The following is a 72,089-nucleotide window of genomic DNA, read 5'->3' as shown; positions in this document are numbered from 1 at the left end:
TTTCATCTCACACATAAAAAAAAAAAAAAGGTTCATCGGTTCCATTTTTGTTGTAGGTATTCATTCACTTTTTAGCTAACTTTGATATTATCAGATGACGTTTAAATGAATATTTTTACTGAGTCTCTACCTAGTTCCATTCAGCCCCCAACCCACTAAATACTAACTTTTCTTCATTCTCGACCAATTCGCCTTGGATATCTTCATTTTTCTTTACTGTGTTTTTATTTATTTTTGAGAGAGAGACAGAAAGAGAGGGAGACAGAGAATCCCAAGCAGGCTCCCTGCTGCCAGCACAGAGCCCGAAGTGGGGCTTGAATCCATGAACCGAGAGATCATGACCTGAGCCAAAATCAAGAGTCAGACACTTAACCAACTGAGCCACTCAGGCACCCCATGTTGGATATCTCTGAAAGGAAGGACATCTTCCACGTGGCCATCTTTCTATTATTGGAAGACCACTCTACAAGGCTACATCCCCATAAACGCATCGTAAGTTGAACATCTCCTAAGTCAAAGATCCATTTAATACACTAATTGACAGAACATCACCACTTAGCTGAGTCTACCTTGAACGTGCTCAGAAGAGTCATAATAGCCTGTACTTGGGCAAAATCATCTACCACAAAGCCTAGTTTATAATAAAGTGGTGACTGTCTCAAGTAATTTATTGACTACTGAAAGTGAAAAACAGAGCAGCTGTATGGGAACAGAAAGTTGTCAGTATATCAGTTGTTGACCCTCCCAATCGCTGGTAGACAGGGAGCTGTGGCCACTGCTGGCCAGCATTATGAGAGAGGCTCTGATGGCATGTCACTAACACAGGAAAAAATAAAAATTCAAAATTTAAAGTATGGCTTCTACTAAATGAGCATTGCTTTCCCACCATCATAGAGTTACACCATTGTAAGTCAAAACATTATAATTTGGGACCCATCTGTATCCCAGATATAATGTGTATGAATGAGTTCAAAATGAAATAATTTTCAAAGCTAGTCTTATTTAGAAAAAAAATATGGAAGTATGAAACACAATAATAATTTTTAAAACATACATTTCCACATAAAAATTAATTTATGCAAATAACATACATAGGAGGGCATATTAAAAAGACCATATTATTTACATCAATGCCCTCATTTTGAAAAATAAATATGATTTTTAAAAAATATGTTTTGGAAGTACATAAATTGAGCTTTTGAGGAGGAATTTCGAAGATATTTTTAAAAATCATCAACATCTATGATTTTGAAGCTTGTCTTAATGGTGAGCCAAGAAAAGTAGATATTTGCTAGAGTACCTTTTACATTTATCAGAGTGAAATTACCTCGTGTGGTACCAAATTGTAGGTACATATATACATAAAAGCATGACATTCTTGATGACTATTTATAAGAGCTTTCCTTTTACTTTCCTTGCAAGAATTCTCTAATAATTTGATTTAAATCTTCCTCCAAGCAGAAAATGGTGTCTAATTTGCTGCACTATAGCTCAGAACAGAATTAATGTTTTTAATGAATCATTCTCCTTTGTAGAGAAAGATGTATGGCCTCTGAACCCCAAATTACAAAATCTCCTTGGTAATTAAAAGATTTTTAAAAAGCCTGACAGAGTAAACCTTTTAAATTTATTTATATAGTCACAGTGTCTTTCATAGATACTAGTTTGAGGCACAAACTTCCCATATCCACCAAATTTTTAGTTATGGTGTGGCCTACTTTAAAATTTCATCTTTGCAAACACTTGTGATTTACTCTGAATGTACATGCATGTGGAACATCTTCACAGTCAAAAATAAACCGCTTTCAGAAAAGTTTACTTAAAAATGAAGAAACTGACATATGGACAATATAGAAATTGACATACATAGAAATTGACTTGACATATGACAAATCAGTCACTTTTCTTTCTTTTCCTTACACCCCAATGGGAACGTTAAAATGCATACACACCACATATACACACAGGCACACACACAGAGAAAAGTTTTGGAAAAAGGTGTTGTGCTTAAATCAGTACTTGCACCATACGGAGATAGTTGTAGGAACACATTCATAGCGATTACTTTTTTTTTTTTTTTTTGAATCGTATGCTTGCATTAATTTTCACCTAATGCTTACTAATCAATTACCTATAAAATGATCTCAAAGGGGAATGATTTATTTCAGCAAAAAGCACATATTTCTTATTCACATGTAACTCAACAAATATAGTTAGCCACTGGGAAAATATTTGATGATAGTAATATGAAGAGTTAGGAGAGAGACCCAACAGGAAGGGAGAGTTATTCCCTGGGGATGATTCAAGTCTTTGGGGAATGGCACCATATTCGCAAATCATTAGCAAATTTACCTAGGTGACATGGTGTTAAAATGAGCACAGGAAATCATAAAAGAAAAATAAAATCTTGTCCAGCACCATGACAGCATTAATTAGTATTAATTAGTTAATTAGTATTAATGAAGAGGTATCTATGAGGAAATAACTATATTAATTTACATTGTTGTTTCAGTGACTCAAAAAAATAGTGTATTATATTGTTCACCTGAAACCAACATAACATTGTACATTAATTATACTGGAATGAAAATTTAAGAAATGTAATATTTTATTTCTGTACTTATTAAAAATACTTAAACCTCTTTCACATACATGATCCCATTTGATACTTAACAAAAATTCTACAATCTATCCAAGTCATGGGCACTCAATGTCTGCAGGATTTACTATGTGTCAGGCACTTTTTAAGGAGGTTTGCAGATATGAACTCACCTTACCCTTGTAGCAACATATGAAGTATATTCTATTATTATTTTCAGTTTCCTGATGATAGATATGAGTTCAAGTAAATTTTCCCAAATCACATACCCTAAAAAGTGGTGAAGTCAGCATTCAGACTCAGGAAATTCAGCTCTAGGGTATGTTTTCTTAGCCAAGGAGAGACTTCGAGGCAGGTCCACAAGCATGTCCCTAGTGGGTAAAGGGGTTGGTAACAAGACATGGGTCTGACTTCTCCAAATCCAGTGTTTTTTTTCTGTCACATGTGTGTGGTGGAGACATAGGCCATTTGGAGACTTAGGGTAAACACATATACAAGCCACCGATGGCTTGAATGGCTTCCGGAGTCTGGAAGTTATCAGAACTTTCCAATGGCAAGACCCAGGATTGTTGTAATAACCTTGCACACTGCAGGCCTTTTCTTCCAAGAACATTTAGAGTTGTATAGGAAACATTTACTGACGAGAGTGGTCCAAAAAAAGGGAGAATAAGGAATACAAAATCTCAAAATACCTATATTTAATATGGAGCGCCAGAAAGAGCATACAAAATATATAATTATCTCTATGGGAAGTTAGTGGAAGTCAAATCGACATGATGGAAACCTGGGTCTCTAGAGGCGAAGTTTCTGAGAAATTGACCTTCAATTATCCTATCTGCCAGTAAACATTGAGGACTATGTTGGGGTGTTAGTCATTATCTGTCCCAAGGGAAAAGGTAAGAACATAGCCAATAACAAATGGTAGCACATAGAGACAGAGAGACTGGAAGAAGAATGTTCATAGCAAAATGTCATTTCTCAAGTACGGGAAACTTCACTCCAGACTTCACTACATGTAGTATCACTGTGTTGGCAGTTGGGTCTTTGGAAGTTCTTCAGAGATTTCAAGACCCAGAGAAGTCTGCCTCTTTGAGAGGGTAGCTGTGCCTCCTGCTCTGTAGAGCCATCCTTATGCAGTTGAGTTCCACTGTCCTATGCTTACGTTAAGGGACTCTTCTACTCGCTATGTCTTTTGGAATCTTTTAACTACCATCTTTGAACAAGTGCATTAGCGCGCACACACACACACACACACACACACATCCGTCCACACACATGTGTCTCTCAGTAGAGAAACTCAATTCACAGAGACATTATAATGTGTGATCTCATTACGTTTCTGTTTTGGAACCTTCCAAAATAGAGACTCTAACTAAGGTTACTACATTGACAATATGGAAACTTTCCCAAAGACATTCTTAAGTCACCCCAATTAAACACAGAGATACTTAACTACCTCTCCAGAATTTTTTGTTGACTTCTTTTTGATTTCTGTTTACTGCGTGTTCTGTAAACCCAGCAGATGCCGGCAAGAGATCATTCTATTCAGTCTTGGTGACCACTAACCTGATAAATTATTTCAAATTTTCACTATTTTCCTTTCTTCTTCTACTTTCTTGTTTCTCTCTGTTCTTTGAGGTAGTAAAATATGAATTTGTGATACAAATGTCACGAGACATTTTCAGTAGCACCCCCTTATCCACGCTTTTGCTTTCTTTGTTTTCAGTTACCCACAGCCAAATGCAGTCTGGAAGGAGATAATCCTCCTTTGGACCTATCCTCAGAAGGTCACTAGTAGCCTAACATTATGTCACAGTGCCTAAGTCATTCACCTCACTTCATCTCATCACATAGGCATTTTATCATCTCACATCATCGTAAGAAGAAAGGTGAGTACAGTATGATATTTTGAGAGACAGAGAGATGACATTCATATAACTTGTATTATAGTTCACTGTGATAATTATTCTATTTTATTATTAGTTATTTTTAGTTCCTTATTGTGACTAATCCGTAAATTGATCTTTTTTATATGTATATATGCATAGGAAAAGCCATAGTATGTACAGAGTTTGGTACTATCTGAAGTTTCAGGCATCCATTGGGTCTTAGAATGTATTCCCTGGGGATAAGAGAAGACTACTGTATATCTCTTCATAAAGGAAGTCTCTTTTATTTTTTTATTTCATTACTTTTCCCTATCATTTATATTTAATCAATACTTAACTTCCTTTCTCTCCTTAGTCCCTCTTTTAATGTTTTTAGACATACATTTGTATTTTTTTAATTTGAGAGACAGAGTGTGAGTGGGGGTGAAGGGCAGAGAAGGGAAGGGGGGAGAGAGAGAGAGAGAGAGAGAGAGAGAGAGAGAGAGAATATATCTCAAGGAGGCTTCATGCTCAGCGTGGAGCCCGACGCACAGGGTTGGATCCCACGACCCCGGATCATGACCTGAGATAAAATCAAGAGTTGGATGCTTAACCAACTGAGCCACCGAGGTGCTCCACATTTATATTTTAAAATGTTATTGTTTTTGTGTGTGTGTATATGAATCTTTAATGTGCATAATGGTCCTGTGCAGTATACCTAATTCCAGTTCTTAACTTTCATAAATTTCTTTAAAATTTTTCATCCATTGCTGATGCTGTGTTTCAACTGTTTTAAGTGTTCTATATCATTCATATTTTTCATTTATTTAAATAAACAACTGTAAGAATTATGAATAGCATAGCTTAGTCTAGATATCTACTTATCAAAGGTAATTCGTAATATATTGATTAATGTTATATAATATGTAAATAATGTAATATATGCATAGCTATATATGCATAAATGTATGTGTGGGTCACACACACAGATATAGTTCAAAGAAACAGTATGCAGATTTAATACTAGCGGGATTAATAAAAGATTATAAAAATGAAAATTTGTCAATAAACTTGGCTATGCACGTATTACGGAAAAAAGAGATTACACATAGGTGTGCGTGTGTGTGTGTGTGTGTGTGTGTAAAATTTATTTTGAGACACAGACAGAGAGTATAAGCAGAGGAGGGACAGAGTGAGAGACAGAATCCAAAGCAGGCTCTAGGCTCTGAGCTGTCAGCACAGAGCCCGACATGGGGCTGGAACCCACAAATCCACAAACTGTGGGATCATGACCTGAGCCAAAGTCGGATGCTTAACCTAGGCACCCACGTGTCCCCAAGAGATTAATTTTAATTGGTGTTTTTCCTATCTAATTATCTAATGAATTCCGATGTATAGCAATATAAAGGGACATAACATATTTTACTAAAAATATTAAAAAAGGAAACTAAATTTGAAATCGAGAATCTCTAAGTCTTTTAATCTTTCTAATTTATCAGTAGTTGCTATAGTGATGTCTAAGGAACCGTGGGAATATCCCAAACCCTTTCAAGGGATTTTAATTGTCAAAAACATTTTTCCTACTAATGCTTACATGTTACTTCCCTTTTTCATTCTCTTTCTTTCATGAGTGAATGACAGCAATGACAAGAGGCTATAATATGTGATGATGACATTTTTGTTCTTTTGAATAATGGAATATGTGCTGTTGACTCCTTGAATTCTCTAAAAATTTTCTATGAAAAAGTTTTAGGGTACAGATATGTAGATTTTCAGAGATTCACAAAGCTTACCTTCAGCATTTGCACTTATGTCATTTTGCCTATATTGCTATAGTTATTGTAAACATTATCATTTAATAAATTATTATATTGAAATCCTGAAGCTTCTCTTGCTCCTTATAGAACACAAGAAAGTATAACACACTGTTGTCTTCTTTTGTAATAACATTTTATTTAAAAAAAAAGACCTTTCTAAATTTTTAAATTAATTTAAAACATAATCTTGGCATTAAATTATGCACTATTCTAAACTATAAAATATTCTCATATACTTAAGCTTAAAACCGTTGGTTTGCAAGAGGAGATTAAAAGAATTGATTGATCAAACCACAGCTACACCCATCTCCATCTAAATATGCCAAAAAGGGGTTAAAGTGACATTCAGAAAATTCTCTCACTGATGTAAGAGAAGAATCTATTCAAAAGAAATTGGAAAAAAAAACTTTAAGAAGTAAAAAAAAAAAAAAAAGACAGAATGTGTCTTTCTCTCTTCTTCACAGATGCTTGAAATTTAAGTCACGGTGTCTTGTGCAATGAGCATTTCAAAGTATTATTATGATACCATTTAAATTATAGCATCTGTTTGAGACCGATCATTCAGAATTTAAAGAGAAGTGAATGTTTATTTTAACATTAATATTAGGAGCTCGTTAAAAGCCATAGGTTGTATGGTTTCGCTTTTAAAACTAGAAATGAAAAAGTCACGTCAGCATCTTATTAACCAGTAAATTATCACATTGCTGCTTGTGGCCACATTACATATTACAACAATAGTTGACTGACTAATAAATCTGTGAACATTTGACTGGGGAATGGCTGTTGGGTGAAATGGCAGAGATAGAAAAATCATGACAGTGCCATTTTCCGACAATCCGTTAATAAGAAAATTAATAATTTAGCTGCAAACCAAAAGACTGAGTTAGTGCAGCATGTGCAGAATTATGTTTTGTTTTACAAATGGATGGATTTATAGACGTGGCTAGCTTGTTTTGTTTAGATTCATGTGGTATTTGTTTCAAACACTACCTGTCCACCCTATTGGTGAAGGAGGTAATGGGGATAAGGAAAGACAATATACCTGACACTGGCTAGATAAGACAGATGGCGGGTTATTGATCATGCGGACTCACAGCCTAGGAGAGGAGGACCCTGTGTATCATACAGGGCCACATGGGTGTTGCATTCTAGAACGTACTGAGCAATCTGGGGTGGTGGGAGGCACACTGTGTAGTACCAAGGGGTAGCAGTGACCCCCTGAGGTTCCTGAGGAAGAATGTGATTGGCTTGTTTGAATAGTTTCACAGGGACCGAAGGCTGCTTTTCAAGGACAGTTAGGACCTGCACCCGCTCGCCTTGGGAAGGACAGTTGTTTGACTAAGGTTATTATCCCAGACAGCAGAGTGGGGGGAAGAACTTGCATTTAAGCCAGTGGAGACCCTGTGCTTCACCTGATGTCAAAACACACATAATACTGGGCCTTAGCACATCTGTTTCATCCAGGGTGGGGTCACCTTAGAGGCAGGTCTTGGGGCTCTTCCCACGCGTGTCTTATCTCACAATTAAGGTAATGTCCAAGTCAGTAGAGACTAGTGATTCCAAGCAGGACTCCGAAGGAAGGAATTCTGGATGTCAAATGCAGCCCTACAACTTTGGGTGAGTCACTCAATTCCCCTGTGCCTTGGTTTCCTCACCTGTACAATAGGCTAAGAGAGTACATGCTTACCACATGGAGTTGTTTTAAGGATTATGTGATTTATTATCTCTAAACACTTTATAAGTACTTTGTGTATTTATTTTTATGAGACAAATGATTAAAAGCATATATATATATTTAACTTATCATTTATGTAATTATTTGGGAAATAATTACTTCCTAATGAAAGTATACCAAAACAATTATGAACATTGGCAAAGTCTATGTCACATAGGGGAAATAATCTTGTGCTGAAAGAAACTACTGCAATTATACTATGAACCTTCTACTATGTCATCTACTATGAAATTGTAGATGACATAAAGCTAGGAGAGATAGTTAGCATTTTGGCTTAACAGAATCAGAATCTAAAACAGTCTATACAGTTTTGAATATTGGGTCAAATCTGGCAGGATTAAATTTCACAGAAAAAATGTAGGTCTTACACTTGGGGTCCTAAAAGAAGCAATATACACCTTAGGATGCAGTTGACTTCAGGCTCAGTATAAATCAATTAATAACTTTCCCCCAAAAAAGCCAACCTAAGTTTCACATAGGTTTAGGCTTATTTATAGGAACGCGTTGTCTTGATCAATTAAAGTGAATAGTACCCCTTTGTACTGGTCACTCTATCTTTCTTGCTAGCTTCAAAAGGACACGGGAGAATTTTAGCAGAGCAACTATGAGACTGAGTTGACTTGAAACTGTCCTATCCGGAACTGAGGAACAGCAGAAGTCATAATTTACCTTGACTCTACACCATGTAGTAGTCGAGATGCACACACCGGGCTGGCACCCAGCGGCAATGCTGTGTTAGAAGACACCCCTAGTGTGCTCTGACCTCTTCCCAGTTCTTACCCCGTTCTAACTCTTGGCCTGATCAATGGCATTCCTGCCCCACTTCCTCTTCTTAGCAGGATTTAACTTCTGGGCTTTGTTCATTCCCAAACTTTAAATGCACAGAATCTTCTGGATCTCCCTGCCTCAACTATCAGAGGTAGAATGCCACTCCTAGAAGACCTGCAAATGATCCCATTTCTCCCAGGGGGTAAGTCTGGATAAGATGCTGAAAGTAGCCTCCTAAAGACAAACCTACAGCTAAAGACAGAAGGCGAATGGAACTGGGGGGTTTTGGGTATGGGAGACTGACTTTGTGACAGCTGATCCCCCTGAAATTAGAGTCAGCCTAGTCAGGAACTAGCGACTTGCTCATTGCTACAGACATCTCAGCAGAAGTTTGTTCTTCCGTGTGTAGAACTCTTCAAGAAAAAAATTAAAAATGAAACCATAAATTATATAGTCTTTTCTCTGAGGTGTTTTTGTTTTTTTAATTTGAGAGTGTGGAGTTTTAAGGGAATTTTTTTTAAACAATCATATGTAACAAGGTTTATTGCCTCTGAGGATCAGAAACTAAGAGTCAAAGATCTACACGTAATATGGCATGAACGTGAACCATATTTTGGTCAGTTTGGTCAGCATTAGAAATGAATCTGATAATTAACATAAGAGACCGAGATTTACTAAGGTGCCTAAAACAAAGCTTATTCCTCATCTGTATCCTTCCATGCTTCTTTGTCCACTTATCTCTCTGTTTTAAAATATAACTTCATCTTCAACATGGAATATTTTTATATTTATTCATTTTCCTTAGGCAGAAATTGATAACATGTTCCCTCAGAAATGGATTGCTAGAAGTAATGACATTGGCCGTTAATAAGAGTATTTTAAGTAACAAAGTAAAGAAACCTATTAAGATGTAGATATAATGCTGTATAAATATTTATTTTATATGACTGCAAAACTGATTCTTCTATCTTACTAACTTTACTAAGAAATCCCTAAACAAATTAAGATATCTGACAATGTTGAAATAAAGATTACAATTTAGTGAAAGTATATTATGAGGTATCAGTTTCAAAACACAAATTACACAGAATCAAAAAAAAAACCAAAAAACAAAAAAAACAAAAGCCATGAGGAATGGGTTTTATGAAGTATCTTTCACCTGCATCAAAAGATAGATTTTTTTCCAACAAAAAATTCAGAAATTGATTGTGTATATGCTCATCTTATAATAATGCATTGGGTTATTAAAATAATAAGCATTGAGTTATTAAAAAACTTTTTTTCTAAAACATATGTATTTCAGCTTACGGATTTTTCACTTGTTCTTTCAGAAGCTAGAAAAAAACTGATGTCAGGATGTATTTTGTGTGTCAGATTTTCTCTGACACAGTATTGTATTTGAGAGTATTGAAAATATATAATAATATATTATCTGGACATGCGCGCACACATTAAGACTTTAACTGTTCTATTTTGAAAAGAAACACGGGGTAGATTGCTTACTGTGACAGAACCAAGACTAAGCCAATATACACATATAGAGCCTATATGCCTTCATAGAAAGTACAGCCTTGCCATAGCACTAGACTCTCTTCCTGTGTTTTCTAACATTCAGACCTTGCACAATAACGATATGACTTCACTAATCAATCTTCTGTTGCTTATAAAATTTCTAACTAAACCTATTCTATCAGCCCTATTCTGCTGGTCTTCCTACAGTGTAGAACCATTGTCTTGTAGACGTTGAGATAGATTTTTTTCCTTTAATAGAGTTTAACAGCTTAGATTTATCACTTAATTTTAACAGGTATTAAGTGCCTACCAAGTTAAGCACTGTGTTAGAAATTGAGGAAGGGCACCTGGGTGGCTCAGATGGTTAAGCATCTAACTTTGGCTCAGGTCATGATCTCCTGATTCATGGGTTCGAGCCCCACATCAGGCTCTGTACTAACAGCTCAGAGCCTGGAGCCTGCTTTGGATTCTGCATCTCCCTCTCTCTCTGCCCCCCCCCACCCCACACACACACTGTCTCTCTCTCTCTCCCTCAAATATAAATAAACATTAAAAAGAAAAAGAAGAAGAAATTGAAGAGACAATGGTGGCTGTGGTTATTAGTTTTATGTGTCAATTTGGCAGATTCACAATATCCAGATATTTGGTAAAGCATTATTCTGGATGTTTCTGTGTGGGCTTTTTGAATAGGACATTTAAATCAGTGGACTACTGATCTTCATGATGGTGGTGGGTCTCGACTAGTCAGTTGAAGACCTGAATGGAGAAAAGGTTGACCTCATCAGAGCAAGAAGGAATTCTCCAGCAGATGAACTTAGGTCTTCAGCTCAAACATTGGCTCTTTCTGGTTCTCCAGCAGACTGCCTTTGGACTTGAGTTACAACTCTTTCCTAAGTCCCCAGCCTGCCAGCCTCCCCCATTGGATTTGGGACTTGCCAACCCACCATAATCATGTGATCTAATTTCTAAAAATAATTTTTATATATCTATATATCATTATATAGATGATATAGAGAATCACATGATCCAATTTCTTAAATCTATCTATACATATAAATATAGATTGATTTGCACATAGGCATATAGATACATAGATATACAAAGATTTATTTTAAGGAAATGGGTCACAAGATTATGATCTACAATAATGTGTTCGTAGATGTATCTATATATCTATATCCAGACCTGTATCTGTAACTATATGTACATCTGTTTCTCTGGAGAATCCTGACTAACACAGTGACCAAAACATGTTGCCAGACCATAAGTATGCAGGCAGAATAATGCAGAAAATCTACTTAAATTGGGAGTGATGCTGCTTCAAGAGAAGTTGTTAAAGCTTTGTCTTAAAATCTGTGTGAGACTATAGTAAGTGGAGAAGTCAGTCACTAAAAGACAGGAATGGCAGCACATATAGAAGAAAAAAAAAAGAGGGGTGAGCACAGGCTTGAAGAATAATTACTAGTCGTTTTGCTGGAAAATTCAAGGTAGATGAGAGACAAGTTGAAGGGTTGAAGGTAATGGCTTTAAGCCAGCTAAACAGCACACACTTTCTCAACCATGGGCCAGACAGAACAACTTCACTTAAAACAACGGCCCTAGTTTAAAACATTCCCTTCTCTTTCCATTTAATTCTTTGTTGCTGATGGTCAGTTGTGCTTTCCCTGATTTAGACCCTCTCTCTCCCGTGTCCCCACGTTCATTTTGACTTGTCCTAGAGCATCAAAAAAGGTGACTGAAAGCAGGGCTCGGGGCAGTGCTGTTTCTTCTTTTCACTACTGATATTTCATTTAGTCAAACTTCTTTCCTGAATCCTGCTTATAGGGCAAGTCTTTTGTGATACGATTGGAAAGCACAAAATGAGCAATGGTCGCTGTCCCTGCATTTGTCTAAGCGTGCAGTGATGTTCAAGGTAAGTGAAAAGGGGACTCTAAAACTGAATAAACATGATTATCGTGACAGTTTATTTCCACTCTCATCTCCATCAGAGACAATCTATAGACCAAACTTTTTGCACTGATGATACAGCTAATTATATTCCACTAAATAGAATGAAATACTTCAGAAGGGAAGTATTAAAATCACTATGAGATAAAAATCAATAGCCTGCCATACAAGGAAAAACGCTATTAAATAGGATTTCTGTTTTTAAAATAAATATTAGAGTTAGATCCGTAAGGTAAAATGATTTATTGTAAATTACCAGCAAGAATAGGTAGATTTCAGAGTAATTCTATAAGTAATGTCAAAGAACCATCCTCCTGAGCTAACTAATTAGCTCATTAAAGCATTCCATCTCATTGAAAAGCAGTTTTTCTTGAAGATTGTCAGCTGTGTGATTGAATGACATGAAAAATCTCTTGGTATTTTATGGATATGTGATCCTTGGCACTCAATAATGAAACTGCTCTGCTGTGTTTGTAGAAGAAGAGCATTCAATTTTCATGGAAATGTCAGAAAGATTATATTGTTTTCTTCTATTTATTTTTATTGTTTTGGTCTGGGATATGGTTGAAAGCCTGTCAGTGGTGTCCTTTGCTGTTGCTTCAAAAGCCATAAAACAATTGGTACAACCTGAAAATGCTGATTTATTGTTGATGCCAAAAGATAGGATTCTTTTAAAATAAGAAATAATGCGAGATCCATAAATTTCCAGTTGAAGATAATGCATTTAAAAGTTTTGACTATCTATTCATTTTAAATTAGTTTCCGCAAAGCTCTAATAAAATCTTATCTGGTAGGCTTTCCATATACAGAAAGAGTGAATAGGTCTTCTGTAATTATTTTACAGGCTAAATACTTGTATATTATAGGCATTCAATAAACGCTTAATGAGAAAATGAATAAAGGAAGTGATTGATTAATACATTAGTATTTGGAGAGTTCCCTTCACCTAAACTGCCCTATGACTGATGAGGTTTTCTGGGGTGATAGCGGGGTCACGGGTCCGGAGTCGACGGCCAAGAAAAAATTCTTGAGGCGTCTTTGGTGCAAAAAGGTGGTTTTATTGAAGCACGGGGACAGGACCCTTGGGCAGGAAGAGCTGCCCTGGGGCTATGAGGGGAAAGTATGGAGTAGGGGAAGTAAAGTCCAGGGGAAGTTTACTATGGAGTAGGGGAAGTAAAGTCCAGGGGAAGTTTCCAGTGAGATTTTCATAGGCTACAAAGACTCACAGGATGGTGGAGGCCTGGCTATTGTCAAGCCAAGGTTGTTTTTCCCTCTAGCAAAGCATTAACATTAAGACAGTAGGAAGTTCCTGGAGTTTTATTCTGCCTGACTCAAGTATTTGTCAATGGGCTGCAGGTTATAAGGAAATTTAATTTTATCTGCCATTTCCTTCTGCCTTTGTTTCCCACATCATGACTTCTTTCCAATTATTCTGAATGTCTCTTCCACAGGATAATTTATTATTCCTCAAATACAATTAGTTTCTATTTCATTTTAACCAGTAGCACATTATTTAGCACTCCGCCATGGTTAATTTTAATAAATTTAACCTACAGATCCTAACATTTGTTTGAGTTCTAAATTACATGTTACCCTATGGGAAGTTAACATTACAGATAGGAAGGAAGAAAAGGAAAGAAATGGAGCACTTAAGGAAGTGGCCAAAAAAATGCAGGGATGGGCAAGCAATGGATGAACTTCAGCAGAAGTGAAAAGGAGCCGTCAGTTATCTGTCCTTTCCTACATGTGGTCAACTGTAAATGTTTGGAAACATACAGAGGAACCTAACGATGAATAAACACTATGGCAGGTGTTAGCACATGTGTAAGTATAGCGTGGGCGTTATAGAAAACACAGTCCAGGTTGTTGGGTTAGAAATGGCTACCTCCATTTGTAGCAACACGGATGCAACTGGAGAGTGTGATGCTAAGTGAAATAAGCCATACGAGAACGACAGATACCATATGTTTTCACTCTTATGTGGATCCTGAGAAACTTAACAGGAACCCATGGGGGAGGGGAAGGAAAAAAAGAAGAGAGAGGTTCGAGTGGGAGAGGGCCAAAGCATAAGAGACTCTTCAAAACTGAGAACAAACTGAGGGTTGATGGGGGGGTGGGAGGGAGGGGAGGGTGGGTGATGGGTACTGAAGAGGGCACCTTTTGGGATGAGCACTGGGTGTTGTTTGGAAACCAATTTGACAATAAATTTCATATATTAAAAAATGATAAAAAAAAGTAAATTAAAAAAAAAAAAAAGAAATGGCTACCTCCAGGGCATGATGCCTTGACGTGTATTAAACAGAGAACTATTCATGAAGAGGTATGACAGAGATTGTTAATTGTGCCCCAGCTCTACTTCCCTTTTTACATACAGTAATGAACTCCTGGACACTGCATCACTGTTGGCGGGACATAAGGACACCCTGTATAAAGACCATGATTCCTAGCTACAGGATTACCAAGTTCTCATTAATGCAGTCTGAAGAGTGTTTCACCTTCTATGTTACTTCCTTCAACAGAGGAAATACACGTTATTGTGAGCAAGCCTCGGGCATAAGGTCAAGCACAATGCCCTAGAAAATGGTGAAACAAGACAGAAGGAACTCGGTATACACTAAAGGAGCAAAATTAAGTATAGGGTATTGTGGGGATAAATAGGAACATGTAAACTAGTCTTGCCAGATTGGGAATGGCTTTTACTTTCCCTTGTTTGCCAGCTTTTCAACTAACTATGTGATGAACAAAACAAAACACAACACAACAAAACAAAAAACAGAACAAAACACTTCTGTCTTTTCTTGGACACTGTTTTTGGTTGTTTTGGCCCAATCTCCTACCCAAATTCAATAAAATAAAGAAGTAGGTAAAGGACCTGTGGAAAGTTTCCAAGTGGAAACGCAAGACAATTGAAGGCTTTAGTGTCTGGATCACCGGCTACACCTTCATTCTATGTCTGGCATATACTTTTCTGTGACCCCCACATCCTTTGGGATAACTAATCCGAATCGTTGCATTCTTGATCCTTTTCTTATTCACTTCCAGTGATCTTTGTTCCCCATGTAAAAAGAAGAAAGAAAGGAATTTAGGTTTGCATCCACCTGTAATTACAACCTAGGTCTTTGAAATCTACACATCGTGTCTCCTACTTTATTACAAGTATCTGCTCTCCTGTTAATTATGAAGCTAACAAGGCTTACACTTTCGATTGCTCATTTATAAGAGTCCCATCCAAGTCCCCGGGAAGAGTCCCCCCAACAAAGTCTCATATTTTTGTAAAAGCCTAAAAAGCAAGACACTTTTGCATTCTCTTCTTTAAGGAGGGGGCCCCAAACTGTACAAGATTTAGAACCCCATAAAACTAGCATCTTCCTTGTCCCCACTGTAACAAGTGTTCTAGCATCTTCCCTGCCCCCACTGAGACAAGTCTAGAACTTGTGACAATTTCTGGAACTTCCAATCCACTCACTCACCTACTTTGCACTGCTAATCGTAGCCTGCTGTCCATCTGTGCTCGCTAATTCCCACCATCCAGGGTGGACTCCAGCCACTTTGCCTACAATCACTCCCCTGTCAACATCACCAAACGTATTCCTATCCCTCTCAAGAATATAACTGAGAAAACCCCAAACTTGGTGCCTTCAAGCACCTGGTTTCTCTGAAGCAAATCAAATGCACATAACTCGTGAAAGCCCACATCGTTCCACGGCTGTTTATGAACACGGGCATATAATGCGCCTTTGTACTGGGCAGTTTCCTCACTTTCAAGTTGACTCTTTCATGCTAGATGTTTCCTCCCTCTTTCTTTCCTTTCTACAATGCTCATGTCTCACTTCCTTTAGAAATTGTAAGTGATCAGACAAAAGCTTTCTTATCTGCTATCAAATCTGCACAAGGATAGGCATCTGAATGTGACATTTGTCCTTTTCCTATTACAACAGAAGGAAAGCCACCCTATGAGAGGCTGATTCATGGCTTCACTCCCATCTCAATCAATTCATAAGGAGTTACAGCTTCTGCACATTATCTCTCTCCAGCCCCATCGGCTTCTCCTTCTCTACTGGGTAATTCCCACAAACTCACAAAATTCATCTTTTGTCTCTGCCTTAATAAAATAAAACCCTATTTTATGAACACCACTTATCCCAGCCGTTGCCTTTCTCTCTTTTCAATTTAATTACCATCTGTACCGCACCATTTATTGAACAGTCCATCAACTTCTCATTTATTTCCAGTGCTACTCTAGTCAAGTTCCAATAGATTTATAGACAGATTTCTTCTTTACTTCTGCATTTTTGACTCCCTTATTACAAATAAACATTTTTTTTATTTCCATAGATTTTATAAGTACCCTGACCCTTGAACAACATGGGATTTAGGGGTGCTGAGCCCCCAGGCAGTCCAAAATCTGCATTTAACTTTTGACTCCAAAACTTCACAACTAATAGCCCAATGGAACTTGCAGTTTAACCTGTGCTAAGGGTCAACTATGTTGACATCTGATGGGAATCCAGCACAGCCCAGGGGTTACAAGCAAGGACTCCAGAAGCAAATAGTAGGGTTCAAAGCCCAGTTATACTGCTAACTACCTGCATCACCTTGAGGAAGTTAAAATCTGTGACTCATATATATATATATATGTATAAACTGAGTTAATAACTGCACTATCTTAACATTTTGGGAAAGACTAAAAAATGTACCATTTAAGTATTAGCTATTATTAATTACTGCAATTGTTTTGACAGTTTTTGATGTTTTGCTTTTCAATAGGAATTTTAGAATTAGCTTACTTGCTGTGAAAATTCTTTTAGGATATATTTTTCTTATTTATTTTTGAGAGGGAGATGGAGAAGGAGAGGGAGAGGGAAGGAGAGAGAGGGGGAGGGGGAGGGGGAGAGGGAGAGGGAGAGAGAGGGAGGGAGAGAGGGAGAGAGGGAGGGAGGGAGGGAGGGAGGGAGGGAGGGAGAGAGAGAGAGAGAGAGAGAGAGAGAGAGAGAGAGAGAGAGAGAGAATCCCAAGCAGTCTCCATGTTCAGCATGGAGCCCTATGCAGGGCTTGATCTCACAAATTGTGAGATCATGACCTGACCTGAAATCAAGAGTCAGACACTCAACAGACTGAGCCACCCTGGTGCCCCTCTGTTAGGATATTTTTAAATCAATATTTATGGTTTCTCATTATGACTATGGAAATACAAGTCACTATTGAATCAATTATCAAACTATGGCAATATTGTGAATAATTTGGTTTCTCTTGAGTTGATGCTTACTTCTTTTATTTTTTAAATAGCTAAGTTCTGTTTTACTAAAAAAAAATAATGTATCCTTCAATTTCCTGATAGTATTAACTCTGTTTTTGTTGCTTCAGATATGAATTATCTTTTTTTCTTTCTTTCCTTCCTTCCTTCTTTCTTTTTCTTTTTCTTTCTTTCCTTCCTTCTTTCTTTTTCTCTTTCTTTCTTTCTTTCTTTCTTTCTTTCTTTCTTTCTTTCTTTCTTTCTTTCTTTCTTTCTTTCTTCTTTTTTCCCTTCTTTCTTTTCTTCCTTCCCCTCTTTTCCTTCTTTTTGATGTTTCCAAATTCCTCCAGCAATCCTCCCTTGTCCCCACTCCAATTTATATTATTTGCTCACCTAGCATCTGACCAGGTTTCATCCTGGGAGCTTACCATTACACCAGGAACTCCACTTATGTTTCCTGTATTTGGAGAGCATCTTTTCTCATTCTTTTGTCTTTGTATTGGTTAATATCTTTGGTTTCATCAAGTACATCTTACACTTGCTTTCTGAGAAGAGGTGCATGAGGACTGAATTTTTTTAAACATCTTGACTGACACTTTGCTAGGTGTGGAAAGTGCTACCTTGGAAAGATTTTTTCATAATTTGAAAGCCACCAATCCATGGCTTTTAGCTTCCAGTATTGTTTTAATGAATTCGACGCTCATCCGATCTTTTATTTCTGCTTTTTTCCCCCTCTGTCTGCAAACTGTAGATTTTTAAAAATTATCATAAAGATTCTGAAATTTCATATTGATGTGACCTGGGACTCTTCTTTTCCTCCTCCCCTCCCCCATCTTCCTTCATCTCCTTGGAAATCCATGTCCTTCAAATCTGTTAGATTTTGTTACTGTAGTGGCCTGTTTTCTCTCTCTCGAGTTTTATCAGTTTTTCTTCAGGTATATTTGCTGTTTGGTGCATACAGATTTAGTTACGTCTTTTTGGTGAACTAGCCCTTTAATTATCACGTGATGGCCCTCTTTATCACCAGTAATATCCCTTGTTGTGTACTACATTTTGTTTGATACTGATACAGCCATTCCAAGTGCCTTGTATTAGTGCTTGGAACAGAAATCATTTTAAATCTTTTACCTTTGTCGTACTTACATTTTACACTTAAAGAAGGTTTGTTAAACACAGCATATAGCCTGGTCTGACATTTTTCCTCCTAGTCTGACACATCTTTCTTTTAAGTGTCTGCTTCAATCCTTTATTTTTAATGGAATTACAACACAGTTGACACGTACAGTACTATAAGTGCATTTTCTCTTCCTTACAACTTTCTTTAAAAAAAAATGTCTATTTATTTATTTATTTATTTATTTATTTAGAGAGGGAGAGAGAAAGAGAGACAGATTGAGAGACAGAGAGAGTCCCAAACAGGCTCTGTGCTGTCAGTGCAGAGCCGACATGGGGCCTGATCTCATGAACTGTTGAGATCATGACTTGAGCCGAAATCAAGAGTCTGATGCTTAACCAACTGAGCTGCCCTGGTGCCCCACTTACGATTTTCTCAATAACATTTTCTCTCTCTAGATTACAAGTAAGAATACTATAGAATACATATACAAAATAAGTATTATCAACTGTTTATATTATTGGTAAGGCTTCCCGTCAACCATAGGTTCTAGTAGTTTTTAGCAAGTCAGAAGTTATACATGGATTTTTAAATTGCATATGTTGGGGGGGGGTTGGCGCCCCTAATGCCCTGTTGTTCAAGGTCAGCTGTATGTTTGATTGAAATCTACCATTTTGCTGTATATTCTCTATTCTACCTGTTATTTTGTTTTCTATTTTGCCTATTTAAGAAATAATTACAGATTTTCTATTATTTTAATTCACCTGTATTAAGAGTATGTTAATTACAACTAATACTAATTAATTTTAGTGGGTACCTAACATTTGCAACAGGCATCTTTACCACAACTTTTTTTTTTTTTTCAACGTTTTTTTTTTATTTATTTTTGGGACAGAGAGAGACAGAGCATAAACGGGGGAAGGGGCAGAGAGAGAGGGAGACACAGAATCGGAAACAGGCTCCAGGCTCCGAGCCATCAGCCCAGAGCCCGACGCGGGGCTCGAACTCACGACCGCGAGATCGTGACCTGAGCTGAAGTCGGACGCTTAACCGACTGCGCCACCCAGGCGCCCCTACCACAACTTTTTAATTCATATTCTAACACTGCATGCGTAGTATAAGAACCTTGCAAAAATCTCCTTCTAATTCATCTTCCCCATCACTTGTGCTATATTTTTTATATATTTTATTTTTATAAATATTTTGACTCTGCTAGAACTTGGCACTATTCTTCTTTAGGGCAAGAATCAGTTCACTTTTCTGTAAAGGGCCAGATAGTAAATATTTTTGGCCTTACAGGGCATAGTATTTCTGTCACTCCTCAGTGCTGATCTTACAGGTTGAAAGCAGGTAGGGACAATTCCTAGACGACTGCGTCTGTCTATGTTCCAATCAAACATTGTTCACTAAAGTAGGGAGTGGACTGGATTTGACCTGCAGGTAGTTTGCTGACCACTCCTTTAGACAATTATATTTTAAAGAGATTAAAAATAAGGAAATATGTCTTCTGCATTTTCTTTTATTTTTACCATTATTAGTGGAGTTTTCAAAAAAATTTGTGGGTGTGTAACTGCAAATTTCCATCTGTCATTTTAGTTCGTGAAGCAAGCCTGCTCCCAGTGAATTTTCTCAACTTTTATTTTTTTAGAAAACTCTTTTTGTTGTTGTTGTTGTTGTTGTTGAGGGGAGGGAGCTGACTTTTGAAAGATATTTTTACTTGATATAGAATTCTTGGTTTGGGTGGTGTTTTCTCTTTATTCAGTTATTTCCCACCATTTTCTTTGACTTGTACAGTTTCAGAGAAGCATGGTATATTTCTTACATTTTTTTCTCTGTAAGTAGTTCTTCCTTACGCCCTGCCTTCCTCCCTTGCAATTTTTCTTTTTCCCCTTTCTCTCTCCCCATTTCCGTGTGTCTGTCTCTTTCTCTTCCTGTTAATCTTCAAGACTTTATCTTTGGTTGTAGCATTTTGACTATGATGTGAGTTTTTGTCTTTACCATGATTTGGGTTCTCTGATTTTTTTGGATTGAGGGATTAATGTCTTTTACTAATCCTGGAACATTTTCAACCAACCCCCTATGTATTCTATACCTATATTACACTTTTCTTACACTGTTTGCTATTGCCCCATCATTCTTGGAAGATGGGTGCCCCACAAATGCACACACCATTTTTTTCCTCGAATTTGCTTGATGTCTACACTTTGGTCTAGTGGTGTTGATAAGCCTTAAGAGAAATCCTCCAACTTGTTTAACACGTTTTTTTCCTACCGTGTTCACTTGCCCCTTTCACAGTTTCCATCTTAGCTAAAATGTCCTGGGTTGCTCGCTCTTTCTGCTAGATCTAATTTAAAGAGTTGCTTCTTGTTCCTTCCTCGTTCTGCCGACAGTAAAGCAGTTTTTGTGATGTATCTCTCCTAGGAGGGCATTGACCCACTTTGGAATTGATTTTTCTTGCGTACCATCTGACTTTAATTCTCCGATAGGCTCAAGGAAAGTTATGCTTTTGCAGATTATCTGGCTATACTGTCGAGGTCTGTGTGAAGAGCAGTGCCCTTTGTGTCCTATTTCCCCAAGTGGAGACGGAATTTTCTGGGTTCTTTCTTTGAATAATATTATTCTTTACTATTTTTGAATAATGTTATTTCCTTTCATATTTTATGTTCTCTTTCTACAGATCTTATTTGGATTTTGCATCTCCTGGAATAATTCCCCTTGATACTTTGAAGTATATTCTGTGAGATTTTCTTCTTGACTTTGTCTTCTAACTATTACTGAATTTTGTTTCTGTTCATTTCCAATAGATTTTCCTTGTTTTTAGAATTCCCTGTTTGTCTAGTTTAGTGTTTATTTTGGGAGATGTTAATATTTCTTTTAACTCAATGAGTATATTTGATTATATTTATTTTGAAATATTCCTCTGTTCCATGCATTGTCTTTGGTTTCTACATTCTCATTTTTTGTATGTTTTATTTTTAAGTGCTTTACTAAATTTACATTTCCATCTTTAACAGTGAGACCTAAAACGAAGACAGAAGGCTCTGAGGGTAGAACAGAGGAAGGGACTCTAAATGGTTTCACAGTTCATAATGTAGTATAAATGCCTCACCTCCACCTTTACCCACGGCTGGTGTTTTGCATCCAGAATTTATTTATTAAACTGGTACATAGGTTAAATATTTAGCCTGCTCTTGGGATTGACAGAGCACTCTTCTAATCGACAGGGTGGGAGAAGGGACCTTACACATTAGTTGGTCCTCATAAAGTATCTAATCATTGAGCTTTCAGACTCAATCTATGTTCCTGCCAACTGTGGTGGTCGCATGTTTAACCTGTGAGCCTCCAGATTTCTGGGATGCAAATCAACTTGCTTAATACTGACTTCATTTCTTGCTGGCATGGGTTTCCCCCTTTTCATCCTTCCTCAGTCAGGTAACATTCATCCATTGAGTTTACAATTTCCAACATTTTGTGCACGTTTCTTCTTATTGTTTCTCATTCTTTTTGACTTTGTGGTGTCATGCATTTTTAAGAATTCCTTAATTGTGACATTAGTGACAGTTTTGGATGGAGGTAAAAGTATAAATGCTCAAAATTCAGTATTTAACTAAAAGTTAAGAATATGTTTAGCTCTGTTAAATTTAATCTTGTGGTTTCTGTCCCTCTGTGCATTTGGCCGAAGATTTTAGTCACAAGTTGTATCATTGTCTTAGATTAAGTTCTCTGAAAATAGACACCCAGATGGTGAATTGCTTGCAGTAGGTTTACTGGGAGTATATTCAGAAGGTACATCTGTAAGGAGATTAGAAAAGCAGGACTGGGCAGAGAGAGAAGCAGACTTGCCATGTGGAGTGATCCAGCACCAAAACCCCATTTAGAATCCGCTTCCTTAGACCACTGGCACTCTCTTAAACTGAGTTTCTTGGAGGTAGACTCTAAGATGGGAGATTTCTGGCAATTTTTTTCAAAAAATATTCTTATTAGAAAGTTACGTCAAAAGTAGTGAGCACGGAGAGCAGCTAAAACTATTGATCCTATGGGGAGCTCCAGACTTGGTCCTTGATCGATGCTTCATGACAAGGCAAGGGACCACAGAATTCATGTCCCTGCATCAGCTGGCTAGCCACTGACCAAGCATGACCTTCCAGGAGAAGATACCACCTTGGGTGATGCAAGTCTCTGAGGCTCTGTGGAACTCTCAGAGACAGACCTAGCAATACGATCACAGTCATATAGTCAACAGTCATAGTCATAGTCATAGTCAATAGATCCGAGTCCCAAAAGGTGCAAAATAGGTGAACCGGCTTTTAGAAGGACATCTTGATGAGCACCGGGGTCAATCACAGAGTTCACATTATTTGTATTAGCTGATTCTGTGTCACGTGCACGTTTGTTCTTATTCCTATTCCAGTGAAGAGAGTGCAGGAGACTCCAATTTGTCAGCCAGTTTCCTGTGGTTTTCAGCAAAGTAGATAGCTGCTTGCTAAATGCCACCATGCTTTCCTTTCAGGCTTACAGACACTGTGTATAAAATCAGGCCAATTCCCACAAATCTGCTTCCTTTGTCCTTGAGCTTCGTCCAAAGATCTTTAGGAGTTTTCAAATTTAGGGAGTTTTGCAGTCAATTCCTTTCCCTATACCTGTGGCTGCAGGCAACTACCGAACTCCTTTTTAAATGTAAATAGTTTTGCTTATTCTAGAACTCCAAATAAATGGGATTGTGCAATAAGTATTCTTTTTGTTGCTTTTTATCACTCAGCATATTTTTGAATTTGTGCATGCTGTTGCGTATATATGTGGAAGTTATTTCTTTTTATTGCTGAGAATCATGCCATTTTGTGGACATACTACAGTGAGCTTATCAATTAAACTGATAACAGATATTTGAGTTATTCCAGTGTGGGGATATTATGAGTAAAGCTGTCATTTCCAATGGTGTATGTTTTGTGTAGGCATAGTTTTCCACTCTCGGGAAAGTACCTTTGTGACCTTTCAAAGCTAGCCACTTTGTTTGTTTCACTATGTCTTAAGCAACATCTAGGCATATACAAGAATTAGCATGACACTTCATGCATAGATGGATGGAAGAAAACTTTTACTGTAAGGGTTTGGGTAGTATATATTTTAGGGTTTTGGGGCTGCGGGGTCTTAATAGCAAAACTCAATCTTGCACAAAAACAAGCATAAAAAACGCAGAAAGAAATGGGGGTAGCTAACGCCTTACATACATAAACAGAAGGTGGGCTCAATTTAGCCCACAAACTTTGTAGTGTTCTGGCTTGCCTCCGATCTAGGTACACATGTATACAAATTCAAAAACAACAGGAACTATTTAAAATTGTACACTATTCCTGGATTATAAATAGTTGTGTTGATTCATAAGTATACACATAAACATGAATTGGACAATAAATAGATACAAGGATGTGACTGCTTGTTACCAGAAAAGAATGTTTCAGTACTCATCCGAGAAAATGGATGTAAAATATGTCTTTGTCTTATCTCCTACCTAAGTATTCCTGCTGTTCAAATCCTACTTGCATACTGGGGTGGTGTCTGTTTCTGACTTTGACAAGGGTATAACTCATAGACCTTTATGGCATTCAAATGCAGGCCCCTTTAGTATTAAGGACACAGGGCCAGAGATGTGGAGAAGCATTGCCCTGGGGTCTAAACACCATTTGTCTCAAGAACTGGTATTTATGGCGACAAGTTGTCCTGTGCCAGTGCTGCTTGTCATGTTCCAAATGACAGAGGAGGGCATATCTTTAATAGATTTATTGTTTGTGTGTCTGATATACAGAGTTTTCTAAATGGTGGGGCTCAAGGCAGTGGCTTTCTCTTGCCGGAGTCTAAGGGGAGTTCTAGCAAAAAAAAGAATCATCTTATAAAAACATACATCAGGCCATTATTCCCTGTTGCTTAAAACCTTCCTGTATATTTCTGTCAAACTTAAAATGAAGTCCATATTCCTCACCATGGCAACAAGGCTCCCCACATGGTAGAGAACCACAGAAAACTGTTCTGGTTTCGCTTTCCCTCATCCCACCATGTTCCAGCCTACTGGCCTCCCTTCTTTTTCTTGAAGAAATCAAGGGGAGAAAACAGAAAAACTAACTAAGCTTCCCAAGGAAAAATATTTCTGTCCCTTTGATTGCTGTACTGTGGGGCTCAGAACAGTGTCTGGTGAATAGTAGGTGATCAGTTAGCATTTTAAATTAAGTAAGCTAGAGGATTTAATATAGGCAAAATAAAGAAAGGAATGTTCCCTGTTGATGGAATGGTTTGAGCACATTCTTGGTGGAGTGTAATTTACAGTTCTTCTTTTTTGTTTTTAAGGAATGACTAGCAAGACTGTAGTAATGAGATTTGAAAGAAGAAGCTTATTACATAGTAAGGTAGTTAGTGATGATTTCATGGAAAAGATGGGAGAACCTGTTGTATTTACAGTAGTGTTTATGCCTTAGAATTGTATAGTGTTCTGCAGTTTCCAAGTATCTTCACATCTGCAATCTCATTTACACAAGGTCTCTGCTTTTCTAAGTTAATGGAGGCCAGGGATGCATGAAAGCTTAATTAGAGACAGAAGGAAAACACTTTCTTCTCCCAATGATCCGTATGTGTCTGTGAAAGAACAAAAAGACTTTCTTTCTTTTTTTTTTTAAAGAATCATCCTCGAACTTGCAATTTTATTCATTTCTGACAATGGGAATTGGCTATAGCTGCCAACCCAACAGTCTTCCCAAGTAAGCAGTTGTGTAAGAAGCCAAATGTCTTGTCTGTGAAAAAAATAATGTATCCGCAGTTAGGCATCTGAATGCCACCTCCGGATAAGAAGGAAATGAGCATGTGTTCATTTGAACTAACACTTTAAATGTAATCTCTCACATTGTTCTCCCAAGACTCATTAGCTTGTGTTTCGAGAGCACCTCTGAGCATGAGGGCTCATACCCATTTCCAATTAAATACATATAAGCACACTTAAATGTGAATTAAAAACAATTACTCAGTCCATATAGATAACTAGAGTTTTTCCTTTTTTCTTAGAAGTACATGTTCACTATTTTTGAACTGGCCAGAAGATTGCTTGTAAACAAGCAGGTACAGTTTGCAGAATGCTTTTACTACCCTCAGGACAAACTAGTCAGCACAGAAAACGAGAATTTCATTGGTTAGGTGGAGAAGCATCTTGTATCAGGAAAGATACTTCCATACGCACAGAATGTCCCTTTAATGCATCTATTTTATTAAAAAAAAATATCTGCCGAAATCAACCTTACCAAGGCTCCCTCCTTCCCTCCCATGAGTAAATTTCCTCTAATCTTCCTGGACAAAAAGTGGATCACACTGAATTTGTTAATAATCCTTTTGTTGCTTACGATGTTATACAAGTTCTTTGTTCCTTCAGACCTTTCTCTTGTTGTCACTGGGATATTTTATCGTTTTGTTTCTGGAACTATAGTTTTGACTGGAGTATTGTTTTTGGAATTCCCTGTGGTCTATAATCTTAAGGCTAGAAAGAACTACAATGGCCATGTTTAGAAATTATGTTAAAGTATTATTTGTCTCTGCATTCTCCATAATCATACAAACGGAACAAAAATTTTCCCTTTCCATAAACCACAGTATTTTGTGCCTTCATTATACACATGATGCTTTGTTATTTATTATCTGTATCTGGGTGTTCCTTTAGACACTGGGGTTGATATGTTTTAATGCTCTGTTCCTTTTTACATAGTTTGTATGAAAATATTATTAAACGAAATAAGTATAATCATGTGTGACTACTGTTGGTTTTGCATGGAATTCTAAGTTCTGAGAAGCTAGGGGATACACTAGTCTTATCACACCATGGTTTCTCCAGTGTTCGGCATATGTAAAGCTATTTAGCTAAACGTCTTGAAAAAGTATTGTATTCTGGGCACTAATCTAAGTATTTTGCCTCTATGTGCTCATTTAATATTTAGGATATCTCTTTGAGCCATTTCACAAATGAGAAAATAAACTGAAGGAAAGATAACGTAAGTAATTTGTTCAAGATTTAGTAGTTATTAAGTGGCAGGTTTAGAAGACATAATGTGTTATTCATAAATATTTTAATAGACAAATAAATTGTGAAAAATTACGTAAGAAGATGAAGCTACTTCCCTAATTTTGAAGTAAGGCATATATTTATGTGTATTATATATATATATATATACATATATTCAATTAATAAATATAAATATAAACCCTGAACAATGGAGACTTTCAAAGAATGAATTACTTAGGATGGCAATTTACTTTCTGTAGAATGTTGATATTTTCTATTCAGTCTCCATGGAAGGATTTCACTTTCAACTCATCATTAAAACAGATCAATGTAAACAACCTATCTATGAATAAAAAATGAATTATTTTATTCCCTGTATAAGGATGACTATCACAGAGACAGTTGGTATCACCTTGTGATGACCCATGATTGTAATTTGTAATTTGTAAGCTTTTCCTGGAAAGAGAAGGTGGCTGATTGCCACATCTAAAAATTTTTCTCGTGCCCTAATATTGTGAAGATTTGGAAAACCTGTTTTTCTTGGCTCTTTAGACACACTAAGTTCTACTTAAATTTTAAGGCTCAAAAACAAAACAAAACAAAAATTAAGATTCCATTCCCCAATGTGCAGGACAAAATGAAGAAATGATGAATTTACACTGTAGCTATAAAATATTATATAGAACCTCTGGTTTCTGCACCGTATAATTATATACCACCCCCTCCCTAAAGCAGAGGCAAGTAACTGTGTTTTCTTTGTAGAATTCTTGGCATCCTCACATCTATTCTGACAACAGAGGTATAGAAACTACAGTTCAGTGAAATTGAGCGTCTTGCCCAATGCCAATATCTCTTCAGGTCCAGTTTGGATAAGTAATGTCTTTCTCAACCGTATTTCACAATTTTTGCCTAATTTTCTTGGTTGCCATTAAAAATTTCATTGATCAATCCTTCCATAACTACATTTTAGAATTTTCATTTTATTATTTTTTAAAAATTTTTTTGATGTTTATTTCTGAGAGAGAGATAGAGCACAAGCAGGGGAGGGGCAGGGAGAGAGTGAGACACAGAATCCAAAACAGGCTCTGGGATCCAAGCTGTCAGCACAGAGCCCAACACGGGGCTGGAACCTATGAACCATGAGATCATGACCTGAGCTGAAGTCAGACGATTAACCGACTGAGCCACCCATGGGCCCCCATTTGAGAATTTAAAATGTTGCATTGCTTTCCCTGGAGAGCCCTTTATTTTTTTCCATCTTAGACAATGCAAAAAGAAAAACAGGGAAAATATCAGAATAATATTTACTTAAATGGTTTCATGAGTACTGTGTTGGGATAAACACTATAAATACATTGCTTGGAGCCGCTGCTGTGTACCTAGGCGATCACATGAGATGGTACAGAAGTTTGTTTGGAAATGTTCTGTGTAGGAAGCTGGGGAGGGGAGGAGAGGGACGATGTGGTTTTTGTTTTGCTTTGTTCCCAGACTTCAAGTCTTTAGCAGTCTCTCTGCTAATCAGCACGAAGGAGCCCACGAATCAGTACTGTCAACAGAAAAATCATCAGCTTTAAAAACAAGCATGAGGTCCCTGAATGCTTTAAACTGCCTCTTACCTTCTGCTATCATGGGAGGGAACCAACTCCACTCAGAGCTGTAATAATCGGTACTTTCCTTGGAGGAGCAGATGGTCTGGATGGGCCCATTCACAAGGGTTAGGTACTGCTTCAAATTAAAACCACAGTCCTCTCTATCTGTTATACAATTTTTAACTGTGTCTTCTCCATTATGTTGTGGGCATGAAACTCAACAGCACTCACTGGTTTGTTTTCACAGGACATTAAAGTGTTCTAGGTGTGAAATTCTGTGCCTTGTGCCAAATGGAGTTAACCATGAACAGTGACACTTTTCACCCATTGTCTTCAAGGGCTAAGCTTTTCCACACTCAAGATTTTTTTTTCCAGTCAACTGACTTTTATTCAATAAATACAATTTCAAATCAGCTCTAATTTAAATCAAATCTTTCTAACTTGCTACAGTGTCCCTGAAATTCTTAAATAAGATATAAAAATGTGTTTTTGATTTGGGGTTTAACTCATGAACAGATTTTGTTTTTCTAGTTTGAACATTATGCCCTTCAGGCTTACATTCTTAATGTCTCTAGATTGGTATACTGGTTTAGCTCTTTAATTTGCTCTTTTTGGGTAGTTTCTTAAAGTATAACTGACATACAACAAACTACACATATTTAAAGGGAACAACTTAAGTGACTGACATAGGTACAAACTTGTGGCATCATCAGCGCAATCTCAAAAATGACATATCCATCACGTGGAAAAACCTTCTGAAGTCCTTTCCGTTGCCTCTCCCCAGATTACCACCCATCCCCAGACAACTAGTGATTAACCTTTTGCAGTATACATGTGTTTTGGCTTGTGTCCTTTTGTTCAGCAAATTTATTTCAAAATTCATCCATGTTGTAGCGCATACTCCTTTTAATTTAATAGCTAAGAAGCATTCCATTGCATAAATATACCACAGCTTATATATCCATTCGCCAGACAATAGACACTTGGGTGGTTTCCGCTTCAGGCTTATTACAAATAAAGCCGCTATGATCATTTGTGCATATATATTTTTAAATTTATTTATTTACATTAAAGTTAGTTAACAAACGGCGTAGTATTGGTTTCAGGAGCAGAACCGGGTGCTCATCCCGGCAAGTGCCCTCTTTACTCCTCATCACCCATTTCATCCATCCCCCACCATGTCTTCTCCAACGATGCTCAGTTGGTTCTCTGTCATTTGTCAATGTATTTGCGTGAACATAATCTTTCATTTCTCTTGAGTCATATGTAGAAGTAGAAAGGCTGGATCATGTGGCAAGTATATGTATAACATTTTAAGAGTCTACCAAGCGGCTTTTCAAAGTGACTGTGCCATTTTACATCATCAAAATAGTATCCGCACATGCCTGTTTTTCCACATCTTTGTCAAAACTTGGTATGGTCATTCTTTCAAATGTTCAATATTTTAAAAGATGTGAACTTGTATTTCATGGCGGTTTTATTTTCATTTCCCTAAAAAGAGTAATGATGGTAAACATTTCTAAGTACTCGTATCTCCACATTTTCTATTATGAAATGCCTGTCTACCTATTTTATTCATTTTTATTGAGCTGCTTGTATTTGCTCATTATTGTTTTGACATCTGGAGATTCTGGATTTAAATCCTTTATCAGACATGCTTTGCAAAGTTTCTCCAGTTTTGGTCAGTATTTTCACTCTCCTCACAATGTCGTTTGAAGGGCAGTCCTTAATTTTGATGAAGTCTGCTTTATCAGATTGTCTTTTTTTTTTCTCTTTTATTGAGAGTGCTTTTGGTGTTGTATTCGAGAAAACTGGTCCTAAGTGAGGGTCTCTAAGTAGTTGCACTGTTGTCTTTTCATTCACATAATTATGTCGTCCGTGGCTGTTTTGCGTCGTGTTGGACATTTAGCAGGATCCCATTTAATGCCAGTCGCACCTTCTCCCCCTTAGAGTGACCAAATGTCTCCAGACATTTCTGAAAGTCCCCTGAGGGACAAAATCGCTCTTGTTGGAGAACCACCGGCTTAACCCAAGATCACATAATTTTTCTCCTACTTTCTTCAGGAAATGTTATAGTTTTCAGTTTTGAATTTATATAGATGATCCATTTTGAGGATTTCTGCATCTGGCGTGAAAAATGAATTCAAGTTCCTGGTTTTTTTGCACACGGATATTCAAATGTTCCAGCACCATTTGATTTAAAAAAATTCTTCAACCACTGAAGTGTCTTTATACCTTTATAAAAAATAGCTCTCGTTATATTTGTCAGTTTATATCTGTGCTCAGTTGTATTCCATGGTTCTATTTGTCTGTCAACATCAATACCAAACTATCTTTATTACTGTAGCTTTACAATAACCTGAAATTATCTCATTACGAATGAGCTCCCTTAAGGGACATGAATCAACATTGTACCTAGGGATGTTTCATAAAGTTACATTATTATTTACTTCTGTTTTCATGTTAATGGGCTAATTTCAGAAACTTAAAGTTGACATGGGTAAGTTTAAAACTGGTAGGTTAGGGGATTGATACAGACAAGATATTTAAAGTTGGGCATGTATGTCAACACCCTTGAAAATACCTTTGCAATTACATGTTGATGTCACAGATGACCATGAGAAGATGACCATCCAAGTACCCGTGTATGAAAGGGACAGTTGCACTGATGGATTATTGTCATCTCAGAAATCCTTCAGCATTGAAGAATGTGGTATCGGTGTAACGCATACTGAAACCAAAACAACTGGGGGTTATGAAGATCCTAATTTCATGTGCATAATAACGCACATGTGCGTAATAGCCGTGGATAACATATTTCCCAGAGATATCATGAATCTACTTGGTATTTTCTTTTCTTTTTTAATGTTTATTTTATTTTTGAGAGTGAGACAGACATAACGTGAGTTGGGGGAAGGTCAGAGAGAGAGGGAGACACAGAATCCCAGGCAGGCTCCAGGCTCTGAGGTGTCAGCACAGAGCCCGACGCGGGGCTCAAACCCATGAACATTATGGACCTGAGCTGAAGTTGGACACTTTTCCAAATGGCCACCCAGGCGCCCCAATCCACCTGATATTTTCTAAAGATGTTTCTGTATTCTGCTTAATCTACAGATTGAGTAACAAAATTATTTTGATTTCATCTTCATTGTGTTTTGGTTTCATGTTTAAGTCTTAATTAGAATTAAAGTGGAACTGAGGCTATTGAAGGTTTTTATCAATACCTACTGATATTTTCAAGACAAGCATGTGAAAAGCTTTGATTTTGTCGAAATTTCTGTTCCTTTTTAATTCAATTTAGAATCTACACAATCCCCAATAAACATTTGGTTAGATTTTTAAATTGAAGACATTTATTTTAATTTTTTTTTTCAACGTTTTTTATTTATTTTTTGGGACAGAGACAGAGCATGAACGGGGGAGGGGCAGAGAGAGAGGGAGACACAGAATCGGAAACAGGCTCCAGGCTCCGAGCCATCAGCCCAGAGCCCGACGCGGGGCTCGAACTCACGGACCGCGAGATCGTGACCTGGCTGAAGTCGGACGCTTAACCGACTGCGCCACCCAGGCGCCCCGACATTTATTTTAGAATGATGGACTCTAAGTCAATGTAGTTTAAATCTGAGTACTCACATTTCATTTGAGAGGCAGAACTCAATACTGGGCACTGAAATGATGGAATTTTAGATGTCACTTCCATATTAGTGCTGGATGCTTTGCTTGAGTAAATGTAATTTAAAAATAAATCTGACTCTCATGAAAATGAAAGAAGTACTATTGAACTTTCCCTTATCACTTCACAAGCTCCTTGAGGTATTGTTCTTAAATATTTTAAGAAGGGTGATTAGTTTGTTCAAAAAATAGTTCATGGTGGATCCAGTGGAGAATTGCTTAGTATTCTTTTTTTAACGTAAGGCACTTGGTAAAATTTATTAGGATTCTTCTCAAGATTTAGAGCCATTAGTTTTAAACAGAAAGAGACCTTAGGCTTTATCTAGTCCAATCTCTTCATTCTACAGATGACTAAGGTAAAAGAGTTCAAAATTGAATGATTAATTGGTAGCAGTTTGGTTTTTTTTTTTAATTTTTTTTTAACGTTTATTTATTTTTGAGACAGAGAGAGAGCATGAATGGGGGAGGGGCAGAGAGAGAGAGGGAGACACAGAATCGGAAGCAGGCTCCAGGCTCCGAGCCATCAGCCCAGAGCCCGACGCGGGGCTTGAAGTCACGGACCGCGAGATCGTGACCTGAGCTGAAGTTGGCCGCTCAACTGACTGAGCCACCCAGGCACCAATATCATTGATATTCTTATCATTTGTTTTAATTTAGCCAGCAGGACCTCCTTTAGCCCAGTGAGAGTTTATATAAAGCCTGATATGTAATCTTTAAAAATGGGGCTACTTTTCTGAATCAATTATAGGATTCTTGCTCACTTAGGTTCCCTGTTGCTTTATGCCTGTCCTTGAGCCATTTATGGGGAGCCTAAAGAATCTTGGAATATAGTTTGAAAACCACAATTGGGAGTCCTATTCTTTGGTTTTATGAACAAGGAATTTGTGACCCAAATTGGATAAGCAATTTCACCACAGAAAAAGAGCGAGAATAAGTTCTTGTTCTATTCAATGACTTCTCATCCTATACATATTCTATGAAATTAGAGCACTCTCTGGATTATGTCGTATGTCAGAGTTTCTGGCAATGAGACAGATTTTTTAACTTGCATGTTCTTTAAATAGTTCATTATATTTTATAAGGTATACTTTTTTCAAAATCATGAAAGAATGTAGGTGAGTTAAAATTTAGGGGAGCCCGGGTGTCACTCGATTGAGTACCCAACTTTGGCTCAGGTCACAATCTTACGGTTCATAGGTTTGAGCCCCATGTCAGGCTCTGTGCTGACAGCTTGGGGTCTGGAGCCGGCCTGGGATTCTGTGCCTCCCTCTCTCTCCTCCCTTCCCCTGCTCACACTGTCTCTCTCTCAAAAATAAACATGAAAAAAATATTTATAAAATAGGTTTGCGTAATATGAATTTGTTGTGCAGAATTCCTGCTTTGGTGTTAAACCTAAAAGATAAGTAACACCTTTCAAATCAGTCACATTCAGCCCATTGCAGATAACTTTGCACATGAAGCTGAAAAGGTAATACACATGTGAACTTTGATACAGATGATTGTCAACTGACTCTACTGTCATTGACAATACAGCCAGTTATCCTTGGGACTTGTTCAGGACTGAAGAAATTCAATTCTGTCATTGGAACAGAAGCCTTGCCACATGGCTTCTACCCATTTTTCTCATTAATGACACATTTTCTCCCAAATGATATTCTAATGGTCCACATACAATATATAGAAGAGAGACAGTATAATAGTTATTGAGAGATGCTTATTTGAATTTATACCAAACATTTAAATTTTATAGTAACCAAGCAATTTAAATTTTTATAAGGCTCATATGGAACTGAGGCTCAAAAATAGCTGAGAAACATATATTACAAGTAATAGCCTGCAACAAGCATTTATCTTCCTCTCTGAGGCGATGCAGGATGACTCAGAAAGAAGTCTTGCTCTTAAGAAAGAAAAACAAAAAATACTGTAACCATTAAGTGTTCTACTTCTTCTTTAAAAAATCCCAAACAAACAACATCTATTTTTTAAAATGCAGAGTACACTACACATACAGAAAATGCAAGAAAACGTGAAGTTGCAGGTTGATAAATCGTCACAATGAAAATATCCATGTCACCACCACCAAGATCAAGAGCTAGAAGTTTGCCAGTACCTTGAGAAGCTTTCCTGTTGTGTCTTTCTCCTGTGCACTAAAGAAATTACAATCTTGATGTTCCTGGAAGCTATGTCACTGGCCCTCCGCCCCCCATGCCTACCGCCAGTTTTTAGTTTAGGCACATCACATGTATCTCTTCACAATACACTTTAGTATTGTATGCATGCTTGCATTTATACATATTATACATAGAGAGGTATTTATTGCTGTATACGTGGAATCATTCAGTGTATTACTTTTCCTTTTCTTCCACCCAATATTTTCCTTGTGGAACCAATTGTGTCATTGGAGGTAGATATAGTCTATTCATTTTTATAATCTCTATATTATTATACTGCTGAATTAAGCATAATACATCTGGCTGGGAATTCATGGTTTATTTTGTTGTTGTTGTTGTTGTTGTTGTTGTTGTTGTTGTTGTTTTTGGGGTTTGTTTTGTTTTCTTTTGTTTCATTTTTAGTCATTACAAGCAATAGTCTGATAAACATTCTTGTGTGTGTCCCTCAGGGCATATCCTGATGTACTTCTGTTAGTTATGTACCTGGAGTGGAAGTGATGAGTCAGTAAATTTGTATTTTAACGTATGTAGATGATGCCAAAGGATTTTCCAGAGGTGATGCACATGGGTATGAAGGTTTCCATTTATGCACATATTGGCTAAGAGTTTACATTCTCAGTCTTTTGGGCTTAAGCACCCTCTTGCATATCTTACTGTGGATTAAGTTTGCAACTATGCAATGCCTAATACTGTGGGCACAACATTTCTCAACATATTAGTACATTCTTTTTTTTAAGTTTTATTTATTTATTTATTTTTTTTTTTAATTTTTTTTTTTTTCAGCGTTTTTTATTTATTTTTGGGACAGAGAGAGACAGAGCATGAACGGGGGAGGGGCAGAGAGAGAGGGAGACACAGAATCGGAAACAGGCTCCAGGCTCCGAGCCATCAGCCCAGAGCCTGACGCGGGGCTCGAACTCACGGACCGCGAGATCGTGACCTGGCTGAAGTCGGACGCTTAACCGACTGCGCCACCCAGGCGCCCCAAGTTTTATTTATTTTGAGAGAGAGAGAGAGAGAGAGAGAGAGAGCGAGAGCGTGCACACACAAGTGGGGGAGGGGCAGAGAGAGAGGGAGAGAGAGAATACCAAGCAGGCTCTGCACTGTCAGCACAGAGCCTAATTTGGGGCTCAGTCCCATGAACTGTGAGATTATGACCTGAGCTGAAATCAAGAGTCAGACGCTGAACTGACTGAGCTACCCAGGTGCCCCAACACACTAATAAATACTTAAAGGAGAGTTATTGCAATAGATACAAAATGTCAATATTCATATATGTTCATAATAAAGACTCTCTGCATATATGTTCATAATAAAGACTCTCTGTAAGCAAGGACTAGATGACACATATTTAGATCTTATAAAGGCAATACACAATTTGTGAAATGTTGGAAAGTTTCTTTTTTTGAAAACAGAACTGTATTAGGGACCATCACTTCAACCATCATACTGAAAGCACCAGCAAGTGAACAAATATAAGAAAATAAATAAATGGCATAATAAGAGTAATAAAAATAGTAAAGCAAACATTATTCACAGATGACATAATTGTAAACATAATAATTCCAAAATCTACAAATAGATTTTTAGGAAGTTTTGCAAAATAGTTTGATACGGGAAAAATCAAAAGAAAAAGAAATAGTTGTTTTAAGTGAAAACTAATCTTAAATAAAACTTAAATAAAATTTTAAATGTATCATTTTAAAATCTTAATATAAGGGGCTGGAACAGAGGAAGGGACAAACAGAGTACAGAGAATTTTTAAAGTAGTAAATCTACTCCGCGTATTGTAATAGTGGACATTACATGTCATTATACATTAGTTCAAACCCATAGAATGTACAGCACCAAGAATGAACCCTAATATAAACTTCAGACTTTGGTAATAATGATGTGTCAGTACAGTTCATCAACTGTAACAAATTTATCACCCTTGTGCAGGGTGTTGATAATGAGGGAGGTTACGTGTTGGGAGGGTGGGGGTGTGAAGGTGGCAAATGGTAACTCTACTTTCTGCTCAATTGTGCTATGAACCGAAAACTGCTTTGAAAATTAAAGTTGATTTAAAAAATATTGACAAGGGCGCCTGGGTGGCTCGGTCGGTTGAGCGGCCGACTTCGGCTCAGGTCACGATCTCGCGGTCCGTGAGTTCGAGCCCCGCGTCGGGCTCTGTGCTGGCGGCTCGGAGCCCGGAGCCTGTTTCGGATTCTGTGTCTCCCTCTCTCTCTGCCCCTCCCCTGTTCATGCTCTGTCTCTCCCCGTCTCAAAAATAAATAAAATGTTAAAAAATTTGTAAAAAAAAAAAAATATATATATATATTGACATATACAAGATATCTAGAAAAGAATGACAAAACATTAATTACATATGTTGCAAATTTTATATATAACTTATACATGTGTAAATATAAATTATTTATAAATATAAATTATATAAATATAAATACAATAATTTATATATAAAATTTATAAATTTTAGCATTTTAAAAATCTAGAAAAATGTTATTTTCATGGACTAAATAGATACATAAAGGAGAGTCCTACTAATAATAATCTGTAATTTCATGTTTTACTATCATGAAAATTTTGTCCATAGATAGCGACAAAAACTCTGACATTGATATGGAAAATTACAATGAGGAAAGAATCACTGAGGAACTATTAAAGAAAATAACAAGAGATGTAAAGACTTACCTAAAAACCACATTATGTAAGAAATATTGGGTTTGGTGCAAGGGCAGAGAAATAGATGAAGAGAAAAGGTGAAATTACAGAACTGTCTATAAATGGATCCTTAAATTATGAAAAAGATGGCACAACAGATTCATAGGGAAAGAATAATTACTGAATTAAAATAATGTTGCATGGCCATTTGGCAATCCATACAAGAAAATTATACAAATAAAAACAAATAAAATACACACACACAACGACTTTTGTCTCACACCATACACTAAGTCAGTTCCAGAGAATTTTTGGTTAAGTATGCAAAGTAATCATTAAGCTTCTAAAAGTTAATAAAAGCAAAAGTGAGAGCTGGAGTAGTTATACTAATATCAGACAAAATAGGCTTGAAGACAAAGAAAAATGCTACTTGATACAAAAAAAAGAGATATTTCATGATAAATGGGTTAATCATGAAGTCACACAATTATAAACATGTATACAAATAACAGCATAGCCCAAAAATATGTAAAGGAAAAACTGACAAATCTGACACAAAAACAGACTTTTCAACAATAATTATTGGAAACCTCATTATCACAATTTGGATAATCCATAGAACAAACAGAAGATTACAAAAGAAATAGAAGACTGGATTATCACTGTCACACAAATTGTAACACTCCAGCCACCAAGAGCAGAACATACTACTTTCTCAAGTGCACAAGGAACATATCCAAGACAGACCAGGTATTAGGTCACAACACAAGACGTCTTAACAAATTTAAAAGGAGTGAAATCAGAGACACAGTGTTCTCAAAAACACAAAAACCACAAAGGGATGATGTTAGAAATCAGAAAAAGGAATTAGGAAAATTCACAAGATTGTGGAAATTAAAGAACACACTACTAAAGAACTAATGTCGGGGGGGGGGGGGAAGAAATTACAAAACACTTCCAAGAAAATAAATGAAAACAAAGACAGAAACAAAACATACAAAAAAGTTATGGGATACACCAAAAAGAGTGTTTACAGGGAATTTTATAGCAAAAAGAAGATAGATCTCAAGTCAATATTGTAATGTTTTACCATAAAATAACAACAAAATAAGAGCAAGCTAAATTCTTAACCACAGACTAAAATTATTAAAACCAGAAATGAAAAGTAAAAATCATTTTTAATCTCACAGAAAGTTAAAAAAAATAATAAATAAAAGACCACTACAAATGACTGCAAGTCAACAAATGAAATGGACAAGTTCCTAAAAAGACCCAAACTACTGAAATGAACTAAGAAAATTTAAAGGATCTATTGCAAAGACAACAATTAGTAAACCAAAACAAAACAAAGCAAAAAATTCCATAAAGTCCACTGCAGGCCTACATGGATGCACTAGTGAGTCCTACCAAATGTTCAAAAAAGAATTAATACCAGTACTTCAAAACTCCAAACATCAGGGAAGAGAGGCCATGTCACAAAATATCCTATGATGACAGTATTGCTGTGGGATCAAAGCAGGATAAAAACCTTTCAGCAAAATAAAAGTAATGCCAGTATCTTCTAGGCATATAGGCACAAAACTCTTCAACAAAATACTAGCAACTCAGATCCAGCCACATATAAAAGATGATTAAACATTATAACCAACTGAGATTTGTTCCAAGAATAAAGGTTTGTTCAACAAACAAAAATTAATCAATGTAACACATCATACAGAATAAAGGACAAAAAACCATATATCCTCCTAATGGATGCAAAAAGGCATTTAACACAATCTAATACTCATGTTAAAATACTCAACAGACTAGAAAGAAAAGGGAACTTATTCTACCTGAGAAAATATCTACATAAATTTACATATATCATTACACTTAATGATAAAAGATGATATATTTACCCCAAGAACAAGACAAAAGCAAGATAAATGAAAATCAAGACAAGGATGTCCGTCTGACCATTTCTATTCAACACTGCACTGAAGGTTCTAGCAATGGGAAATTAGGTAAGAAAAATAAATACATAATAGGTGCTCAGATTGGCAAGGGATATCTAAAACTATTTTTATTTAAAGATGACACGAGGGGCGCCTGGGTGGCTCAGTTGGTTAAGCGACTGACTTTGGCTCAGGTCATGATCTCACAGTTTGTGGGTTCAAGCCCCGCACTGGGCTCTGTCCTGACAGTTCAGAGCCCTGTGCCTGCTTCAGATTCTGTCTCCCTCTCTCTCTGCCCTTCCCCAACTTGTGCTCTGTCTCTCAAAAATAAATAAACATTAAAAAAATTAAAAAAATAAAGATGACATGATTTTTTATATATATATATATATATATATATATTTATATATACATCTTTATATATAGATGTAGATAAATACATATATATATATTATGTATATATATACATATATATATACACACACACACACATATACATGTACATCTATCTATCTATCTATCTATCTATCTATCTATCTATCTATGGGGGGCAGAGAGAGAGAGAGAGAGAGAGAGAGAGAGAGAGAAATCAGACCCCTTATCCATTCCTGATGGGAACGGTGCAACCACTTTGGAAAAATGTTTGATAGTTCCTGGAAAAGTTAGAGTTGTATGACTCAGAAATTCTACTCCTAATTATATACTTGAGAGAAGTGAAAATATACGTGCATACAAATGTTCACAGCAGGATTACTTACAACAGCTTGAAGTGGAAACAGTCTGAAATGCCCATTAGTTGAGGATGAATGAACACAATTTGGTGTATCCATTCAATGAAATATAACTTAGCCATAAAAAGGAATGAAGTACTTGTAAATGCTACAACATGGATGAACCTTGAGCACATTATTCTACATGAGAGAATCTGGGCACAAAAGGCTAAAAATTACATGTGAAGTGTACAGAACAGGAAAATCTCTAAGATGGCAAATGAAAGGTTTCCAGAGACTGAGGGAGAGAGAAGGGGACTGATTGCCGGTAGGTATGGGATTTCTTCTGGGGTGATGAAAACATTTTTAAATAAGATAATGGTGATATTTTCATAATTCTGTAAGTGTGCTAAAACCCACTAAATTTTATATCTTAAAAGATAAATTTTATGGTTTATGAAATACATCCTAGTTTTAAAATAAGCAAAAGTCTTCATGATGTCACAGAGGGAAAATTGGTTTTTTAACAGTACACATAAAGCACTATTCATAAAGATTGGTATAATGAACTAACTAAAATTAAGAAAGTCTATTCATCAAAAACACAAATAAACCTTAAGTGTGGCTATTCTATTTGATTTATAATTCATACTCACACACTCCAGTTTTCCTTTCTTGTTCTTCCTGTTAAAGTAGGAGCTCCCTGAGGTCAGGTTTAATTTTGCTCATCACTTTCTACAACAATGTTGCACACAGTTTTCTCCACAACTTTGCATAACTTACATTTTGCTTTTTGTTTTGCTGACCTAAGTCTCAGTAACAAGTAGTTAAAAGCTTGATGCTTGTGAAACAATATATTTTTAAAAATTATCTGGTCTAGAAAAGACCTCTCTGACCTCAGTCGTAGCAATTTCTTACTTGAAACATCTCCAAAGGCAAGGGAATTAAAAGCAAAAATGAACTACTGGGACCTTATGAAGATAAAAAGCTTCTGCACAGCAAAGGAAACAACCAACAAAACTAAAAGGCAACCAACGGAATGGGAAAAGATATTTGCAAATGACATATCGGAAAAAGGACTAGTATCCAAAATCTATAAAGAGCTCACCAAACTCCACACCTGAAAAACAAATCACCCAGTGAAGAAATGGGCAGAAAGCATGAATAGACACTTCTCTAAAGAAGACATCCGGATGGCCAACAGGCACATGAAAAGATGCTCAACGTCGCTCCTCATCAGGGAAATACAAATCAAAACTACACTCAGATATCACCTCATGCCAGTCAGAGTGGCCAAAATGAAGAAATCTGGAGACTACAGATGCTGGAGAAGATGTGGAGAAATGGGAACCCTCTTGCACTGTTGGTGGGAATGCAAACTGGTGCAGCCGCTCTGGAAAACAGTGTGGAGATTCCTCAAAAATTTAAAAATAGATCTACCCTATGACCCAGCAATAGCACTGCTAGGAATTTACCCAAGGGATACAGGAGTGCTGAGGCATAGGGGCACTTGGACCCCAATGTTTATAGCAGCACTCTCAACAATAGCCAAATTATGGAAAGAGCCTAAATGTCCATCCACTGATGAATGGATAAAGAAATTGTGGTTTATATACACAATGGAGCACTACGTGGCAATGAGAAAGAATGAAATATGGCCCTTTGTAGCAAGGTGGATGGAACTGGAGAGCGTGATGCTAAGTGAAATAAGCCATACAGAGAAAGACAGATACCATATGATTTCACTCTTATGTGGATCCTGAGAAACTTAACAGAAACCCATGGGGGTGGGGAAGGAAAAAAAGAAAAACAGGTTAGAGTGGGAGAGAGCCAAAGATAAGAGACTCTTAAAAACTGAGAACAAACTGAGGGTGGATGGGGGTGGGAGGGAGGGGAGGGTGGGTGATGGGTATTGACGAGGGCACCTTTTGGGATGAGCACTGGGTGTTGTATGGAAACCAATGTGACAATAAACTTCATATATTGAAAAAAAATAAAATTATCTGGTCTATTCTTTTACCTACTTTGCTAAAATGTGATGAGTAGGAATCCATACTTTATGATGAAACAACAAAAATGGGAAAAACTAAATTGAGTCTTATGACTTTCTCTAAGCTTTTCTATGATGGTAGACTTGACTCTATATGTATACACATAGGTGAATGTAGACACTTATAGATACAGAAATGGAAGGTCTGTTTTTACTGTTTATCTTCTGCTCATTCATTTCCTCCTTAATATCCTGTTTCTTATAAAAATCAAGTAACACATTGGCAATACACAGTATAGCTTCGGAATGGCAATTAGAAATGGGTTGGTAAACAGGAACAGATCAGTACTAATATTCACACACTAAACAATTGTTTCCAATTCATATTCAACATTACTGACCATTTACTGGTCTTCTCTAAGACATTTTGAACAAATGTAAGTTAATCCCTATTTGCATGCTATGAAAAAAGACTACTGGTTATGACAAACCATTAGGTGTTAGGTTTTTTTGTGGGGTTTTTTTTTGATGTTTGATTTTTTTTTTTTTTTTTTTTTGATGTTTGAGAGACAGCGCCCAAGTAGGGAAGGTGCAGAGAGAGAGGGAGAGAGAGATTCCCAAGCAGGCTCCGCGCTCAGTGCGGAGCTTGACCGGGGCTCCATATCACCACCATGAGCTCAGGACCACGAGATCAGGACCGTGAGCAGTTATCAAGAGTCAGATGCTTAACTGACTGAGCCACCACCCAGGTTTCTTAAGTGAACTACTCTAGGTTTGAATTTAAGACAAGTTTAGAAGTTTTAGTGTCAGGCTAGGGAAAATGTATACTGAAAGAGCCATTTTCTTGAAAGACTTGTATCAGCTTTTAAAGAGATTCAGTTATTTTTGGATAGTCAGATGAAAAGCATCATGAAAATTAAAATAATCCTAGTACTGAAATTTTTATTTACTTTCATTATTTAATTTTAACTTTGAAATTCTATAATATTGTGAGGATTACTTGAATACAGGCAACCTTCTAACTGATGTTAGAAATATCAGTATCAAGGGCTCAACACTGAGTATCACTAATAGTACAGAAGTCATCATATGTTGAAAAACCAAAGAAACAAATACTCTCAGTCATTCTTTGCTGTCTCAAACTTCTATCCCAGGGCAAAGTGCCAGCTGTATTTCCAGCTCAGGGTTACTAATGATTCGTAAGATTTCCATTTACTCTTTTAACCAGAGACTGATAATATCACTAATGAAATGTCCTGCACAGCTGTACCTGAACTACTCAATATGGCTTCTGGTTTTCTAGCCAACTTCCCAAAGAACTCCAGAACTTATCCTAGTTCCAGTGGTTCCCCTTAGGCCTCTGTACTCTGTTTCTAAGATAGGATGGCTAATGTGTCAGCACAGAGACCTGGTAATTTAAGAAGAGGATATCAGTTTTAATATGTGTTGACTTTTTGTTTTTCTGTTTGAATCAAGCTCTTAATGTTTACATACACTGTGGTGTGTTAGACAATTAAATTTTCCAAACTTACTTTATTATGTGTGAAGATTATACGTCAGATTTATTATCTGTTTCTTAATTTCTGTGAGGCTTGTTAGCAAAACTCTATTATGTCTGACTGACTCCCTGATGTCAAGAAGCCATTGTTGTTGAAATATTTCACAGAAAAATTAGCCAACAAATCATTCAAATGGCTTTGCTATGCAGGAAAAATAGAATGAGATATAAAATATTTTTCAGAATACAATTAAAAATAATATAGACATTTTAAAACAACCATTCAAGTCCCATACAAAGAAACTGTTTATGAAGAAAACAACAGTTTCCAAGTCCTCATTGTCCCATTTGGGCAATTTTTCTTCTCTTTTCTCCACCAGTGCTTAGTGAACTAGTTCATTAGATTGAGGACTGGATATTGCCAGTTTAAGAGCACACAAAAATTCCAAGGAACGATCTTAGGTGATTTCTGTCTCAAGTGCCCTTAAGCCAAAAAATTAAAGTCCTGAAATGAGGTCTTGCCAGCCACTGGTTTTTATGCAAGTTTCAGTACATGAGTGGGTAACTGAACATTTCTAGAATGAGAAGGCTTCCAGCAAACTTCCTCATTTTTACTTTTCATTCCATATTTTCTGAGATAACCTACCACTGTATTATGCAAAATAATGAGAATAGTAACAATGTCAAGGAGAACAATACTGATGCATGTTTTGAAGATGCTGAAAGCATGGGAGAAAATATGTTCGGAATTAGCATAATATTCTTGTGCTTTTCTGAAAATGCTTGCATTAAAAACACAGCTTAGTGTCTCCTATAACTTTTTAATACAAATGCTTATCTATCTTTTTGTTTTTAATAGTGTGATTCATATCAGATAGTCTTGGCTAAGGGCCTAGATACTTTGTTCACAGTGGTTTTTATATTAGCAATATGAGTAAAACAGAAGAAGAGTGAAAATTCACAAGTGGATAATCTAGACAAACAGCTGTTCCTTTTCCCCTCACAACAGAAACAGGGGCTATTCGAAGCCAGAATGCTTTATGGTAAAAAGCAACAACATATGCTTACAAAGAAATAAAATATCCTAAAAAAATAATAATTTTCTTGGGCGTTTAAAGTTTAAGTCCTCTGTAAATACATATTTTAAGCCTAGCAGTTTCAATACACAAGAAGATGCAAAGTTCCTTTATTGGGATAAGCAGGCACCGGATTTCCCGAGCATCCCGTTCTTTCTATTTGCCCCAAATACAGTGCAACACCTCTTATTTTGGCTGATGACTTTAATTCATTGTTTGAGATATGACAAATGAGAGAACCTAATGAAAAAACGCTGTGCATATATATTTTAAGGTATGAGTCACATCTGAAATATAACGTGAGAGGTTTTAAAAAAAAAAATTACTCCTGATTAAGAACGCCAATCTCAAAGAATATACTGTGACTCACCAACCACTGAACTAGAGATGTCAGCCCCAGCCACAATGTCTCTTGAACTATTTTAAATTGGAAAGAAAGGAGAAACTTTTTGTAGAATTACATCAGTGTTGACTAGCTTTATATGTGAACTATCAGGATTCTGAAAATGGAAATTCTGATGTAACAATGATAGTGTCATTCATATTATATATCCTTTATGAGAGAGAAGATATTGGAGCAGGGGTCTGTAAACATTATGATGCAGTCATGTCCGAGAAGTGAAATGAAAATCATGGTTGACCATTATAGCTAGAATTTAGCTCAAATATCACTTGGGGGAAAGGTTTTCAAAACTGCCTTCAAAGGCTATGAATAGGGAATCTCCTTTCCCCTCGTTTAACAGATAAGAGTGTGGAATGAAGCCAAGCAGAAATGGTAGCAACACTGTCCAAGTGCAGGCATTTGCCTTTGTCCTCTAAAGAAAATTTAAACAGATCTGTGGTCCTTGCTCATAAAAGGTACATAATAAATATTTTATTCATCGTTAGCTTCAGTTTAGAAAAATACACATTTGCCCAAAATTGTCCCCAGATTATGAAACAGCTTCTATCTGTGATAATAAACTAACGGAAAAGAATCTGTTGAAAATCAAAGGCTGCTTGTGATTCTATAACTTCAGACGGAAAAACACAGAAGTTTTGTTGTTGTTGTTTTCTATGTGTAAAGCAAAGTGCTTGATTGTAGAATACAGAGAGGCAGAAGGGATAAGTGTTGAGACACTCCAGGAGAGGCTGGCTTTTTAAATTGAAGTTCTGTTAGAGAATATCTTAATCTCAAGATGTCCCAGTTATTCAGTTATTTCTGCATAAACTTCCCATCTTAGTGAATTTTAGCAATCAGTGTATTGGGGGTAACTATTATGACATAAGCAATTCTAGGTTTTCCCATCATTTGAAATCTAATCAACACCCTTTCACAAGGTACCTACATTGTAGAATAACATTGGAGACACGTAGACTTTTTTCCTCCAACATTCATTCTTATGCCCTTCTTCCTTTGCAATGGAACTCCTGAAGCCATCTGCTTAACTGATAGGTGATCACATTCCCCTTGGATGTGATTGACTTACCATGGAAATGTGACCATATCAAGCAGTAAGTCATGGGCCAAGTGTGTAACTGGCTATGGGAAAGGGATCCTCACCGATTAAAAGAGATCCATAAGAAGAGAAAGGAAGGCTCCTTTCTTTTGTTGGATGTTAATAGACCTACACACGCCACCTAGAACTTTGCAGGATTCTTTCCAACAGGAGGGGACTCACAAAAGACAAAGGCAACAGCACTGATCGTAGGAGACTGTAAAATGAAGAACTTGCATTCTTGGTGATGACACTGGGTGACTGAATTAACCAACACTGTAGGCAATCTGCCTTAGGTCTTCCTAAATGTAAAAATAAGTCTTCAGGGCATCTGGGTGGCTCAGCTGGTTAAGCATCAGACTTTGGGTCAGGTCGTGATCTCGCCGTTTGTGAGTTCAAGCCCCGTATCGGGCTCTGTGCTGACAGCTCGGAGCCTGGAGCCTGCTTCGGATTCTGTGCCTCCCTCTCTCTCTATGCCCCCTTCTCCTACTCTGTCTTTCAAAAATAAATAAAAACTTTTTAAAAAGTAAGCCTTCTTATTGTTTAAGCAATTTGAGTTCAGAATTTTTGTTACTTAAACTTACGGCATCTGAAGTGATAGTGACTTAGCAATCAACCACTGTTAGACTATTTCTGTTCAGTTTTTCCAGCTTATATTTTAGGGAAAAATACTCCTCAGCACACTGCTTGCAAGGATTGTAGCTTTTAAATGGCCATGGTGGTAAAATTCCCATTTTCTTTTTTATGTTGATTTTCCCTGTGCACATTGAAACATATACAAAATGTTCCTATAACTAAACCCAGCCTTTCTGAATGCAGTGTTTCTTGGAACAGTACATATATTGTGGATCTAGAATCATGTGTTTCTGTTATCTAAAGAGACTTTTATGATATATCACAGTAAAAATATTGACTCAGAAAATAATTAAAAATGCCTCATCTTATGTAAGGTGTCCTGCCAGTAGGATACTTTGTGGAAAACAATCTCATGCCATATCAGGCTTTCATGTTTCTAGTGGCTGTTTAGGTAATATATTGATGATTGAGGAGGAAGAGCATATACCGTTTTATAGAACTTGGGGAATTCTAGGAAATACCAACTCATTACATTGTAAGGAAGTTTTTAAATTGCCTGTGTGTAAACAAAGATGTCTAGACAGAGGAGAAGAGAGAGTTGCTGCTTAAGAGAACAGAAATAGACATGCACTAATCATTTAAGCGTAAATTCCACGCAAATGGTCACTTTAGCAACTCACCCCTATTTTAATATTTTAAGCCAGTTACTTTTGTGGACATTCAAGAGACTATTAAATGACTTTAATCACAGTATATTGGAGATAATTAAAGGATGGCATATTGCAGATAACTGAACATGTGGCTGCAATCGGAATACTCAAAAAGAAACCACAAACAAAACATGCCTTAATCGTGAGAATTTGAACATCTAATCTATATTTGCACAGAGCTGTGTATACAAGCTGTTCAAATGCAGCTTCTAAGTTTAATAATGCCTTAGGAAAGTGGGGGGAAACACATACACATTTAAATAGGTCACTGATTCTAATGGTTTAAGAGAGACAATTGTCATACAATATATTCTTGTACCTATTTTGGCCTGAGTATTAGCCTTAGGTCTCTCCCTCCCATTTCTCTCTTCCTCCCTTCTCCCAGATTTTTTTTCTCTCCTTGAATCTCACCAAAGGAAGTAGCCCTATTATAACAGTCTTTTTCTCATAATGACGCATGGAAATGATTTTTCTGTACTTAATGAGATAACAAGTTTTTATTTTTAATTCACAGATGTCAGAATATATAAAACATACACCAATCCACTCCACCCCATTACACCATCTAGACACGGCTATATATTTGGAATACATTAATTTGGGAAATATTATGTAGCCCTCTAAATTCTAACATTTCCACTATTTAAAAGACATCCTTGCATTTGAATTTAATTATGACTAAAATATAAAACACCTAGAAATCCCAAGGCATAAACCCAGGTAATTTAGCTGGCATGCCTAAGTCAACACTCCTACACAGCATGTAGGATGTAATCATCTTACTTGGAGTACTTTGACTTGAAAGGTTTTACTCCTACAACAAGCCCAATTGATTCTCTGTCCTAACTGTGTTCAAGGCAGATCACCTAGATCGCAGCTGTGTCAATCAAAGCTGGCTGTGTTTTTTCTTCTTTTAAAATATCTGGACAGGTTTTAATAGAATCTTTAGATAATGTATATCCTAAATAAAACTTTCTTGTGAGCCTTTGTTGTCTCAAAACAACTTGGAAATTATTGGTTCTCTTACATGTCTGTTGAGCACCTATAAGATAGGATCTGTGGTCCTAGGCTAGGGCCTGAAACACACATGCAAGTAACTGATACAATAAAATATGGCCTGTCTGGCATGGTGGGTAAAAGTAATGCTTTGTTTGATGTTGGCAATCTTGGATTGAGTCAGCATTGTGTTGCTAATTTAATAGCTTAACCTTCATTTTTTTTTTTTCATTTCTTTTTAAAGACAAAAAACCAAGAAACGTGTTTGTACTTAAGATTGTGAGTGTAAAATGCTTAGCAATTTTTAAGCAATGCTTAATACGGTGTCTGTCACAGAGCAGGACTCAGTGATCCGCTAGTTACTAAGACTACTCGCAGTTCTATCATTGAGGGAGGTAACAAAGACAAAGGGAAAAGAAGGCAGGATATACATCTCCCCCCCCCCCCCCCCAATCTGGACTACAGCTGTGCCAGAGATCAAGGGAGGCTCTTCAGAGGAGGGAGCAGACTTTTGAGCAGCTCTTTTGTTTCACAACTGGAACAACTCTAGAATCTGCTAATTGTTCTGCTTCCTATGTAACATTCTTTGTTATTTATAGACAAAACATTACAGGCTTTTATCTACCCATCAATTATCTTTGCTAAGACACGAATGAAAGTTTGGCCATTATAGGGTTTGGAGGCAATTTGCTTACAGAAGTTATTTTCCATGCTGTTTTATATTTCCTAATAGCCATGCATGATTCCACACTTAGTTTAGAAAACCGTATATAAGAACATATAAATAGAATAATTTTCTGGAATCAGATGGCCCTTAACACCTCTTTTTCAGTTGGCAAAGGCTTCCAACCACATTTTAAAGAGCATGGCATTTATGTCCTATATGATTTGGCCAAATTTATGATTATGTGTAATCTTCCCCAATTGAATTATGAAGCAATAACTTCTTTCACGTAACCCAGTACTCTCTACCATTCTCTAAATATGATTGAATTAAAAATATTGTGTTTATTTACTCTTTAAGAATGAGAGAGAGCAGGAGTTGGGGGAGGGGAGCAGAGAAAGAGGGAGACACAGAGTCCGAAGCAGGCTCCAGGCTCTGAGCTGTCATCACCGAGCCTGATGTGGGGCTTGAACTCACAGAACATGAGATCATGACCTGAGCCGGAAGTCAGATGCCTAACCGACTGAGCCACCCAGGCGCCCCATGAATTTTTTTTTTAAGACAAGCACAAAGTTACTTTTGTAAAATAAAGGACACTACAAATGATTATGGCACAGGTAATTTGTTTATTATTTTATTATTTTAGAATAGTTTTAAGTTCACAGTAAAATTAAACCGAAGGCAAAGATTTCCCAGATACCCCCTCCCTCATGCACACACAGCTTCCCCCATTATCAACATCCCAAACCAGTGCAGTACGTTTGTTGCAACCGATGAACCTACCCAGACCCATCACAGTCATCCAGAGTCTATAGTTTACATTAGGGGTCACTCCTGCTGTTGGACAGTCTATGGGTTCAGACACATTTATAATGACATTTATCCACCACTGTAGTATCAAATAGGGTGGTTTCACTGCCCTAAAAGTCCTTTATGCAATGCCTATTTACCTCTCCTTCCCTTCTAACTAGAGATAACCACTGTCTTCTTATTTGGGATATATGGATAGTGTCTCCATATTTTACTGTCCTCATATTTTTCAGAAAGTCATAGAGTTGGAATCATACAGTATGTAGAGTTTTCAGATTGGTTTCTTTCACTTAGTAATAGGCATTTAAGGTTCTTCCATGTCTTTTAATCCCTTAATAGCTCATTTATTTTTAGCACTGAAAAATAGTCCATTGTCTAGATGGACCATTGTTTACTTATCCACTCATCCACTGAAGAACATTTTGGTTGCTTCCAAGTTTTGGCAATTATGAATAAAGTTGCTATAACCACCCATGTGCAGGTTTTTGTGTAGACATAAGTTTTCCACTTTTTGGGTAAGCCAAGGGGATGTGACTGCTAGATCATATAGTAAGAGTATATTTAGTTTTGTAAGAACCCAAGGAACTGTCTTCCAAAATGGCTGTACCATTTTGCATTCCCACCAGCAGTGAATGAGAATTCCTGTTGCCCAGATGCTCATCAACATTTAGTGTTGTCAGTGTTTAGGATTTTGGCTATTCTAATAGGTATATAGTAGTATCTCATTGTTATTTTAATTTACATCTTTCTGATGTAAGGCATCCTTTCATATGCTTATTTGCCATCTGTATATCTTCTTTTTGTCAAAGACTGAAAAGGGTTTTGGCCCAGTTTTGATTAGGTTGTTTATTTTCCTATTGTTGAGTTTTAAGAGTTCTTTGTATGCTTTGGATAACTGTCCTTTATCAGATGTGTCTGTGGCAAATGTTTCCTCCCAGTCTGTAGTTTGACTTTTCATTCCCTTGTCTTTTATAGAGCAGACGTTTTTAATTTTAATGAATTCCCCCTTACCAATGCTTTCTTTCATGGGTCATGCCTTTGATGTTTTATCTAAAAAGTCATCATCAGCTCAAGGTCATCTAGATTTTCTCTTATGTATCTTCTAGGACTTGCATAGTTTAGTACTATGATTATTTTGAGCATTAATCTGTGTGAAGGGTATAACATCTGTGACTAGATTTTTTTTTCTTTTTCTTTTTTTTGGCCTATAGATGTCCCTTGTTCTAGCGTCACTGGTTGAAAAGACTCTTTACTGTGTTTGCTTTTGCTCTTTGTCAATGATCAGTTGGCCATATTTATGTGGGTGTATTTCTGGGCACTCTATTCTGTTCAAATTAAATATATATCACCAATACCAATTAAATATATATCACCAATTCATTACTATGGCTTTATAGAAAGTTTTGAAATCAGGAAGTCAGTCCTGTAACTTTTTGTATTTCCTTGTTACCCTTTTTTTGTTTGTTTGTTTTTAAATAATGATATTACTGTTCTCTCTCTCTTTTCCTGGCTACTGGTTTATTGATTTTCTTGGTCTTTTTAAAGGACCAGCTTTTGGTTTAAGTGATTTTCTATACTGATTTTCTGTTTTCACTTTCATCGGTTTCTGCTCTAATTTTTGTTTTATTTATTTTCTTCTGTTATTTTGGATTGAACTCACTCATTTTCCTAAAGTAGATGCTAAGATTTTTGTTTTGTTTTTTGCTTTTCATTTTTTTATTTTTTAATTTACATCCAAGTTAGTTAGCATATAGTGCAACAATAATTTCAGGGGTAGATTCCTTAGTGCCCCTTACCCATTTAGACCATCCCCCCTCCCACAACCCCTCCAGCAACCCTCTGTTTGTTCTCCATGTTTATGAGTCTCGTATGTTTTGTGTCCCTCCCTGTTTTTATATTATTTTTGCTTCCCTTCTCTTGTGTTCATCTGTTCTGTGTCTTTTAAAGTCCTCATATGAGTGAAGTCATATGAAATTTATCTTTCTCTGACTGATTTCACTTAGTATGATACCCTCTAGTTCCATCCACATAGTTGCAAATGGCAAGATTTCATTCTTTTTGATTGCCGAGTCATACTCCATTGTGTGTGTGTGTGTGTGTGTATACATACACACCACATCTTCTTTATCCATTCATCCATCAATGGACATTTGGGCTCTTTCCATACTTTGGCTGTTGTTGATATTGCTGCTATAAACTTTGGGGTGCATGGGCCCCTTCAAACCAACATACCTGTGCCCCTTGGATAAATACCTAGTGGTACAATTGCTGGGTTGTAGGGTAGTTCTATTTTTAATTTTTGAGGAACCTCCATACTGTTTTCCAGAGTGGCTGCACCAGTTTGCATTCCCACCAAAAATGCAAAAGAGATCCTCTTTCTCTGCATCCTCCCCAACATCTGTTGTTGCCTGAGTTGCTAATGTCAGCCATTCTGACAGATGTAAGGTGGTATCTCATTGTGGTTTTGATTTGTATTTCCCTGATGATGAGTGATGTTGAACATTTTTTCAGGTGTCGGTTGGCCATCTGGATGTCTTCTTTGGAGAAGTGTCTATTCGTGTCTTTTGACCATTTCTTCACTGGATTATTTGTTTTTTGGGTGTTGAGTTGATCAGTTCTTTAGAGATTTTGGATACTAACCCTTTATCTGGTATGTCATTTGCAAACACCTTCTCCCATTCTGTCAGTTGCCTTTTTGTTTTGCTGATTGTTTCCTTCACTATGCAGAAGCTTTTTATCTTGATGAGGTCCCAATAGTTCTTTTTTGCTTTTGTTTGCCTTTGGAGACTACTGAGTAAGAAGTTGCTGCAGCCAAGATCAAAGAGGTTTTTGCCTGCTTTCTCCTCGAGGATTTTGATGGCTTCCTGTCTTACATTTAGGTCTTTCATACATTTGGGTTCATCTTTGTGTATGGTGTAAGAGAGTGGTCCAGGTTCATTTTTCTGTATGTCGCTGTCCAGTTTTCCCAACACCACTTGCTGAAGAGACTGTCTTTATTCCACTGAATATTCTTTCCTGCTTTGTCAAAGACTAGTTGGCCATATGTTTGTTGGTCCATTTTTGGGTTCTCTATTCTGTTCCATTGATCTGAGTGTCTGTTTTTGTGTTGGTAGCATACTGTCTTAATGATCACAGCTTTGTAGTACAGCTTGAAGTCTGGGATTGTGATGCCTCCTGCTTTGGTTTTTTTTCAAGATTGCTTTGGCTATTCTGGGTCTTTTCTGGTTCCTTACAAATTTTAGGATTGTTTGTTCTAGCTCTGTGAGGAATGATGGTGTGATTTTTGATAGGAATTACATTGAATATGTAGATTGCTTTAGGTAGTATTGACATTTTAACAATATTTGTTCTTCCTAACTGCGAGCATGGAATATTTTTCCATTTTTTTTTGTGTTGTCTTCATTTCCTTTCTTAAGCTTTCTACAGTTTTCAGTGCATAGATTTTTCACCTCTTTGGCTGGATTTATTTCTAGGTATTTTATGGGTTTTGGTGCAATTGTAAATGGGATCGATTCCTTGATTTCTTCTCCTATTGCTTCATTATTGGTGTATAGAAATGCAACAGATTTCTGTATATTGATTTTATACCCTGCAACTTTGCTGAATTCATGAATCAGTTCTAGCAGTTTTCTGGTGGGATCTTTTGGGTTTTCCATATAGAGCATCACGTCATCTGCAAAGAGTGAAAGCTTGACCACCTCCTGGCCAATCTGGATGCCTTTTATTTCTTTGTGTTGTCTGATCGCTGAGGCTAAGACTTCCAATACTATGTTGAAAAACAGTGGTGGGACTGTACATCCCTGTCTTGTTCCTGACCTTAGGGGGAAAGCTTTCAGTTTTTCCCCATTGAGGATGACATTAGCGTTGGGTCTTTCATATATGGCTTTTTGGTTTGTTTGTGTTAGATCTTTCTTTTCATCTAAAATAGTCATCCAATGCTAAAAACCTTCCTCTTAGCACTGCTTTCACTGCATCACTAAATCTGCACCACAAATTTTGATAAGTTGCACTTAAATTTATATTTAAGTTTACATACATTAAATTTTCTTGGAGATTTTTTTCTTGGCCAATGTGCTGTTGGAGAGTATGTTGTTTAATTTCTTAAGCTTTTGGGGATTTTGCAGCTATCTTTCTGCTATTATCTTACTGAATTACATTGTGGTCTAAGAGCAGACAGTGTAGGATTTCCTTTAGTAGAAATTTATTAAGGTGTGCTTTATGGCCCAGAATGTTCCAGCTTAGGAAGAATTTTTAATCAGTTATTGGATGAAATAGTCTACAGATATCCATTATATCCAGTTGATGGTTTTTTTTTTAATGTTTATTTATTTTTGAGACAGAGGGAGACAGAGCGCCAGTGGGGGAGAGGCAGAGAGAGAGGGAGACATAGAATCCAAAACAGGCTCCAGGCTCTGAGGTGTCAGCACAGAGCCCGATTGGGGGCTCAAACCCCACGAACCAAGAGATCACAACCCGAGCCAAAGTTGGACGCTTAACCGACTGAGTCCCCCAGGTGCCCCAATTGATGGTGTTCTGGAAAGTGGATCCTAACTGTTCCATCACAAGAAAACAATCCACATTTTTGTATCTATATGATACGATGAATACTAACTAAGCTTATTGTGGTGATCATTTTATAGTATATGTAAGTCAAATCACTACACTTACACAGTGCTGCATGCCCATTTTATCGCAATATAATTGGAAAACGAACAAAATGCCCTTGTTGGTTAAAGTTTTTCCAGATTGTTAATTAAGTTAAATTGGTTAATGGCGTTGCTCAAGTTTTCTTTTTTCTTTGTCTGTGTCTTTCTGAGTTTCTGAGAATTATTGGTGAAGACAGAATAGATATGCAAAATATTTACTGTGAATAACACCTATGAAAGATACAGCAGGGGTAGGACGGGAGCAGATGGGAAGATTCTCTAGAATGCAGTATAGCTCTGCTAGTCAGCTTAGGAGGGAAAGAAGAAAAAGAAGGCAGATTGGGCAGGATGTGACCTGGATCCTTTTTTTACAACTCTGGGGAAGCCTAGTCCTGGAACAGTGCTTGTCCACACCTGTACTCTGGTCTATAATGTGCCTCTGGCAGAAAGCCAGGGTGGATTTTATGGCTTACCTTGCTCTGCTCCCTTCTCTCAGGGATGCTACACCTGTCCTTCCTGTTGTCCAACATCTGAAAAAGTGGTTTCATTTATTTTCTTCTGCTTTCTAGTTTTGTAAGGGGAGAGGTTAAATCTTTCTGTTATTCTATCATGACCAGAATAGGAATTTTGACTTTTGGTCAGGTAAATATTGGATGAAATTAAATGTCCATAACTAGAGAAATAGTTTTAAACTTTTGTGGTGCAAACTTCGGAATTACAGACACTTATAATAATAAAATAAAGCTTACATATAATTGCACTTATCTGTTCTCAAGGATTTAATGTGAAAGAAGCAGATGTATAATGTAAATATAATGCACATATACTAATATATAAACTATAAATGCCACATGTTCACAAGTATAAATATATGCATGTATATATTTGAATACTTATCTGGAAGGATATACAAAATTGTAGAGAGTGCTGGGATTGAGTGGAAAAAGTCATAGAAGGTTTTAAAAAGAGAATTTTTAAGTTTTGCATTATATACATTGATATTTTATAATGTAAGAATTCCTGAATTCTTTGTGAGAATTTAAAAGTAAAACAGATTGGGGCGCCTGGGTGGCTCAGCTGGTTGGGTGACTGACTTTGGCTCAGGTCATGATCTCACAGTTTGTGGGTTCGAGCCCTGCATCGGGCTCTGTGCTGACAGCTCAGCTTCGGATTCTGTGTCTCCCCCTCTCTCTACCCCTCCCTGCTCACGCTTTGTGTCTCTCTGTTTCTCAATAATAAATAAATGTTAAAAAAATTTTTTTGAAGTAAAACATCATCTATTCATTGGAACAACTTTGTGGTTAAAACTGAAGGGACCATCTGTTACTGTTAACAATTTGAAAGGTATGACTGAGGCACAGTCCAACAATCATTTCTACAGTTTATGATAGTGCTGTGTAATTACCACAGTACTGAAATCCCTAAGTCTTAGCCAACCACAAAACCCTTTATTTGCCTTTTTAAAGACCCTTTTAATCATATCCCATTTTCTCTTTTCATTCCTAAATAAAATGGGCGTCTCCCATCAGAGTACTGTTTAGCCAATATTAATGTTCACAATTAGCATCTAAGTGTCATAAATATTTTTATAGATTATAAGTGGTGAAAAACTTCTGTGATTAAGGTTTGTATTGTTACCCCGTAGTTCACTATCTTCAAAATTATGTAACCTAAAGGTCTGATGCTAAATACCCATGTGTTTACTTACAGTAATTTCTGTTTCTCTAGTAGGCATGTGGCAGGAGAATGAGCTTCACATTGTTATAACTAAATGTTGCATATGAAGAGATATTTATGTTTCCTGCACATGCTGTTCATGTTATAAGATGCTCTCACTTACCTACAAAGTACTCCTCCATGCATAACTGATATTAGAGGGAGAAGAACCTTTTCGAATACTCAGCAATAAAAAGGAAATGTTCAAGTTGTCTCTTTATAAATTCTTCAATAACTATAAACAATTTATGAGGTTTTACACAATCTCCCAACGCTTCTTGTTTTTATCCCACAAAATTATGTTGTTTAAAATGCTTCGGGAAGAATATAGTCAGGAAAATGACCCTTTGATAAAACACATACTTATAGCCACAAATATATTCCTTGTAAAAGAAAGAGCCTGCACTCCCATCATAAACAAAAATTCAAAATAATGAGAGGAGGTTAAAACCCCCTTTATATTTATCAATTCTTTCATTCAGTTAAAAACAATGGGCTCAATGAAAATTTACAATGTGCCAGGCTATAAGTCTGGTTCTGAGCCCACAGAAATTAATAGCATTCACTTATTAGCTGCAGGAGATTATAGTCCAACAGGGGACATAAATGTACAATCATGTAATGAAGGTACAATATCAAGTTATAAAAAAACATAAAACGTGCTATAGAAATGTCAAGAAGGGAAAGTCAAGTCTACATAAATGAATCACAGGAACAAAATGCTTATGCTGAAACCAAAACAGTCAGTAAGAATTTTACCAGGGGTGGGCGCCTGGGTGGCTCAGTTGGTTGAGCATCAGACTTCAGCTCAGGTAATGATCTCACGGTTCTCATGAATTTGTGCCCCACATCGGGCTCTGTGCTGACAGCTCGGAGCTTGGAACCTGCTTCGGATTCTGTGTCTCCCTCTCTCTCTGCCCCTCCCCCCACTCATACCATGCCTCTCTCTGCCTCTCAAAAATAAAGGAAACTAATAAAAAAAAATTTTTAAAGAATTTTACCAGGGGACAGGAACAGAATTGTCTAGAAGAACTGTCTTTGTCTTCCCCATACACACATGATGATTCCACATATCCACAAATACACGCACACAAGTGAGACGTTTTAAGGAACTATGGAACATTCTCTGCACCTTTGCCAACCTATGACTTCAAACACTCATTCCACCTTTTATATTGAGATAGAACAAAAGAGTTGTCACTGTCTAACATGTCTGTTATCGGAAAACCCACTCATTCCCATATCCAACTCGACTTCAACTCCTCTGCCGATACTTTCTTGATATTTGAAGAAAATAAACTCTCTCCAAGAGTTTTCATTTTATTTGTATCTATTATCATGTGGCAGCATATATTCTGCTTCTCATAATTATTTTAAAAAATATTTTATGTCTTATACACAACTTTGTTCTCCTAATTTCCTTCTTTTTCAGGTTCTAACTTGTCTTTTACAGCTATTTGCATAGATCATGTGTTTCATTCCAATCACTGACTTTTAGGATATGAGATAATTTCATGTAATTTACTATAGATTTTCAGCAGGTAAATTAAGTTAAGGATACTTACTTTAAAGGTCAAACAGACAATATATATTATGTAACAGAATAAGAACTCCAAAAAATGAAGAATAAGACCTCCAGATATCTTAGAAACGTATTTATTACTTTTCAAAAATTTTCTCCAGGGACACCTGGGTGGCTCAGTCGGGTATGCATCTGACTCTTGATTTCGGTTCAGGTCACGATCTCAAGGTTCATGAGTTTGAGTCCCGCATTGGGCTCCTTACTGGCAGTATAGAGCCTGCTTGTGGATATCTCTGTCCCTCTCTGTTTGTCCCTCTCCTGTTTGCTCTCTCGCTTTCTCTCAATAAATAAATAAACTTTAAAAAAGTTTTCTCAAAAGTGAGAACCTTCTACATAATCCACATATATTCCCAGTATCAGAAAATAATCTGTCATTCTACTGTGTTCTTTTCCTAAATCACTGAATTGCAATGGGACCTTTTGAAAGTCTCGTTCATGTTTTTTCTCTGGTATCAATAGTCTGCTATGATTTTCTTATTAGTCTCATGCCAGTGAGTATAGAGAAACATTATCAGTCATGTCAGAAAGGAAAGGATGATACGTGTCAACTGAGTTCCCATTCTAGAAAGCCTTTCTATCTACTGAAAACAACAGTGTTTCCTGAAATTTGACAAGACTCATCTTTTAAGTTGTGAAAAAAAATAATCAAAAGATCAATACAAATATAACCCGGCAACATTTTTTTGAATTAAAATGGCATTTCAGTGTCAATCAATCTTCTGTTTTGGGGCATGTCATGTCGCCAACATAGACAAAACACTAAAATGGGCTCTTGGGTCCACACGGTGTATGACAGCAGACTGATGACGATGTGGGCCACAATCTTCTAGGGGTTATACTCACTTTGAAATGCTTCAAATATCAAGTTTAATTGGAGTTTATTATTCCCTGTGAGGAGCTGGCTTTTAATCTTTACGCTGAGGAAGACAACCAGTGACAACTATATTCATATAAACAACAAAAGTGAATCTAGGTGAGTATATAACCCCTTACCACTCGAACTAAGGTCCAGAAAATTCAATTGTGTAAAATGGAAAATCGTATTAGCATAAGGTTAAAGAGATAACTGAACAAAACAAGCGGCAGAGGTCAGGATCTGATGGCCAAACGAATTCTATTAGAAGTTGCTTTATTGTGAGGCACATTATCACAGAATTTCTCTGTTTATAACCTGAACAAAGGTGAAGAGAAATGTATAAAACCACTGATGAAGAACTGACTTTTTCTCTCACAACAGATACAATTCAGACTTATGTTCATTGTTATTTTTTTTCATCCTATCCCTGGAGTTAATGTGAAAAGCTAAGCTTACCTCTCTTTCATAAAATGCACAATGAAATGTATTATTGTAATTTTGAAAGAAGTAAAAAACTTTTATAGTTTGAACTCCTATTCAGTTTTGATAATTATGATTAGATGATTAGCTTCCACCTACAATTCTTCTGCTATCTCAACGCTGAGGGTAATTTGGGTCATGCGTTAACATCCTTACATGACTCCACAGCCCTTAGACCAATTTTGGATACACAGAGATTATGTAACAAAAGCTTCTTGATTACAGCCAAAATATTTTTGAGCTCATTGATATTGTGATTCAAGATATAGTGGAAAGAAGCCAGAAACTAAGTTATCACTCCATGTACACCTAGACAAATTATGTTGGCCTCACCAGTCAAATAAAATAATGGGGGATGGGGAGAGAGAGAGAGAGGAAGAGGGGGAGGTAGAGGAAGGAAGGAAGGAAGGAAGGAAGGAAGGAAGGAAGGAAGGAAGGAAGGAAGGAAGGAAGGAAGGAAAGAAGGGGAGAAAGGAAGGAAGGCAGGGAGGAAGAGAGGGAGGAGGGAAAGAAGGGGAGAAAGAAAGAAGGAAGGCAGGAAGGAAGGGAGGGAGGAAGGTAGGGAAGGAGGAAGGGGCAAAGGGAGGGAGGCAGGGAGGATGGGAGGAAGAGGAGAAGAAGGCAGAGGCAGAAGAGAGGGGAAGAGAGAAAAGAGATTGAGCTCTAAGGTTCTTTTATATTACTAATCTTTCATTAATACTCAAATTTCTGAGATTCAGAACAGTCTCTAAAAAATGTAGATAGGCTGGCTCAGTTGGTTAGGCTTTGGTTCCAGTCATGATCTCACGGTTTGTGGGTTTGGGCCCACAAATGGGGTGGCACAGAGCCCACTTTGGTTCCTCTGTCTCCCTCTCTCTCTGCCCCTCTTCCACTCCTTCTTTCTCTCCCTCTCAAAAATAAATGAACATTTAAAAAATTGTAGATAGGTCATTTATTATCATTAAAACACTGCTGATTTCCCTTGAGCTACTCCTACTGCAAAAGTTTGATCTCTAGACCCATTTCCAAGCCTTGTAAAAGGGAAATGGTAGGTTTGAGAGCAGTTATTGAACAATGGTTTGTTAAGTAGAGCTTTAACGACAGCAAAATTCATACACATGATGTAGGTATTCAGGGAATTTTGGTGGCATTTAGGGAATTTATGTTGTTTTTTTTTTTTAATTTTTTTTTCAACGTTTTTAATTTATTTTTGGGACAGAGAGAGACAGAGCATGAACGGGGGAGGGGCAGACAGAGAGGGAGACACAGAATCGGAAACAGGCTCCAGGCTCCGAGCCATCGGCCCAGAGCCTGACGCGGGGCTCGAACTCACGGACCGCGAGATCGTGACCTGGCTGAAGTCGGACGCTCAACCGACTGCGCCACCCAGGCGCCCCGGGAATTTATGTTTTATAGTTTATTTAATAGAGGTGAACATCCAGTAGAAAAACCCAGTCTTGTACTGGGCTCTCCTAAGTCATGATTTTTGGAAGTTATATACTCTCATTTTCTAAATTGTAACTTCTGCTCCAGCAGAGGACTCCATATGTTGAGTTCCATGTTTTTCTTCTTCTCCTCCTTCTCTTCCTCCTCCTCCAACTTCTTCTTCTCTGTAAAGTCTATTTCCCAATGTGCTCTAAGGACCTCTTCAGATTTCCTCATTAGTAAAAACTTCATTGCTTATTTTTTTCTTCATTTAGTTATTTTTTTTGTTAAAGTCTAACACAAAAGAATTGCTCATCTTTCCTTCATTCCTCTGGCAAGGTACCAGACCTGTGGTAGAGCCTGGCAAGAATCTATCTCATTAACTTGGTTTTATCACATGTCTCTTCTGGATCAAATTATAATTTCTCACTTGTTTTTCTCACTTTTTTTATTTTGGAAAAGAAAATTAAGTTTCCACAAACAAAACTATGAGAGGAAAAATAGCTTTTGCATCAGCAGAACTTAGGAAGAAATAAAATGTTATTCTATCTAAAGAGAGTATCTATGTGTGAGGGATGCACATGTGTGTGTGTGTGTGTGTGTGTGCGCGCGCACACGTGCACTTATATGAATTCAGTCTACTTGGACTTCCTATAATGATTTAGAATGTAAGGTGTAAAATATATATAACAGTAAAATAAAACAAATTCTCTTGCATCATAAGCTCCTGAACTTGCTAAGTGGTCAAGACAAATACACATGAAACATTTCCTAACCAAGTATGGTTCTAAAATAAATGGTTTGGGCATGAAGAGTAATCTGCTTTTCTCACTTACTACATTATTACATATCTTTGTTAATAAAGACATATAATTATGTTCATAGCTATGTTGTAGTCTTACATTTTATGTAGACATTGTGTATGTGTGTGTGTGTGTAATTATTTTAGGTTTGTGTTGTTCATGTTGCAGGACAAATAAGCAATTTAATAATAGTTGCTACTACTAAAAACTCTGTAATGTAGCGTACATGTATTTAGATCTTATAAATGCATTTGTATGCTTTTCTCCAATGGAATTTTCCCAGGACCACTTCCTGTTTTTAAAACCAAACAATTTTCTCTTTTTAAAAATAATGATGTTTTTAAAGCTTAGGTTTTTTTTTTTCAATATATGAAATTTATTGTCAAATTGGTTTCCATACAACACCCAGTGCTCGTCCCAAAAGGTGCCCTCCTCAATACCCATCACCCACCCTCCCCTCCCTCCCACCCCCCATCAACCCTCAGTTTGTTCTCAGTTTTTAACAGTCTCTTATGCTTTGGCTCTCTCCCACTCTAACCTCTTTTTTTTTTTTTCTTTCCTTCCCCTCCCCCATGGGTTTCTGCTAAGTTTCTCAGGATCCACCTAAGAGTGAAACCATATGGTATCTGTCTTTCTCTGTATGGTTAAAGCTTAGGTTTAACAGTGACAATTTTAAAACGTTCTCAAAGTGATAGTATTTCTCATCGTATAAGTTACAGAGAATGATTTTGTTTGCAATCAGTCTTCCTTTCTGGTGAAGAAAATCAACATTTTTTACACATATATTACCTTCCTAATCTTCCTAACCTTCATAATCTTTATGAATAGCCTATTTATGTTACTCTTCATTTTTTCCCCTGCTGATGTGTATCTTTACTAAATTGTAAAAATTCTTTACATATTAACAATGTAACCTTTTAATGGCTGTATATATTACACTTACGTTTTAGTCCCAGTTGGTTTCTGCCTTTTGATTTTGTTCAGTGTGACTGTACCACACAATACTATTACAATTTCACACAAATATCTATCAAAAGGTAGATACCTTTTCCTCTTTGGCCTGACTGCATCAGTCTTTTGAATCAAGTTAAAATTACTCACTTGCTCTTCTTACTTTTTTATTAAAAAATATATATATAGTCCCCTCTGAATTAATTCTAAAAGGAAAAGAATAGAAACCTTTATTCAGAATGGCAGCTTAGTGAATAAAAAAAACAACAACAAAAAAAGAAATCCTCCAGTAGTAAAGGTAGGGCAGTGAGGAAAAGGTCAAAAGCTCGGAGTTCTGCGTGTTAGCTTAGAGAGGACATCCCACAGGGTGGGACTCTCCAGGAAGTGGTATATCTTTCCAACCAGCCATCATTACATGGTTTAGAGTCCCAGATTGCTAGAAGACATGAATCCAGAAAAGAAAAGATGGAGATAGAAGTAGCTCATCCAATCATCACTCCTCCTGACCCACTTGGGGAACCTGTGCTTCCCAGCCCTACAGTTTTGTCGAGATGTCTTGATCACCAAAAGTGGGAAACCCTTCCACCAAGGATCATCCTTAGAGAACACGGTAAAGGTTCCATTTAACCTAAATATTTTCTTGTCTCGATCAAGAAGGTCAGGCAAAGAAAGGAATTGCTACTATACTAGAAATGATCATGGGTGCTAAATATCAAAAGGAAATAGGGTTCCTAATTACACTATGGAGACAAGAAGTCACAAGTCTGAAATTCAGGAGATTCACTGGGGTATCTTTATATTTTCATATCCAGTGACAGACATGGGGTGGGGTGGGGGCGGGGGAGAAGTGGTAGCAAGTATGGCCTGATAAGGTCATACTAACTAGGATCTCACATCTCTCAGAGAAGGTTGGGGTTAAACCACTGGGCAAGGAACCTAGACCAGTGTGAATGCCGATTGGGTGTGAGGGAAATGAATAAATGGTAGAGAACAGACATAATAAATATTAGTTATGGTCTTGGCACTGACTGCAAAAACGGAGACTGTAACTTGTCTCCCTAATACGTGTTTTCCTTGAAAACTGTAATTAACTGCCAAACAGAAGAAACAATAGCATGGAGGAGATTGCAACTAACCTGGAGTATGGATGGATGAGCAGTACACAGGATGAACTATCACAGACATTATCAGTGCTTTATCTGTATCCCACAGAGACTTTCCAGGCAGACTGGCCTAACTTTCAGCTCCCAGAATTTATGGTATTTTGGCTGAAGTTCTCTGAGGCTGCACTGTGCATCGTGGAAGTGGCAGAGAGCTAAGACCTCTCCAGAGCTATTCTCCACCAATGGGCCCAGGTTCTCCTGAATAAATACTTCAGTCCTCCACTCCTTAGAAGGGAGGATGCTGGAGGGCCTGTACTTACTAGAGGTCTCCAGGAGCTCCTCAAAAGCTCCGGTGAACCAGTGATACATTGGCTTCCTCTAGTCAATCTCACTTCCTACCCCACCAACAAATGTTCCTGGGATCACCTCCTTAATAAACCATTTCCACTAAAATCCTTGCCTTGCCACCTGCTTTTAAGGAGATCCAGAACTCAAACCAAATGTATTAAACTCCCAGTGGCCTTCCCTAGTGCCCTGTGTCTCTGACTCTGAAGGTCTAAAGGATAAACTATCTCTGCCAAGGCACTGAATTATGAATTGATCATTAATAACAAAGGTTATTTTTGATGACCCATACCCTCTCTCCTACATTGTTTTTTTTTTCATTTTTTTTTATTTTGTGTTTTTTAGAATAGCAAAAATGCAGAAAAGAAGAATGTTCAATTTTCATACAAATCAGATTTGGATCATTTGATTGCTGTCACATTCATATTTGGGTAGGAGCCCCAAAGCATAAGATAAGAGGAGCAAAGATACACCACTTAATTTCTCATTTCATCCTCTTCTCCTTGATTTTTCTTTCTCTCTTTCCTGTTTTCTTTCTTTGTTTCTTTCTTTTATTTTTTTTTGGCTTATTCAAAAGTACTTGTACTATAATAGCAACAGTCAATAGAAATATAAGCTAGCTACATATATAATTTTAAATTTGCTAGTAGCCATATTTTATAAAGTAAAATGAAACAGCTGAAATTAATTTTAATAGTATATGCAACCAAATATAACCAAAAGATGATCATATCAGCATGAAATCAATATAAATTAAGATATTTTATATTCTCTTTAAAAAACTTTTTTTAACGTTTATTTATTTTTCAGAGACAGAGAGAGACAGAGCTCAAGCAGGGGAGAGGCAGAGAGAGAGGGAGACACAGAATCCGAAACAGGCTCCAGGCTCCGAGCTGTCAGCACACAGCCCTACACGGGGCTCGAACCCACAAACCGTGACATCATGACCTGAGCGGAAGTTGGACGCTCAACCGACTGAGCCACCCAGGCGCCCCTATAGTCTTTTCTTATTAAGTCTTTGAAATCTGGTGTGGATTTTACACTTCACAGTGCACCTCATTTGGGAGTTGTCAAATTTCAGGTGCTCGATAACCACTTCTGGCTAATTGCTACTCTCCTGGACGATGTACATCCAGAACTTTTCTGTGAAATCACACACACCTTCTTCATTACCTCTTAATGTCCTTAATTTTTTTGTAAGCATCTATTATCTCTAGATATGTGATAAGAGCAGTAAATATGACACCTCACTTGTATAGGAGGAAGTTTGTGAAAAATGCTCACATGAATTACTTGAGCGTTGCCACAACTTAACCTTTTTAATTCTCCACTGACCTATACAATTAGTGGGTGTTCATGAAATACTTGATGAAAAAATACAGTAGTGAATTCCTAGAGAGCACTGGGGAACAATAAGAGAATATCTTCCCTCGAACAGGGTTGTAGACAAGCACTTTTTATTTGACATACCCGATAAAGACAGGGATGGCTTGTATTTCCTTAGTGACTTATATTTTCTTAGGTAGGTTTAATATACATCATTTGACAAATTTAGGTCAATATTTATTTTTCCACGCTGATAATTAAAGATAAGTTTTAGAGAGTCACTTATTCAGGGGTGCCTGGGTGGCTCAGTCAGTTAAGCGTCCGACTTTGGCTCAGGTCATGATCTCGCGGTCTGTGGGTTCGAGCCCCGCATCGGGCTCTGTGCTGACAGCTCGGAGCCTGGAGCCTGCTTCCGATTCTGTGTCTCCCTCTCTCTGTCCGCCCCTCCCCCACTCACACTGTCTCTCTCTCTCTCTCTCTCTCTCTCTCTCTCTCTCTCTCTCTCTCTCCCCCCCCCAGAAATAAATAAACATTAAAAACAATTCAGACAGTCACTTATTCCAGATCACACAGCTGGTGACTTGTGTGCACAAAACCGAAATGTAGCACCATAGCTGCTCTGCCAGCCCTTTTTCCTGCACACCTGCTCCAAAAACAAAGAAGACAGGAGAAACAGCACATCATAATTATGTTGTTTTAACAATGTTGCATGTGCCTGGTAATTTAAAGTAACCGTGTCCCCTTTTTTAAGAAAAGCAGAGTGGACAGAATTAACAACAGAAACCCTATACCTGTCTTGTTTGGAACAGATGCAGCCAAGACCTGTAGAGCTGTTCTTTCTGTATTTGAAACACAACTGACAAGAAATTGAAAGAAAATTAAATGAATCCCTTGCTTCTGTCATCTAACAGCCTCCACTAAAATCAAGGAAACACTACCAACACACACACACACACACACACACACACGCACACACACACCATACACAAACATTACAATTGCCTGTTTGGCCTTATTTATTTGTCTTAGCTGAAAAGCTGGGTTTGCTTAATTGCTATTCTGAAGTGAAACATGGAGACCTTTTTGATACTGTGATTACTTCAGCCATTGTTTTAGAAGCCCGGAAATTGTTACCCTGAATCTTCATTTTCACATTTTTCTATGTTGTAATTTTGGAGTCATTTAAATTCTCTGAGGATGTGATGATGTGGTGTAGTTCACATATAAATACCAGGTTGCCAGAGCAAAACTCACTGTTGAAAAATTATGCACCAACAGAAAAACTATAATATTGCTGCAAAGGAAAAACCCATATTTTATTTCTACATCAGTCTTGCCACGTTTCTTAAAGATGATTTGATAAGTAAGTACCACACATTAAGACAACACCCATGCATATGTTCAAATAAACATGTTACCAGTAGCACAGCTGGGCACAAAAGTATACCTTCAACTATATGTTGACAAAATTAGCCTCCATATAATGTTGCATCCATTTAATCATGAATCTTTTAATCTACAAACTGCACTAATTTGCTGATATTAGATTTATTCAAAAATTGTCTTGCAAAAAGGAAGAAAGCAAGTTAGAGGTATATAAAATCTGTGTATATATGTGTTTTGACTAATTCCTGCTATGGCTTGGTGCAAATATTTACATAAGTTATTTCTTCTTAGATTGTTTAAAGTTTGTGCACATCACGACAAATGCACTCCTTCACCTATTTAACCTATTCTCCTCATCGACCTCCCCTCTGGTAACCATCAGTTTGTTCTCTATAGTTAAGAGTCTGTTTCTTAGAGCTAGAAAGTATTACACTAAGTGAAGTATGTCAGTCAGAAAAAGACAAATACCATATGACTTTACTCATATGTGGAACATAAGAAACAAATGACCATAGGAAAAAAAAAAAAAACAAGGCAAACCAATAAATGACTATTTCCTCTTAGATTATAGAGGAATGGGGGGGGGGATAGAAGGAGAGAAAGAAAAGGAAAGAGAGAGAGCAAGAGAGAAAATTAGAAAGAAAGAATTTTCCCAGCATCACACAATCTGTCTATTGAGAAATTGGTAGTCCTGTACCAATATAGCTTACTTGATCTTTATAATAAAGTAACGCCGGTCACGGCATTCTTTACCTCAGTTGTTTGGTTTTCTTTTTGTTTTCCTTTTTTGCTATCATATCTTTACTCAGAAAATTAATTGGCTGAAAGCTGACAAACTTTGCATTAGTTATATTGAAGACATGGACAGCACTGCAATTGCTCTGGGCGAATGGATTTGACCATGAACTTGCCATTATCTTGTCCTTAAAAAAACAGAAATCCCATTCCTTATCTTTTTATTCACAATTGTGGAATGACAGTAGCAGTGGCTCTATTTATTGGTGCTGCACACAGCTTCTGATATCTCCGCAAACAAACAAGAATGCACAGATAGAGCCCTACTGTTTACATATGGGTGTCATTCTTGTCCTATACATATTACTATGATGGTAGAATGTTCTTTACCCTGTTGGTTCTGAAAAGAATTAAATCACACTTCCTATGTCAAATGGAAAAGGTGAGGCCATACATTGGGTGAGTCACCAAAATGCTAGAAATTTCTCAGCTGAGAAACCAGGTAGATGACAGTATGGGACTTATCATTAGACCGTTGCCCCGAAAAAGAATGCTGTCATTTACAATTCTGTCATTTCACAAATATTAATGGAGATACTGTGTGCTAAAAAGTGATCTGTGCTTGTTGAGGGGGCAATAGGGTATTGGGTGATTTTAATTACAGCAGAAAAACTCAAGACTATGTAAATTGGAAAGAAAAGAATTCTGAGCCATGGGGCTCTGCCCCTTCCCACCCTAGAGTCCTCTTGAGTCTTAAAGGCTTACTCCAGGTTTCTGTTTAATCTTTTAATTTTAAAAGAAAAAGTATTTCTCTCATAAGAACAAATGGAAGGATGGAGGTAACTGGTACCCATTAAAAAAGAACATAATCAACTCCCAAGTATTCTTGGAATCTGTGTAATTTCTTTATGGTCATGACATAATCCTCCAGGAAATTTTCATCAACCCTATGGTGGTATCAAGATTTCTGAAAAAAAAAACCAAAAAACAAAAAACAAAAAAACAAAAAAAAAAAAACCAAAATCAAAACCAAAAACAAAAAACAAAGAAACAAAAACAAAAAAAACCCAAAAAATACAAAAAACAAAAACAAACAAACAAATAAAACCACAAAGAAACAACAACAGAAAACTTAACCTCTGCATTTATCTTTAAAGAGAAGGGAAATTTATGTTTTCTCTCTCACTTTGATTATTTTGTCTTGGATATATTTCTCATTACAGCTACAGAGCCAAACTAGCGGAAAGAGATTCCTTATTGGGCCGTGTACATCTACAGGAGTTCCTTAAGGAAAAGAGTTCCTTCAAATTAAGTTCTCTATGTTGTGTATCACTAACATCTCCACTTCCTAAATGCCCTCCCAGGTGGGTTTATTTTTATTGAGAGCTATCAGATCAACTTTCAAGAGGTAGCATATAAGTGATCTGGAATATTCCTACCCTCACATTTGTTTTTAAACTGCAGGATTTCACTTCCTTGGCGAATAGAAAAAATGATCTAATGTTCATGAGGTAATTTGAATTTTTCTTCCTTCCTTCCTTCCTTCCTTCCTTCCTTCCTTCCTTCCTTCCTTCCTTCCTTCCTTCCTTTCTTTCCCTCTCTCTTTCTTTTCTCCCTTCACATCCATGTGTTAACTCTGTGGAGGAACTGAAGACTCATGGTCAAATGTCAGCACCATTTCAGTGCATAAGGGTTTTTAGTGTCACTATTCCAAACAGTCTATTTCTTTGCCAACCCAGGAAAGCATCAGAAAGACCTCTGGTAGCTATAGTAACATAACCACAAGCTGCTCAATTTTAGACACTTGTTTTGTGTATCTGATTCCCTCTCTATTTTGCAGAAAATCAGAAGCTAATGGGACACAGCTGCTTTCACATTGGTTTGCTTATTAAGCTAAATTCAAATTATGTCTTGCTTTATTCATTTAATTAATAGGGTATCAGTCTTCAACATACCAGTGTATGTTATGTGAATCCCCAAGATTTATGAAAAAGATGTAAAAAAAGAATTTTACTAGAAGACATGTGGAGAAAAATATCTGGCAGAACTTTTAATTATTTCATTAAAATTCATTCTCAAATACAGTATCTTAATATATAATAGATGAATTTGGCTTCAGTTGAATGAGAAGTCATTAAGATCTAACTAGAGAATGGTAATAAAAGAAAAGTCTATTGATAAAAGAGGTATTTGGGCATGTAGTTTGAAATAGTTTTCTGGTCCACTATGATAATATGTTAACTAACTACCTGTTAACTAACTAAGTACCATTCTTTATGCCAGAGTAACAGAGTAAATGGTGTTATGCTATAGAAGATATATATATCTATAGGTATCTATAGGTATCTAGATATAGATATCTCTCTCTATAGATAGATAGATAGATAGATACAGAGAGATATCTATGTATATAGATAGATAGATAGATAGATAGATAGATAGATAGATAGAGTTATGCACCAAGTAAACATTCATTTTCCTGAATCATTCAAACATTCCTTTATTTGTCTAGACATTTGCCCATTCAACTATTCATATATTTACTAAGCATGAAGCTAGATATTGCAAATATGGGCATGAAATAAAATTCAGTTTCCACATGTAGACACAAAAATAACTGAAATAGAGCTTGACGTGTGCAACAAAACAAATATACAAATACACGATACAAGTGGGCCATATTTTGAGAACTACATATTTGGTGAATTACAGGGGAGGAAATGAACAATGTACTCTGGGGAAGAAAGGGCAGATTAGGGAAAGTACCTCAGAGGATTTGATGATCAAACTGAACCTTGATGCATGAGTAACAACAGCTCTTTGCTTGTAATACAGATGCAAAACCACAGCAGCATAAAACATGGTAAGTGTGAGAAATTGCAGATTGTGCCTTTTAGACTGTCCCAAACCCCTATTAATGTCAAAGGATGCTCTATTGTCTGAACTCCTGGGAGGGGTTTTGGTCTGAACAGCACTTCCAAGAATTGATTGCACATCTGTTCAACAACTCTAATTTGAAAAGAAAAGGAACTAATAATTATTATGTATCCTGTATATCCAGGAGCATGTGACATACTTTAGATGCCTTTTCTCATAAATATTATTATTATTACCTTCACTTGAAATGTGAGGAAGCTGAGGTTTAACAAGTGGAGGAACTATTTAAGCTTAGTAAAAGATAAGGTTGCAATCTATGTCTGCCTGACTTCAAATCCAGTGCTCTCCAAAGCATTATTCCAATGCCAATAGCCCAAGGATCAAATCTTTGACACAAAGAAAGGCCAATGGATGAGAAAAAGTCAAGTAGGACACAGTAAAGATTATCAGTCACACCTTGGTGACATTCAGGCAAGAGATCACCACTTTCTGATGCTGTCAGGTAAGAAGTATGTAAGAAGGCTGTGAGGTAAAGATCTCTTCATTAATAGACTGATTAAGTTTCAGCCCCCTTTTCCCCCTTGGCCAAGTTAACTGGTTTATTGTGTTGGCTTCTGCAATAGATTCTCCCTTTGAACACACTTCCATTCACATTTAAAATGTTCTAGTAGTTCATTTTTGCTTTTGTTTCCCTTGCCTCTGGAGACATGTTTAGTAGGAAGTTGCTACAGCCAAGGTCAAAGAGATTGCTGTTTGTTTTCTCCTCTAGGATTTTGATGGGTTTCCTGTCTTACATTTATGTCTTTCATTCATGAATTAATTTTTGTGTATGTGTGAGAAAGTGGTCCAGTTTCATTCTTCTGCATGTCACTGTCCAGTTTTTCCAACACCATTTGTTGAAGAGGGTGTCTTTTTTCCATTGGATATCCGTTTCTGCTTTGTCAAAGAATAGTTGACCATATATTTGTGGGTCTATTTCTGGGTTCTCTATTCTGTTTCATTGATCTATGTGTTTGGTTTTGTACCGGTACCATACTGTCTTGATGATTACAACTCTTTTTTTTTTTTTTTTTTTTTTTAAATTTTTTTTTTCAACGTTTTTTATTTATTTTTGGGACAGAGAGAGACAGAGCATGAACGGGGGAGGGGCAGAGAGAGAGGGAGACACAGAATCGGAAACAGGCTCCAGGCTCCGAGCCATCAGCCCAGAGCCTGACGCGGGGCTCGAACTCACGGACCGTGAGATCGTGACCTGGCTGAAGTCGGACGCTTAACCGACTGCGCCACCCAGGCGCCCCAATGATTACAACTCTTTATACAGCTTGAAGTCCGGGACTGTGATGCCTCCAGCTTTTTTTTTTTTTTTTTTTTTTTTTTTTTTCATGACTGTTTTGGCTATTTGGGGTCTTTTCTGGTTCCATGAAAATTTTAGAGTTGTTTGTTCTAGCCCTGTGAAAAATGTTCCTGTTATTTTGATAGGGATTGAACTGAATGTAGAGATTGCTTTGGGTACTAGAGACATTTGAAAAAAAATGTTCTTCCAATTCATTAGCATGCATTTTCCATTTCTTTGTGTCCTCTTCAGTTTCTTTCATAAGAATCTATAGTTCTTAGCCTACAGATCACTTACCTCTTTGGTTAGGTTTATTCCTAGGTATCGTATGGTTTTTGGTGCAATTGTAAATGGGGTTGATTCCTTGATTTCTTTGCCTGTTGCTTCGTTATTGCTGTATAAAAGTGCAACAGATTTCTGTATGTTGATTTTATATCCTGCAACTTTGCTGAATTCATGCATCAGTTCTAGCAGTTTTTTTTTTTTTTTTGGTGGAGTCTTTCAGGTTTTCCACAGAGAATATCATGATATGTTCAAACAGTGAAAGTTTGATTTCTTCCTTGTCAATTTGAATGCCTTTTATTTCTTTTTGTTGTCTGATTGCTGAGGCTAGGAATTCCAGTACTATGTTGAACAACAGTGATGACAGTGAACATCCCTGTCATGTTTCTGACCTTAGTTTTTCCCCATTGAGGATGGTATTAGCTGTGGGTCTTTTATATATAGTCTTTATGATGTTGAGGTATGTTTCTTCTATCCCTACTTTCTTGAGGATTGTTACCCAGAAAGGATGCTGTATTTTGTCAAAGGCTTTTTCTTCATCTATTGAGAGGATCATAGGATTACTTTTATTAATGTGGTATATCACATGGTTTGATTTATGGATATTAAACCACACCTGCAGCCCAGGAATAAATCCCACTTGATCATGGTGAATAATTCTTTCAATGTATTGTTGGATTCGATTTGCTAGTATCTTGTTGAGAATTTTTATATTCATGTTTATCAGGGAAATTGGTCTGTAATTCTCCTTTGTAGTGGGGTCTCTGTCTGGTTTTGGACTCAAGGTACTGCTGGCCTCATAGAATGAGCTTGGAAATTTTCCTTCCATTTCTATTTTTGGAACAGTTTCAAAAGAAAAGCAAAAATGAACTACTGGGACCTCATCAAAATAAAAAGTTCCTGCACAGTGAAGGAAACAATCAATAAAACCAAAATGCAACTGGTAGAATGGGAGAAGATATTTGCAAATGACAAATTAAAGGGTTACCATCCAAAATCTACAAAGAACTTATCAAACTTAACACCCCCCATAAAAACAAACAATCCACGTAAGAAATGGCAGAAGACATGAACAGATACTTTTTCCAAAGAAGACATCCA

At 37.0% G+C, this 72,089-nt stretch overlaps 1 long non-coding RNA gene across 1 annotated transcript; it reads right to left on the bottom strand.

Moving 5' to 3' along the window:
- Nucleotides 1-27,907: 27,907 nt before the first annotated feature.
- On the bottom strand, nt 27,908-56,390 carry LOC131484089 (uncharacterized). The gene is made up of 2 exons (XR_009248014.1): nt 56,285-56,390; nt 27,908-28,171 (listed from the first exon to the last, which is right to left on the bottom strand). It is a non-coding gene; the product is annotated as an uncharacterized LOC131484089 (long non-coding RNA).
- Nucleotides 56,391-72,089: the final 15,699 nt, after the last annotated feature.

This window comes from Neofelis nebulosa, chromosome 8 (genome assembly GCF_028018385.1).
Source record: "Neofelis nebulosa isolate mNeoNeb1 chromosome 8, mNeoNeb1.pri, whole genome shotgun sequence".
Classification (NCBI taxonomy): domain Eukaryota; kingdom Metazoa; phylum Chordata; class Mammalia; order Carnivora; family Felidae; genus Neofelis; species Neofelis nebulosa.
This window is presented reverse-complemented; position numbering and strand designations above follow the sequence as displayed.